Consider the following 72,089-nt stretch of genomic DNA (forward strand, 5'->3'; position numbering starts at 1 on the left):
TTTTCAAGAGATTTCATCTCCCAATGTTTCATGCTTGAGTCCATTGGCCTCTTCTTTAGGACTTCTCATCTATAAACAGGGACCATTTGTTTTATTCTGTTTTGGATTTTGAGATAATATTGACTTTCACACAGGCTTTACTCACGTGCTTAAATAAGATATGATGATTTTCACTTTTTGTTATGAATAATATATTCAAATGGCTAAACATAAGCTAATTAGATTGTTGATTCAAACATAGAGTAAGTGAAATATTTTGTGGTCTTTCTGTTACATTGAGAGGAATGTTTATCATGTAAGAAATCTGCTACATGATATGTTTTAGTAAAACAATGGTTTCCAACAAGGTAGTTTCTAAGTAAACTTTATGTTTAGGATTGTGTTTTTCTTAAATTGAACGTGAGAATGTTTGATGAATAGATTTTAATGCATGGTTGATTCCAATGACGACATTGTCTCTTGATGGTATATAGTGAGTATCGAACCTGCCTTACTAACTAGGATCATTGGAAGTAAAAAAAAATATTGTAATGAGTGACATTAGCTTAAAAAAGAGGCCTTTGTAAGAAACTAGAAAAACTTCAATGGTCTTATTTCATTTCATTTACCCATCCATTTCATTTGATTTTTTTCTATATGTATATAGAGATTCCATTTGGTAGTGTGGTCTGGTATGTATGTCGTTTTTAGTAGTTAATATATTTTTATTTGGAGTTATATTTGTTGAATACAAAAATTTACGAATCTCCACTGTTGATTGATGATAACAAATTTGGGATATTCATTGATGACAAAGGCAAGGGATAGGACTGAGGACTTCAAAAATGTCGTGCGCCAAAGTGCTCGCTCTTTGGGGGTATGATGAGGTATATATGATGCTTCACTACCCTCAATTCATTTCTCTTCCTAACTTCCCATTCACTATTATAATTCTTATTCCTAATAATTCAAATCATGATCTTTTTCCTTTACATATACTTTGATTTTTATATGATCTATATCAACCACTTTCTAATGATACTTTCATTTTTTGTTTTTATATAACATATATTAACACTTGCTAATAATGTTTACACACACGCAAAAATTTTGAATACATTCATGCACTTTTGATTTTAACTAACCAAATCACAAATTTCATCTTCGTAATTTTCCCAAAAAAGTTATGGCTACAAATTGTGAAGATTCAATATTATCAACATTAAAATATGGAGAATTCCAAATTTCAATTGGATCAAGACCAAATTGATTTATTCGATATGATTTTTATGATCGAAAGAGTATGCATCAAATTTTATTTCTATATTAACTTTTACAAACTAAGAAGATTTTACATTGTTTAAAATTATTTTGCTACGATAATTTATCTTTGTGAATTTATTTGTTGTATTTATTATTGTTTTCAGAACATTTGTATGCATAGTTATTAAAAAAAATTGTTGTATTTGATATATTTGATACATTTGTATGCATAGTTATCTGTTGTATTTATTATTGTTTTTACGAGATATCAAATACATCAATCAATGTTTGTTGAGGGAATGTGTTATGAGTTATTAAATACATCAATGTTTGTTTTTTTTTGAAGTAATACATCATGTTTGTTGTATTCAATCAATATTTGTTGTATTTAATAAATTGTTGTATTTATCAAATGCATCAATTTTTAAGAATATGACCACCGTGAAGTCAATTGATGATTCAATTGTTCCTTTATATACATTCAAGTTCACATCGTATGATGAAATTTTTAAAGTTGAGAATGAAGATTCGTACTTAACTGATAAATTTTTTAAAGAGCTAATTCGTGTATCTATTGTATATCTATTTGTTATAGTTTTTTTTTCCTTCTTTACATTGGAGATTAACCTAACCTTTCATATTAATTTAAGATATTATTGGAGTATTAACTACAATGTGGGAACTCACAAAAACAAAGTGAGTCTCCAATCAACAAATTATATGCCTCTGAAGTTAAACGAGCTTGGATAAATATTATTCTCATATTTTTATTCTACATTTATAAACTTTGGTGATTTATTCTTTAATTTATTTGTTGGGGAGGAAAGAAACTCATGCACACATTGTAGGAAAAATATGTAGCAACATACCTCTAAATATAGTATTGTGAAAGACACATACTCTAAATCATGATGGTCCGATTGTGGTTGTCCATTTAAGATACTTATTAAAAATAGTGATGATCTTTTTTCGAATACTACATTTTATGTCTTTGATACCTTGGTTCGGTTTTTTATTTTTTAAATATCCAAACTAGCCTATCAGAATTGGTGTCGGGATGAATCGAATCTGAGACATTGAGAGGAGCACACTTCAAAGTCTTAACCAACACCACAAGATCAACCAGAGTGAGTTTAGTTGTGATTTATTATTTTATTGACAAAAGTATAATTTCTTTCAATATATTACATTATATTATTTTATTTATGCTTATTATACATATTAATTTCTACTATTGTAATCCATGATTTAATAGTAGGTGGAAAACTAAAATCAACATTTCTTGGACAAAACATTCAAACATTAATATGGTATGTTTGTTAATGATTTTTTATTTTTAAATTTAAATCATTTTAAATCCAATATACTTCTATATGTATATGCACACAACCTTATTTAACATGTCTAACTTGGGCAACGTCGGATCACTAACCTAGTAATAAAAAAAGGTAGGATACTGTGATGTCAATTTTGTGTCTAAAAAAATGTGTCTAATTATCATAACTCTTCCTAATGATGGGTTATTGCACATAAAATCTACATAAACAAAAATATAATAAATACCTAATCACTTGATGAGGACATATAGCTCTTAATATTATCAACTCTGAATTTAAGGATCTTCAATTTCAATTCCTTTCCTCTAAATTTGATCCACCTCAAATCACGGGTCATTGCTTGTATCATAGCTATTATATCACTCAGGTAATAGGTGGCTAACAACGGACAAGCTTTCCTCAGTTTTGAAGCGGCCAAATAACTATATACAATATAAAATTAAACTAAAGGTGACATAGTGTTAAAAAGAATTTACTAAAATAAAAATCATAAACTTACATGGTCTGAGATTCTATTAGTCGGTCACACAATATTTTCCCTTCTTCATCTAGTAAGAAAGTAGCAACTTTCTTCAAAATTTTTGTAGTGAAGTCTGAAGGTTATTTTTATCATGGTCCATCCAAAATGAATTGGAAGAAAATCGATGAAGGGATGCTTCACAAGGATTTTTTTCGATAAAAAAGAAACAATTTTCTAAACTTAACTCCCGAATCCAATACCTCATTTATTAGTTTCTTGGTATTTAATTTGTGTTATTGATTGTTTAACTAAGACGGGAACAAAGTATAAATCAAACCAAGAAGGAAGCAATCAAAGAACATTAAGACCTATGAACCCAACCAGAGTTCAGAAGGTTGGACATAGTTTATAAGGTTAAGGATAATTTAGAAGGGTTGTTCTTGTGGTTATCAAGAACAAGCCTACAAGTACATGAACATTACCAAGAACGTTTAAGGGTCACGTGACATTTATAAAAGTCGAGAAAGGTATTATGACTAGATCAATCAAGAATTAAAGACATTTATTTGGATACAAGTCAAAAGGCATATTCATTGTTCATTAAAGACTTATGAACAATTGAAGTACAAAACATTATTAGGAATATTCCTCTAAGAATATCATCCTAGATGTTATACACAATGCACTTCATTAATGTTTTACTATTAGGATTTGGTTACATCAAATAGAAGTCATACAAATCATCCTAAGTGAAATAGGAAGCTATTAGAGTCTTTACCACCTTGAAGACTTTTAAGGTTACTATAAATCATCCCAGAGCTCCTTCCATTATGGAGGTTGTGTTGAACCCTCCTTTGTATTATTGGACCAGATGTAGCACATGTCTTCTTGTGGAGGTATTTTCAGAAATCATGAAGCTATTTACATTGTTTGTTTTGATGAGCCTTTGGGAAATTCAACCTCTTATTTAACAGAAAATGTGAAGCTATGAAAGCTATTGAGATTGCCTTTGAGAATACCTGAGTAAATCTTTGGTTGGAGACAAGTTTCTCAATGGTGGTGCATGCTTTCAAATCTTCAAACCATATTCCTTGATAAGTAAGAAATAGATGGAACAATGTGGTGGTTCTGCTTAGAAATATAAATTGTATAGTTACTCATATAGATATGGAGGGAAAACATGTGGCAGATTCCCTTGCAAACTTTGACTTATCTTTGGACTCCTTTGTTTTTTGGAATTATATACCTTGGTTTGTAAGAGAAACTTATGTCAAGAACAAAATTGGTTTACCTAGTTTCATATTCTCTACTTTTTGAGGGAGTTTTGGTTTGGTCCCCTTCCTCCTTTTTGTACTTCAGCATCTTTTATATATATATTTTTAGGGTTATTAGCTCTTTGTTACACCATAACTTAAAAAAGAAAGGGTTAAATATGTTTTTGGTCCCTATAAATATACCAACTTTTCGTTTTAGTCCCTCTAAAATTTTCCTTCAACTTTTAGTCCCTATAAAATTTTCAATCTTTACTTTTAGCCCCTATTTTTAAGTAAATTTTTGTATTTTTTAATGAAATTGTGCAGAAATTTATGGAATATTGTAAAAATCACTCCAAAAAAAACTTAGAATTTTTTAACAAAACATGAATTAAATATGAATTTTTTATCGCAAAAAATATAAAAATTCATATTTAATTCATGTTTTGGTAAAAAATTCTAAATTTTTTTGGGAGAGATCCTTATAATATTATACATTTTTCTGAAAATTTTTACTTAAAAATATGAATTTTACATATGAGTTTACTTTAAACGAGGGACCAAAAGTAAAGATTGAAAATTTTATAGAGACTAAAAGTTGAAGGAAATTTATAGAGGGACTAAAATGAAAAGTTGGTATATTTATAGGGACCAAAAACTTATTTAACCCAAAAAAAAATGCACAAGTAAAAAGATAAAACAAAAAGATAAATGATAAATTTTTGAAAATAGATTGATTTGATTGACGTGTTTGTTCAATAAAATGCACATGTTTATATACAGAGTTAGGTATGCCGATCAAAATATTGCGCCATATATAATTCCACTTCCTTCGACTATTTTAGTGGTATAAACATGAGATATAATCAAATCGTTGAATTGTCAAGTTCCACAGGCCTTTGATTGTTTCTAACATCCCACAATCTTCATGATCCTTAGTGAGCTTAAAAAAAATATTTGTCTATCTCATATTCAATTATCTTAATTGTGACTATCCTTCATTGAACTCAATGAAATTCGACTAACACTAAATTCGATTGTTCTTCATTCTTAACTATTAATTAATTATTTTTAGGTGTAAATAATATGTCAACACAACATTATCAATCTATGTAAGTTATCTCATCTCATCTCATTTGATCAATGATTAAAACTATTAAGTCAAAGATGGACCTCGAAAGAAAATAGGGTTTATGTGAATCATGATCCGGATAGGTGTGGAGTAAAGACAAAGATTAAAGAAGGGATGAGGGACACGTAAGTCTGTCTTCCTGCATTATTACAATACAACCCCCCGTCTCTCTCCGTTTTCCATGTTTCTAGTTCTTTTGCCCCTAATCACCAACCACAGATCTGTTCCCTCCATTTTCAGTAAGCCACTTTCTCTCTTTCTCTTTTTCCTTCAATTCTCGTCATTCGCGTTCGTTTAATTTCTACTATCATCATCATCATATTCCAAACCCTAACTTCCCTTGCTTCTAATTATTGTGTAAATCTATTATTGTATCTGATAGTGTAAATCTGATGTTAAAACTTGTATGCACTGACAGTGTTTGATAATTGAGCTAGAATTTGTAGTTGATGTCTATGTTTTTGTTTGATTACGCCATGTTCCCCATCCAATTATTTAGTCGGTTGGAAATAGTTGGGTTGAGTTGGTTAGATGGTTTCAGATGGAGGATAGTCTGATCGCAAGAGGTAGGTAGAGGAAGACGTAGAAAAACTATAAGAGGAACTATTAGGTAAGATTTAGAGATTAATGAGTTGGATCCAAATATGGTTTATGATAAAACATTGTGGCGTAATTTTATCCATGTAACCAACCCCACTTAGTGGGATAAGGCTTGGTTGTTGTTGTTGTTAGTTTCATTTTTCTTCATAATACAAAATCCTCCTAATTTGAGGGAACTCAAAAAATGTATGGAGGAGACTTTTGGAGGGTTTAGATTAATTTTCAAACTCAATTTATATTGTTATAACACTCTTAGAAAATGATAAATGAAATGTTATAATTAATATATTTTTTAGTGTTATTAACAACATAGATTGGATTTGAAGAATTTATCTAAACCCTCCAAAATCCCCCTCCAATACATTGTTTTAGTTCCTACTATTTAGGGGAATTTTATATTATGAAGGAAAATGAAATATCTGAATCCTCTCCTCCCAAAGTCCTCTATTCCTTCCACTTCATCCTTCCTTTTTTCCCAAGGCCTCCCTTCCTAAACTCCCAAACAGACCCTTAGGGTAGGGAGGTTGCATTGCAGACCCTTGAAGTTCTGTAGATATGTAATCAACAGGATTTCCCGTATTCTTGCTAATATATTTTCTGGTTTGGATCAACTGGTGTCAGAGCTCTGGTCTTGGAGTCATGGGGTATATTGGTTTTGAAAATGTTTCCAACATTTGATGGAAAAAAGGTAATATGAGTCTCATCAATGCAGATAACTATTTTGGGGTCGTTTAAGTAATTAGGAACGGGAAGCTATCATGAATTGCGATGGCATTGAGAGGCAGTACTCTTAAACGGCTGTTTTTCTAGAAATGAAGCAACCTTGTGGATATTTAACAAGTCAGTGTTCAAACATTTCCAGCCAGAGTTTGATCCAGACATTCCAATTTGGGTCCAGAATATAAAAAACTACATATAAGAAAGCCAGAAACAGCTACATATAAGAAACAAGGATCAAGGGAACTATAAATTCTTGGAAGGTGGAGCCTATTGGTAGGGGAAAAGCCAACAAAAGCATTAGGCAAAGAAGCAAGATCAGGGGGAAAGATGGAACCGCGAACATAGAGGAGGAACAAAGGGGCGAAGTAAGAAAAGTGAAGGAACCAAACCTGACTGTAGAAGTGGTGCAGGAAGAGCTTCATCATACATGGACAAAAAGAAGTCATAAAAATGTCAGTGGCTTAAGAGGAATGTCAAGGAGTGTAGCAAGAGAAGCGGGTTTCTGCAGCACAGTGCCTTGGAGCAACGGGACGTTGTAGTCCAAACGGCCCATTGACGTCACTCAAATCACCAGACTCTTCCTCGTCTGTAGATGGGAAAGCAGCAAGCAAGCAAAATGTGCGTGGGTGTGGTTTTTGCAACTCAAGTAACTGATGCCAGACTGGAGAGGTGTGCCATCCCGCAATTCCAAAACTTTGGGGTGACATCAAGGATCAAGCATGGGGTGGCCAAGCTTCCATGGCTGAAATGTCGGACTGAGCGCTTTGTAAGGTGGACAGTGAAAGACTCGAGGAACTAAGCAAAGACTGTTTTTGCAAAAAGCATGTTTGTGAAGGATTACAAATGATTGACATAATTTAAATCACAATAGCTGAATCAGTTTTTGACCTAATGGGTATTTCAGACCAGTCCCAAAGTATTGGAAAGAAGAAGTGGGACTTTATAAAATGTGGAGTGATGCAAACAATAGTACAGTTAGGTGCTTCTTTGACCCGTTGAACCAACCAAGCCCAACTCATCGGAGTAAATTTGAATGATATAACCTAAAAATAAAGAGTTGTCTTTGAGGAGGGAAGGATAAGCCAACCCAAAATCAACAGAGAGGATAAGGATGTTGGCAGGGAAAATAGTCATCCGATTTCATTGCTAATAGAGTCCACCCAATTTAGTTGTTACTCAATTATTTAGTTAGTTGGTAATAATTAGGTTGAGTTAGATGGTTATAGGCTGTGATGTATCTTACCAAGAGGGAATCTTGCTAGTCATTTGCGAGTGAATTGGAGCCTTTGGGAAGACTGTATGGAACCGTGGATACTTTGAGAGATGCAGAAGAGGGGTTTTTATTTTTGATTTATAATGTGGCGATGACCATGAATTTAGACCAGACTAATATACATTTCCAAATAAAATGATAGTATTTACAACTGAACTATTCATCTTTTTTATGGAACACATTTCTTATATCTGCAACATTTCTTCCATAATCTTATACATACCTTTTTCGTTGGGAATTCATAACAACTTAACGAAGATATGAATTTGTCTACCTGTGTCTTTTAAAGTATTTCATGTATTTATTAGAATTAGAATATGATAGGTATAGAAAACTGCAGTGCCAGCAGTTTGAAAGGTTGGTCTTAAAAGTTCATTTTATTAACACCATGGACCTTTGCAGGTGTATCACATCTTAGCTTACAGCCTTACAGACAGTAGGTACGCTTAATACTCATCATGGAGCTGAGTTCTGTTAAAGATGCTTTTGACCGAGTTACAAAGAAGCAAAAGTTATCCAGTTCTAAGGCTCAGGAGATGATTGATCAGATCAGTCATGAAATTGAGACTGTTTTAGAATCACTGCAGTCAGTCAATAACACTGACCAAGTGCTTGATTCTAAAACTGTCCTGAATGAGCTGAAGGCCAGTTTACTTAAAATTTCCCCAATTGGTCAAATGGAAATTATACAGAAGGAGCTAAATGTAGCACTCAGCAAGTATGGGAAGCATCTTGAGAAAAATTTCCCTGATATATCAAAAGCTTACAGAAACACTAACTTTGATATACACACTTTAAATCAAATAATTGCCAACCATTTTTACCGCCAGGGCCTTTTTGATGTAGGAGACCATTTTCTTAGTGCAGTCGGTGAGCCTGAATCTGCTGCAAGTATGAAATCTCCATTCTCGGAGATGTATCAAATACTCCAAGCCATGCAGAACCAGAACCTGGAGCCAGCCCTCAACTGGGCTGCGACTAATTCTGAAAAACTAGCTCAAAGTGGATCTGACATTGTGTTGAAGCTTCACTCAATGCAATTTGTGAAATTACTTCAAAATGGTGGAAGTAGAGATGAAGCCCTTCATTATGCAAGAACCTACCTTTCTCCTTTCGCTACCAGTCATATTACTGAAGTCCAGAAGCTTATGGCTTGTCTTCTGTGGCCTGGAAAGATTGAAAAGTCTCCATACCATGCATTGCTTTCTCCGTCTAACTGGGATAGGTTGGCCGAGGAACTTAAAAGGCAGTTCTGCAATCTTTTGGGACAGTCATACAACAGTCCGTTGAGTGTGACGGTAGCAGCAGGGATTCAGGTTTTGCCTGCTCTCCTCAAATTTATGATTGTCATGAAGCAGGAATGGCAGTCTATGAGCCATTTACCGGTGCCAATTGAGATGGACAGCGAATTCCAGTTCCATTCTGTTTTTGTTTGTCCTGTCTCAAAGGAACAAGCAACTGAGGAGAACCCTCCAATGTTGATGTCCTGTGGCCATGTCCTCTGTAAGCAGTCTATCTTGAAAATGTCCAAGAATAGCACAAAAGTATTTAAGTGCCCGTATTGTCCCTTTGATATTGATGCAGCACAGTGCAAGCAACTATATTTGTGATTTTCTTGTATTTGTATCAAACTTTCTTGTATCATCTGAATTACGTGTTAGTGTAGGTGTACCTTTGTATGGTTGGTTGCAAAAGCCAATGACTAGTTGTGATGTCTGTATGTTTCACATACTTGTAAATATATTCTTTTTAGTTTTGTTATGACTTATGTTTGTGATTAATTACCAGCATTCACTTTTTATGCATTTTTCTAGCTAGATTAGTAGGAGTATAACCAATATTTTATGTTTATACATGTTCATATTTATTCTGAAAGAAACAGATCTACAATTGCTAATGTCACGTTGTGATCCTCTTAAAAGGATAAGTGATTGTTTATACAGCAACAAAAGTTGAGTTGAGAATTAAAATAAAATGAGCCAACTGAATTGAACAATAATTTTTAAATAAAATCAAGTTAATTTAGAAGTTAAAAGAGCAATGTTCATGTTTGAGAACATTGATGCATGTCAAAATCAATTTACATTTCTAACATTTTTTAAAAAGCAATGCTATTTAAAGCAAATATTGGTATAACGAACTAATCACGAATCACTTTTGATCGTTGAATCTCCCATTAGTCTGCGTTGCAGTTACAGATCAATAATTGTGAAATTTATGTGATAGGTTTTTTCGTCAAATAGTATTTTCTTTTTCAAAAACATCCACACTTCTCATTCCTCAACATTTTCACGAAAAACATGTCATTTGCCCAATCCACGATTTTTCTTAAAAACATGGGTTTGACATTTGCATTTGTATATTACAATGTCTAAATCACAACAACCAATAATAAGTCCCAAAATTGTTTAGGATGAATGCAGACATCATATAGGAAATTATGATAAATATTAGCTTTTTAAATTGCAGACCACATGTCTTGTAAGCACAACTCATATTGTAAAAAATCGCATAGATATTTGATATGTTGGGTTGTAAATGGGTTCAAACCCGTAATTTTCCACACTCTGCATTTAGTACATGTGAATTTTACCTCAAGCTCACCGGAACAAGAAAAAATTTCATAACAAATTTTATAACTGTATGAAGTAAAGGAAGACAGATGCACAAGGACTATATAGTAGCTTATAACTGTATGAAGCACTGCAAAAGTAAAATGATAAAGGAGATTTTGAGTGCGTGACAAGAAAGTAAAGGAAGATTATCCATAATTTCATTAATTATACAGATTTGATTTTGGATTGGGATAAAAAAGTTGGTATTGGGATGAAATTTTTCTACCTTTACATGCTTAACAGCAGATTTAAATAGAAACACCTGCTGGAAATGATTGTATAGAATAATATTGTTTGTTCATTTGTGGAACTATAAATATAGATTAAGAGTTGATATATTTGGTAAGAACTGAAATTCAAAGTGCTTAATTATCATGGTAATAATGACTAATAAGATAAATTTCCATCTTTTCAACATTAACCAAAACATTATTCAACCCTAGGGGTGGAAATAGGCTAGGCCGGGCCGGACTTTCTAAGGCCTAAGCCTGGCCTACTTCAAAAATTATAGGCCTGAACCTGGCCTATTACCTGTCGTAGGCTCATTTTTGAGGCCTGGCCTGGCCTATTTAAAGGCCCGATGAAGCCTGAAAGCCTATTTAAAAGCCTATTTTACACTAAAGTCTAGCAAGACATGTAAGCCTACTACTAAATAGGCCAAAATTTACGAAGGCCTAAAGCACATGAATACATCTGCAACTAAATAATGAAATCTTATGAAAGTCTAATCACACCAATATATGTGCTACTAAATAACCAATCATATGAAGGCTTGAGTTTATGTGAAAAAAAACTTCAATGATATCAATAATGTAATATATATTATACATAAAAAGCTTAATAGGCCGGCCTGACAGACTTAATAGGCTTTTTTGTAAGCCTTTAGCCTGATCTATTTAATTAAATAGGCTTTATAAAAAGCTTGAGTCTGACCTTGTTAATAAACGAGCTGGGCCGAGCTAGGCTTTAAATAGGCTAGGCCATAGGCCCCTGTCGGACGGCCCGGCCTGTTCCCACCCCTATTCAACCCACTTCACCAACATGTGGATGGTCTGAGTAGTAACCGACTCAGACTCTTTAAGCAATTGGTTATAGTTCGATCTTTTAACTTTTTCTTATGAAGAAATCCTGATTGATAGATGAGAATTCATCTTGTGTGCTCAGTAGATTCTCTAGCAGAGATTAGTGATGAGAATCCACTTTATCTATCCAATGAATTCTCTACTAAAAATTAGTCACTATTAAAAAACGATGAATATTTTGGTCCTTATGATACAGCGATAAAAAACATTCATCTTTTTAAACTTGATTCTATTATTGACTATTTGGTTCATATATGCTTTATAAGTCATCAGGGATCCAAAAAATGCACATAAATTCAACAACATTATTTAGTTGCTGACTGAAAAAGCAAAGTGGATGCCCTATTGTCATTGATGATTTGAAACACCGTCTTAAGATTTGTTTGTATTACATTACCTTTTCTTCACAAACACTTGACATGTGACACCATGAAACTCAAATACAAATAGAGCATTTTCCAACAAAAGATAAGGTACATGAATCTCACCATACAAGTACACACACTATGAAAATATAACTTTATCACAAAAAAATGTGCATAATGAAAAGATGGTAGAGCACATTCACGCGTTTTATCCCTAAATTGTCTACCATTTTTTAATTTGCAAGAAAAATATGAACACTTTGTCATTAGTGGGGCACACTAATTCACTTTCTCATTCATCATAATTTTAGTTGCTTGTCACAACTTTTGATTAATTCTTTGAAGCTATTGTTAGGCATCATAGTAGCAAAACCCCACCATCTAGTGCGTTACACATAGATAGCACCAAGCAAACTCTAGAGGATAAGATTTTCAACCAGCTATAGTGTACATGCTGGCTTGGTGCTCTTTTGGTTATGTGACTTCATAAGTAATTTTTTAATGAAATATTTGTATAAAATATTGCAAAGTGGTTAATGTTTGTATAAGTCAGTGTTTAGATAGGCCGCGTTTGTCAAGGCAATACCGCGTTTCAATGCATTCTTACCATTGAAAACTTGAAGTTATTATATATAGCTTCTATATACCGTAATTTTAAACGTGATTTTGGGTAAACCAGACACCAATCCAAACAAACCATAAATTGAAAAAGAAAAAAAATTTAATTAATTAATTTTTGAGGGTGTAGAAAATCTCGGAACTTCTCACATTACCTTATAGCCTATTTGTTTTATAGGTGAAAATTGTCCAAACCTACGTTTTATGTGAAGCTACCTGTTGTAGCTTTTAAAAACCACGACAGAAACTGCCTCGTGATGTGATATTTGGAGTCTGAACGCTAATCCAAACATATGCTTAGTTACATTGGACACTCAAAGTTTATGTCAACAAAAAAATGTAAACATGTAAGCTTTTAGTGCTATGTAGAATTGAACATTTGAACTTAGGTAGAATTGAAGATGAAATTTGTACCAAAAAAATAATAATTGAAGATGAAATTACCAAATATGACTAATTTGTGTTCAAACCAAATTTGACCAAGCTAAAGTATAGAGTGTGTGTGATTGTGAAAACAACACATATGCCTAACTTAAACGTCACTAAAATCTCAAATACATAGGATTTAGATAGGATTAGAATTTAAAGCAAAACCCCACCTTCTTAAAATTATAAATCAGTTCCAAATTTAAACACCAATGCAATGTATGTAAAGCCAAAAAGTTCTTAATTACTTGGTACCATCCATTGTCTAAATTATCAAAAATGTGACCCACCAATTTTGCTCTCAACCCTCCGGACACAAGTACACTACCAGAGAATTAACAGCACATTCAAACATACTAAACTGTTGATGACTTAAACAGGAATATAATTTTTAACATTTTCCTTGATGAGACCCAACAACAGCTTCAATTATACATACATATTTGAAAGAGAAACAAAAGGACAAAAATTACAACTCCAATAATTGTATTTCTAAAATTCTCCTTATACCTAAAATCTCACTTGGCAATCACAATCTATTTCTTTTCTATTCACAAAAGGGCCAAGCTGGTTGGTACTTCTTGTCACTATTATGAGTCATGGGCCAATTCCATTTATGCTTTTGCCATATTTTTTTAAATTTAATTATTACAAAAATTTTATTAACATATTTTCACCGACAATAACCTAAAGAAAACATTATGACAATAAGAAAAAAAATACATTTAGAATCTGGCATCTTCAAAGCCATGTAAATCACTGACTTTATTCATAGACTTTCTCATGATAGCCACTTTAGCCAGTTTCTCAGCTGCTTTCCAAGCCGATATCGGCGTAAGCGGCTCCATCTTTTCCTCCAAACTATTTCTTCTGAGCCTATGGCTCCTCAACTTAGGTTGTCCGTGAAGCCGTGACTCGGTTTCTTCGGCTTCAAGCCTTCGCAACCATTCATGAGCCGCTTCGGGACTTGAATGTTTAGTTGAAGCTTGAGCGCTGACGTGTAAACGTATCAATTGTTTGATCTTAGGGTCTAACGATTTAATGGAGACAGGACGTGGAATAATAATCGAACGCTCCTTCAAATGAACAACCTCTTTAGTAAACGGGTCACAGTAAGAGGACCGTACGGAAAGAGCGTGCGTATGGGATCCATGTGATGAAGGTACTTTTAACTCAACAAGCAATTCTCTCTCCTCTGTCACGTGAAGATCTCCCATTGTGGCAGATCCCGGCAAGAGTTTAGCGGTGAAACTTGACTCCGAGCCGTTTTGGAATTCAAATTTGATGTCTTGAGCAACCACGCGCAACAAATTACCGACGCGTTCTGAAAACGCACCGTCATGAAGCGCGTGTGAGTAGTTGAGCGCGTGGACTGGAGTTTCCAAATTAGGGAAGCGCGTGGCAGATAATCTCCTATCTTCATGACCATTTGTAAGAAGTATAATTTTGGCAACAGGATTCTTCTGTCTCCGATCTTCTAGAATCTTCGCGGCTTTCTTCACCGCCTCCTTCCTTGCCGGAACTTCGTCACCATTCATCTCATCAACACTTAGCGCTTCAATGATCCGGCGCACCGATCTGCGACCGCGGCCGGTCATTCTCCGCAAAGGAAATAACCGTTTTGATCCACTGGAGAATACAACGACGGAGAGACGATCGGCGGAATTAAGCGAAGAGATTACAACTTGCATTGAACGTTTGAGTTTCAAAATATCTTCACCGGAAATTGAACAACCTATATCCACCACCGTGACAAGATCCACCGGCGGCCGATTCACCACCGCATTACACGGCTTTGCCTTCACCTTTAACACTGCAATTAACGTCTCAAAGCTCTTGTTAGATGCTACTAGAGCAGTTTCAGGTAGAAAAAACGCTTCAAATGTTTTTGTTGAAGAAACATCTAAGCCTTGAAATTCAACGGGTTCTTTGTTTTCTTCATTTCCTTCTCCATCTTCTTCTTGTTCTTGTTCTTCTTCTTCGTTTTCCGGTATGGTGTTGAAGCGAGAAACGGAGGCAGACGACAAGAGTGGCTCATCGTCGTTGTAGTTTGGAAGCTTCAACGACGTCGTCGTCGTTTTAACATTCTCTGCGGTTTTCTCCGGTTGAAGATCGTTCCAGTTAGTTCCGCATACAGGACACGTGATGATTTGTTGGTTTTTCACGTGAGCTGCTATGCATGGAAAGTGAAAGATATGAGAACATTCTGCTGTGAAAATTGCTTTTCCTTCACCAGTTTTCACACCATGCGTGCAAATTCCACATAAATTCTACACAAAAAAAAAAAAAAAATAAAGTTAGGAAAAAATGTTATTAAATCGAGAATTAAAGCATAATTCTATATTGTGTTCTGCAACCGCAATTGCAGTTTAATATCTATAGTGATATTGCAACTACAATTGCGATAGCAGACACAATATAGAACTACGAGTAGAAAAGAGTGTGATTGCGATAGCAGACACAATATAGAACTACGAGTAGAAAAGAGTGTGAATAGGTTAACTTACTTTCGAAAGGCGTAAGGTGGCTTTGAGAAGAGAGTAATAAGATGATGGTGAGTTATGGGAAGACCACTTAGGACTGTTGTTGCTTTTGTTGTTGTCGAGAAGTGAAGAATCTGAGGTTCGACAATGGAGGTTCGGACTAGTTGGTGGGGTAGTGGAAAATGTGAATTTAGAAGGATTGATTTGAGGACTTCCATTGATGTTGTCAAAGTCCAAATGTTGTTGTTGGTGGCTCTCTCCTAATATTTTGGTGTCTTTGTCTTTGGATGTGTAAAACGCTCTTCTCCATCCAGCAACCATAATGGAATTGTTTTATGTGTCCTAATACACTTCACTTCTTGTGTATATATGAGGAATTTGATTGTTTGGTTGATAAAAGGTTCTGGAGGAGAGTTGAGAGCTTTTTTGCTCTTTAGAAATGGTAGAAAAGGCAGTGGAATATTTGATTCAAAAGAGCTACTCTTTTCCTCCTTTATATTTAGATTTCCTCACTCAATGCATATTTGTTTATTCTTCATGCATGTCTATTTATACTATTATATTGGGAATAATGGAAAGCCTTTATTGCTAGCTTTCAAGCTGAAAATATCACACTGAAAATGAATTTCGTCTATTTTTTGGTTGATATTTTTAGGGGTAGTTGATATTTTTATAATGGCTTAATACATCCCCAGGTCCCTTAACTTATTTTTTCTTCTCACTTCAGTCCCTTAACTATTAAACGTTTCAATTTGGTCCTTATCTTTTGTTTTCTTCATCGATTTGGTCCAATTTTATTAATTTTAAATCCCTAAAAAAGAAGACCGTTGGATCAAGGAAGTCCATCAGATCTTACCGTGTACCACCAACACCTAAGTATCTGAAATTTAATTTTTAAAAATAATATAAATCCATTTATATTAATTTAGAAATAAAAAATTAGAAAATTAATTTTCAAAAATAAAAAAAATTCTAAAAAATTTGAAAAAAAATTCAGGAATTTTTTTTTAAAAACTGGAAAATTAATTTAAATTTTTTTTACAAAAAAAAAATTGGAAAATATTTTTCTTTTAAATCTGGAAAATATTTTTAGAATTTTTTAAATTTTCGAAATTAATTTTTTTTTACAAAATTCAGGAATTTAATATTCAAAATACAAAAAAAGCAAAAATTCAAAATTTTACAAAAAAGGTCAGTTTTTTTTCGGAAAAATGTTTTTAAAAAATTCAGTCTTTTACGGATTTTTTTAAAAAAATCTGGAAAATTAATTTGGAAAGAAAAATCTGTACTTTTTCGAAATATATTTTCAAATTTTAGCCAAAATCGTAAAATCTTCATAATTTCGTAAAAAAATGATTTTAAAAATAATCTGGAAAAAAAATCAGAATATTTTTTTCCCTAAAAAAAAATCTGAATTTTCTCGAAAATAATAAAATTTTGAAAAAAAATAATCTGGATTTTTAAAATAATCGTAATTCTGAAATAAAATTTTTGAAAAAAATAATCTGAATTTTTTTCTAAATTGGTATTGAGATTTTTAAAAGTTAAAATATTTTCCATTTTTTTTTTTGTAGAAAAAAGTTTTAAAATTAATTTTCCAGATTTTAAAAAAAAATTCTGGAAAATTGGAAAAATATTTTTCTTTTAAATCTGGAAAATATTTTTAGAATTTTTTTATTTTCGAAATTAATTTTTTTTTACAAAATTCAGGAATTTAATATTCAAAATACAAAAAAAGAAAAAATTCAAAATTTTACAAAAAATGGTCAGTTTTTTTTCGAAAAAAGTTTTTAAAAAATTCAGAGTCTTTTACGGATTTTTTTAAAAAAAATCTGGAAAATTAATTTGGAAAGAAAAATCTGTACTTTTTCGAAATATATTTTCAAATTTTAGCCAAAATCGTAAAATCTTCATAATTTCGTAAAAAAACGATTTTAAAAATTATCTGGAAAAAAAATCAGATTATTTTTTTCCCTCAAAAAAAATTAATCTGATTTTTTTCGAAAATATTAAAATTTTGAAAAAAATAATCTGGATTTTTAAAATAATCGTGATTCTGAAATAAAATTTTTGAAAAAAATAATCTGAATTTTTATAAATTGGTATCGAGATTTTTAAAAGTTAAAATATTTTCCAAATTTTTTTTGTAGAAAATAATTTAAAATTAATTTTCCAGATTTTAAAAAACATTTCCAGATTTAAAAAAAAAATTCCTGAATTTTTTTTCAAATTTTTTGATTTTTTTTATTTTTGAAAATTAATTTTCCAATTTTTTAATTTTTTTATTTCTAAATTAATATAAATGGATTTATATTATTTTTAAAAATTAAATTTCAGATACTTAGGTGTTGGTGGTACACAGTAAGATCTGATGGACGTCCTTGATCCAACGGTCTTCTTTTTTAGGGATTTAAAATTAATAAAATTGGACCAAATCGATGAAGAAAACAAAAGATAAGGACCAAATTGAAACGTTTAATAGTTAAGGGACTGAAGTGAGAAGAAAAAATAAGTTAAGGGACCTGGGGATGTATTAAGCCTTTTATAATTAGTTAAATAATGCAAAATGAGGGGTAACTTTGGCGTAATTGGTAAAGTTGTTGTCATGTGATTGGAAGGTCACGGATTCAAGTACTGGAAACAGTCTCTTGTGTAAAAACAAGGTAAAACTGCGTACAATACACCAAATGGTGGGACCCCTTCTTGGACCCTGTGTATGCGGGAGCTTTAGTGCACCAGACTGCCTTTTTTAGTTAAATAATGCAAAATATATTAAAAGTTTTCAACATAATTTGTTAATAAGATTGACAAGTTGTGGGCGTGATTGCATTTTAAGAAAATGTTTATACTATTTTCATATGGCTAAATTATAAAAGTCAAAACATGTTAATCCTCTATGCTTAGTTTTGAACCTAAAGTCACAGCATAAGAATTTCAAAGGAAATAATTATAGCAAATCATATTACCAATAAAATTTATCTCCAAAATATAGACATGTCCAAAATATATATTATATATAAAATGAAAATTACATTGTACCTTCACTTAAATTTTTTGTTTGTATTTCTTAATTTTTTTGCATGTAACAATAGATATGACAATTGTTCTTTCTTACATACTAGGTTCAAGAAAAATAATCACGTAAAATAATCTAGTTCTTTATAGTGTGTTTCGATGAGGTAATTCGAAGATTTTAAAGAACTTAGAATTCTAGGCAATTTAAATGATTCAATTAAATTACTCTTATTTCTCAATATTTTTGTTTGGATGAAGCATTGAAAAATTTCATTGTCATCATATTTAGGCAACTTTTATAAATTTAATTTTTTTGGGCCAAATTTGAAAATTGAAATTAGAGGTCAATTTGTAGATTTCAAAAATTTTGAGGGTCAAATTATAATTTTTGAAAAATTTGAGGGGTCAATTTACAATTTTTGGAAATTTATTGGGGTCAAATTGAAAATTTTGGAAAATTTGAGGACCAAAATGCAAATTTGAAAAATTATAACAATGAAGAATTTTGAAATTCTTAACTTTTAGTGTCATTTAAAATTCTCTAAATTTAACTTGAACAAAATATTTCATAAATTTCCATCATTTTGAAAATTCTTCAAGTCATTATCCAAACAATTGAATTCACCTCAAAGTATTTGAATTCATTCCAAATACTACATTCCCTCGAAACATTCTCACATTCAAACACACTCTTATGACCTAGCTAATTATATCACATGTTTTTCTTATCATTTCTTCGCATGAAATAATATTTCTATATATGAATTACACATGTAGAAATTAAAATCCATCAAAATATATTTGAGTCTATATATCATTATTTACAAAATTTACTACACCATTACCATGAATAGTAAAGGTTATAAAACCAGAAATAATACTCATGAAACACATCAATACTACATATCAATGGTATTCTCCACTACATCTACCGCCGTTCACATTTTTTTTTTTTTGAAGAAAAATTCACATTTTTAATCAAAAGGATAGACCAAGTTCATATTATATAGTTTGTTACATGAGCTCCCAAAATGGTATCGTACTTGGTCTCCAATGTGGCACAAAGGCATGTTGTTTTACTATTGAACATCAGTCAAATTTTGTCAAAGTTGTCTTCTCTTAACACTTTTTTTAGAACTTGATATTCAACCCAAAGATTGATTAATATGGAGGACCAATTTCACATTCTACTGGTGGAGGCCCCAATTAAAATCAAAGCAAAACTGGATGGATTAGTTCACATAAATTTGCACACTTGAGAGAAGTACACTCCAAAATCTTAAGCCTACACTACCTGACCAACCATGGTTCTAGAAAAAATGGAAGATATTCCAAAAGATGTATTTCCTTCATTAATCAAAAAGAAAACTTGTTGGTTATCAATGGATAGTGGATACCACTGTAGGATCTAAGTGAATAGAACAAAGACAACAAATATTTGGCTGCAGGTTATCCCTATCATCGACAAATTAAGGTCTTTTTGAGCAATGTTGTCCTTCAACCTTAATGCTAGTTGGAACCTCAACTGGCTTCTATTTGTTGGAGGTTGAACCATCAAAATTAATTATTTCTTTCTCCTTGGCCTTCCTATTTTATTTTATTGTCACGTTTCTTTTGTTCTTGCATGGTTTTCCTTCTATCAGCTATATCTGGCTCACCTTGAACTTGGGCAATTTTCACTCTCTTGCAACAACTTGTATCATGACCAATACACTTATAATGAGTGCAAAAGTCGGAAAAAATTTCATAATTAAGTTCAACAAAATGACCAATACACTTATAATGAGTGCAAAAGTCGGAAAAATTTTCATAATTAAGTTCAACAAATATAGAAAATCGTCAACAAAGACTTTGTATTTTAGTTGTTTAGAGAAATCCAAATCAACCAATACACGCACAAAGTGACCAAATAATCTATCAAACATTGGCCTTTATGTCACAACATAAGTACAAATAGGGGTTCAAGCACTAATTACAATATTTTAGGTCTCTGATACTCTTGTGAAGTACCATAAATACGAATCCAAACCTGGACTGGGGATTTTCGATACTTGCTAGGGTTGAAGTCCATGCTTCAAACCAAGACTTTGAAAAATCTAGGGTTGAGGTTTCATGATCCAGTCAATCAAACATTTTGAACATCTTCCAGATAGAAAAATGAGAACTAATATAGAAACCTTTTCCAAGGGATGTATCCCCACTTGCCTAGAGTTTGCCGTGTATGATATTCCCATTATTCCGTTAATGGAACATCCAAACATCCTCTCATATTGAGTTCATATCAATTAATTAAATATTTAACTAATTATACCATTAGAAATCTAATAGCCTTATTTACTTAATTTGATCACTAATCAATTAAGGTTCACAATTGATAAATAACTAATATAATAATTATTACAATATTTGTCCAAATAATGATATCGGAATATATATATATATATATATAACCTCGGAAGAAAAAGTATAGATGTATATTATCTCCAATAAAATATATTTTTTTGAAGAAGAAGATCTCCAATAATATTTATAGTTCGTATCGATCATTGAAGTGGAAAATTACTGATGTTTTTTATTTCCACCCAGGTTTTTAATTTTTTGAAGAGCACTGTTCATGTCACTTTCGTAATTGCTCATCTCACCAACCCGACAGTTAACTGCAGCTAGGTTGGTGAGAAGAACAATTTCAAAAGTAAGATGAGCAATTTTCTTTTTTGATTAATGCTTTTTGTCATTGTTTGGGCTTCATGATTGAGTCCATCCCTTCCTATATGACAGGCATAAAAGATGATCAAATTGCTAAAACTAGCATGTCAAAACTCAAAACAGGGTGATCATATAAATTATAAATAACTAATCAAACAAACAAAGTTGTATTATAACCAGTAACAAGAGAATCCTTTAGAGCTTGTATGATTAACAATTAGAAATTGGAAGAAACTTAAAAACTACCAATAATTAAATACAATTTAAATTTAATTCATATGAACAAGCAAGATAAAGACATACACAGTTAGTTACACAAATCTAGTCTAATGAGGGACAAAAATGGTTCTATATCAATATTTTAAAAATTGAATCGGACATCAAACTTATGAGACATCTGAATAAAATAATAATTTAATTGCTTTAAATCGTTATAACCCAAATAAAATTACGATTAAATCACTCAGATAACTGAAATGTACACAATATCGGTTTAAGGTTCGACCCGTTTAACATTCTAATTCGATTCGATTTTTAAAATATTGTTCTATATTGTGAAGAATGAATGAAGGGCTTATTCTCAAGGTTGGTGAAATGGTTATTGTGTATGGCTGCAATAATTAGAGGGCACATGCATTCCATGCTCCATAAATGCAAGAATAGCTACCAACCAGTTTTAATTAATCTCACATATACTAGTAGTATAGTATCATAAAATAGTTCACTTTACACATGCACACATCATGTGTCTAGTATTTGCCAAGATAATATTGTTGTAAACAAGATGACATTGGCATCATAACTCAAACCATGATCTATGTTCTTTCTTGTACCCTTTTCCTGCTAAGAAAGTTCGAAAATTTAGTTTGAAGCAAAGGTAATTTTAAGCAACGGTCACGTTAAGATTTCATTGCGAATTTTGATATTTTGAAAAAAAATTTGCACTCAGATATATACAATTGTTGCATGCGACCATAGTAACATTCATGTATAGGCATAAAAGATTTTGGTACCTCTGTCACAACTATGTTGCAACCACAATTGTTGTCACACATAAGCATAAAAACTTTAAATGTCACTTGCGGTCCGTCAGGACTTAAGGAAGTGAGGCGAGCCAAACTTAAAGTACTAATCCGTTAAGTCCCACATTAAACATTTTTATCAATTCAATGTAAAATTAACTCTAAACACAGATATAAACGGTTTATTAAACCTTGATTTGCAACCACGAATATCATATTTGAGATCTTTATTTTGTAAGATCCTATTTGAGGTCTTTCCAATTACATATGGCACAATTGTATTTTGTAACCATCAACCACATTTGTTCACATTTTATCCCACTATCTATCTAGAAGAAGAGCCAAATCAAGTCCTATTGAGCATATACCTTTCAATATTCATCAATATTACAACATATCAATGTCAAATCCTTTTCAATGAAAATACTATGAACGGTGTAAGCAAGGAACGGTTTTCACCATCAAACAATCCAACAATTGGTTCAATCCTAATAAATTCTGCCACAACAAAACGATGAAAACAGAGAGAATGTTCTAACCATACACATTGCATGAAACAATAGAGAGAGTAGTAAAAGAGTTTCATAAATTCTGACACTGACTCACAAAGTCACAGCATACGACATTCCTTAATGGAGTGTGGTCTAAGAAGAAACGCGTGGAATCATTGTTTAACAATAGTAAAGATAGTTGAGAATTTGTGATAGAGTTTAATTTCTAGCCTTAGCTTAATGCATGGTTCATGAACGGTATTGTCAAGGTTTCAAAAAACGGAACGTTACCGGGATTGCGGCCGTTACAAATCGGTATCGGCAGTCACCGTGACCGTTTTCGGACCCTTTCACGTTGAGAACAAAAATCACAACAAAATCGTCGTTACGGCCGTTACGGAACGCCGTTACGGGCGCGAAACGCCGTTACGGCCGCGAAACACCGTTACACACTCCGTTACAGACTTGAAAATTCAGTAATTTGAACAGGAGAAAAGGAATCGAATCTCATATTAAAAGAAAGTACAAGAATACAAGAACAGGAGAAGAGGGAATCTGAATATCGAGGGAGTGGGAAGAAGGAACGAGATCGTGAAAGGGAAAGAGAAAGAGATCGATTGGGAAGAAATAAAAGGAGGAGAAATGATAGGTTGATGCACGGTGTAAGAGAAGATGGTGGAGAGGATACTTCAGAAGAGAGTATTAATGATGAAGAAGATGATGATGATGAAGACGGTGGTGGTGTTGGAGGAGGAAACGGTGGTGGTGGCGGTAGTGGTTGCCATTTCTTTGTTCATTCTCTGTGATGAGAAGTGAAAGGGAAAAAAGTACAAACGGAAAGAGTGGTTGCTGAGTCTTTGTTCATTCATATTATTTACTCTTCTCTTGTATTTTTTTTTTAGTGGATAAGGTTTGTCATCACTTGGTTACCATAGACACACGTATGCAGCTTCACTCTTCATTCAATAATAATAAATTAATAATAATAATTAATAATTACTTTTAGATGATTTATTTGTTTATTCATATATTTATTTATTAAACTAAAAAAAAATGTGCATTCATCTCTTATTTAAGTTCAAGGTAATTTTAAATTGACACTCTTAATTTGAGTATTTAGGTAACAAATATTAGATGAAATTTTAGAGAAAAAATTGGGACTTTGATGTTAGATTAGAACCTTGAACTTTGATTGTATATGTTGTTAGTGATTAAAAGAAAAATAAAATGATAGAGGAGTTAGATTAGAGTATTTTTAGTATGGTTCCTGTAACTTTTTTAAATTTTTTTATTTTTTAGAAAGCTATTTTGATGAAGCAGCCCATTAATATAATTTTTTTTAACCCATTAACATGTAGTTTTATTTTTATTTATTTTAGAAACCTTTATTTTATTTTTAAAAATATATTATATGATAATATAAATAGTTTTAATACGTTTTGTGAAACGTTTTGATAAATTCACACCGCGAAGACCATTATTTGTATCGCAGCGTCCGTTACAGCCGAAACCGCGACAACCTTAACGCGACCGCGATCGCGACCGCGACCGTTATTTAGAACCTTGGGTATTGTAATAGGCAATGTGGCAGCTTAGGACACATAAATGAAGCACCACATTATGTTCTCATGTATTTCTTTGTCTTTAAGTTAACCTTTCAGTTTTCACGAGGAATGAACTCTCATAATTCAGAGTTTGACTGAAAGGTAAATAAAGTATGATCGATGATTGTTATAGTTAGGATTTGAACTCGGGTTCTCTCGAAATATTTTGTCTTTAACTGAAGTTCATTAACCATTTGAGTCCAACCACTTGATTATGTTGATAAAAAATTGAAGGGTGTTTTTGTCTTTTTAACTATCATTGTTAATTGTGGTTGGAAAGGGGGAAAGGAATCATATTTTGACAGCATTGGTTCAGAACAAATCCTAATTAACAAACAAGAGAATAATATCAAGATTTTAGCTTATTTTGGTAACTTATAGATTTTCTTATTCCTTCATTTTGTAGTTTAATGAGAAGAAAACTCTAGAAAATTGGTTGAAAGAGATTGATGATGCTATAAAACAAGCTTAATTCTTGGTTGTCTTTTCCACTGTTTTTCTTTAGTTAAGTTGATGGACTTGTGAGACTAAACATGCAAGTATTAAATGATCATGACTTGGTACAAAGCATATAATATAGTTTGTTGCCAGCAAATATATGAATGTGACTTCTAAGGAAGCCACACACGTTTCAAGCACATGGGTCGTTTTAATTTTCTTGAAAATGAAAGGTAATTTGATAATTAAAAGTTACAGTAAGAAAAATTGTTAGATTTTTATGTATGTTGCTCCTTATGTGGTTCTAAGGTCAGCTTGAATAGTAAGAGGAGAGTGAAAAAAGATGTGATGTAGTTTGCTACAGACAAAATTGTTGATATTTAAGTGAGAGTGGTTAGTGCACGTTGATTAGGAATGAGTTAAATGACAAACCTATAAAAGAAGTGATTCATATCAGATTTTGGTGGAATTGTGACGTCCATATCTGTTGGTGGTCTAGGTCATTAGATTATGTTAAGATAAACGACTTATATATCTAATGTCTTAAAATTTTGGATGAGATATGGTCTCTTCGATCCGATCCTGCTCCTCCATCAAGTAGTCGAACCATGACTCATATACCACTGCTTCGAGTAATCGAGAACATTGTGTATAAGTCACACATTTTATTTCCAACAAAACATGGAAATGGAAAAATGAAACTGAATTGTGTGCCTGGAATTCATGTGATTAGTGTCCAACCACTACTTCTCTAGGTAATTTTGGGTTTTCCAATTTTTACCTTCTCATTTTCACTCAATCAAGCCCCACCAAGAACACCTACCCGTGATGAAAGGGATGTTTATGGGGAATGTTAAAAGTTTGCATTATAATTCAATAATGTAATATATTTTATGCTGAATTTTGTATATTAATATAGTTTTCTCCGAGATTCACACTGCAATATATTTTTACAATAGGTGGTGGTGGTATTTTTAAATTATGGTGCTTTTGAATAAAATGAAAGGCCAACCAAATCTTCTGTTAGTAAGTCCACCCTATTAACTATTTCAATTGATAAACATGGATATTGCTTCCCACTAAATTAGCCACTTTGTATGGTTCTTGTTTGCCTCTAAATGCAATTTGGGGTTCTAGATTTGGTAAATATATTGTGTGTACTATTTTGTACTGGTTGTACTTTGGATAATGAATGGAATAAAAATCATTAATGTATCTTCACTAATATCCACTTGAAATTTTAGAATAGTTCAATCATTATATATAAGAATTTGGTGTATATGATCAAGTAATCATTTGTCTAACTAAGAAGTTGAAACTTGTAGATTAAGTGAGTTTGTTTATCATTAATACTTTAAAGTTCAAAAACATTTTGCATGAGGAGTTATGTTCATGTTGTAAAAATAATGTACCTAAATTAAGTTTTAGAGACAGTTTACATGATACATGGCTAATGCATTCACCATCAATTCTAAGGTCTCTTCTACCAATTCTAATTCAACTAATAAAAATACTGAAATTATCAAACCAGACGTCGAGACCAGAGTTTGTCAAACATCGATTCACTATTTATATATGTGAATTTTCAAATGACTATTGTTATTTCACATATTAAAAAAAAAAAAATATACATAGCATTCAAATACATTTGTAGTGGAGTTGTGAAAAAATATGAGAAAGACCTCGCACCCACAATTATGATCATGGGCCATTTTTCAAAACCTTAACTTTTTATCTTCTAGTTAAAAATAGCTTTTTGCAAAAATAACATTGACACAAACTTCTTTCTTTCTTTCTGTGTTCCATCATTTCACTACAATTCTACTTTAATTCCTTAAATAAATATATAAGCACCATATAATTATCATTAAACTATTTTTACGTAAAGGTTATGTTTCCTTCACCTGCAACACCATCATATGTCATTATTCAACATAGCATAATTAAATATTAGATTAAACATTAGATCCATAAATCTAGAAGAAACAGCAAACCGTGATCAGTGTACCTTTATTCTTATTCTATGTTTTTGGTATTTAATCAATCCAACATTCCAGCTGCACTAACAATACTTTATTCAAATATTAACCTTCCAAAGATCTAATTGGCTCGTAGAATTGGACCATTGACAACCGTACAGTACAATATTTATATTGAGAAGTCAAAAGTAGCACATAGATCAAGCTAGTAGTGGAAAATGTAGAATGTGATGCACCTAAATTTGCTCCAGAAAATCCTAAGATAATGTCGTAGTGGATCGAAACATTAACCAAACCCATTAACATGGAAAAATTACATTAGGGGAACTTTTTAGTCCTAAATCCAAGGTGGTGGTTAAGAAAATTTATCACTCGTGTGCGTATCAGCACCACCGACACTTCAAATTAAAGGTGTGTCTGATACTTGATTAAAACATTATCTTTTGTTGTTAATGTGTTAAGCGGAATAGTAATGAGATTGGACATCACACCTTCACTAAATCGTAAGTTTCACTCAACACAAGTGACGATACCTCGTATACTCAATGTCTTACGATGTTGAGTGAAGACATTGTCTAAACTCACTTGTATGGTTGCTCTAGTCCAATTTGTTGAACCACCTCAATTTTGTAGGCTTCTTCAAAAGTCTCAACAGTAGTATCAAAGTCCGGTTCAACTTGGTGAGTGAACAGACAGTGGTTCCTCAAGTGAGTTAAAAATATCCCACGTTAGACTGGAAGAGTAGTTGTTAAGCAATATATAATGACCTGAGCTTTTGGATGAAAATATAGTATCAAAACTCACTTGTGTAGCTGCTCTAATCGAAAGTATCAAAACTCACTTAGTTGGTCCACTCCAATATTGTATGCTCCATCGAAAGTCCCAACAATAATTACATTCAAACAAATTTGTTTTTAGTTATTACAAGTGTATGTTTATTAGGACTTCATAGTTGCATCCATCAGCTTAGTTGGGGTGAAGTATAGGTAGAAACTTACTCTTAAATCATTCATGATTTCAAGACTTTAAGATTGAATGGAGGACACATTCGGTCCGACTCCTCTAAAGTGAACAACTCATTTTAGAGTGTAACGTGAATAATATCAACCGTTAAATAACAAATCAAATGTAGATATTATAGGTACATGTACATCAAACTCTAATAGTTTTTTTTTAATTACAAACTCTAATAGTTAAAATTAAATAACTCACTAATTTATTAACATCCTAACATATTTCTGTAAGAAAAAAAATCGCAGTCGTGTAATGTTGGTATTCGGTGATTTAGTACTCCATGAGTGGGTTATTAGAAATGGAGATCACTCATAAACATACAAAATGTGGGGCCCATTGGACCATGGCCAAATAGTACTGCCGAAGCTGTGACCTAGAATGGAAATAGAGCTTGTAAGAAGGCAAACATTGTTCAAGTTATTCGAACCAAAATGCGTCATATCTTCCATTCTTCCAAATAAAATGCTCTTGGAGCACCCAATGGATACCTCATAGGTTTCAAATCTTAAATGGAGAGATCTACGTTGAGGATGGTCTTACATTCTTCAATGTCTTCCAAAAGTAACAAATCAGATTTAAAGGCTTTAATACTTGCAACAATTTAGTTTATGTAAAGCTGGTATAATGGTCGACATAGACATTCATATCAATTGCTATTCTTCATTGGTCGACATAGACATTCATATCAATTGCTCTCCTTCAGTGTTACTCCGTTAGTTCACTTGATCGGTTTAGAGTGTGTTTTTTAAGCATAATCCCTTTGGGCGATGGTATTGTATTTGGAATAAATAAATTGATTTTTTCCTATTTCAACCTTTTTTTTGAGTGTACCTAAATTATTTAAATTTGTAGCAACTTCATATCTTTGATTCCAACAAATCTTTTGTTCCGACATATTTATCTTAAACACATGGTAGCTCTTAAAAATCGTGGTTGGACTTAACAAAACCACACAAAACCGACTTATGAGGTAAAGATTGACCCAATTATAAACAAATTGTCAGACAATCTCTCATCCGATGTAGAACTCTTTACCAGTAGCTTTAGCGTAATTTTAGTTTAAGCATAGCTTGAAATTTAGATTCATCAACATGCTAGAGTTATTGAACTCAAACTTAAAGATACTTGTTATGCAAGTATGACTCAAATTTAAGTTCATATGGTCACAACTCACAACTGAGCTATCGAACTACTTGCTATATATATATATATATATATAAACCACTTTTGTGAGGGTGCTTATTTAAAGGGACTGTGGGGGTATAATATAGATGCTTAGTAACATCAAGTTTGATTGGATTTGAAAACCTATTGCTCGTTATTGAGTCAAGCTTGAGTTTAGAGAATCTATGAATTGATGTACACTAATGTACACTAAATTAGAACTTGGTTTTATAGGCTTGCATTTATTGATAATCCCTATTAAGGAAACAATACTACTTTGATACATACATAAATAATAGTCTATCTCTATCTGAGTGAGCAAAGAGATTTGTTGCACTACATACATTCTCAATATGAACATGATAGGTATTGAAATTTGGGATCAGAAAAATCAACTTATAAGCTGAATACTGATCACACTTATAAACTCATTTTAACTTTATCCCATCCATCGTCGAACTATTAAAGGTAGGCATGAAAAACTAAGGAATAACAAATCACATAGAACAAACAATATACTAATTGCAACAGACATTCAACCAAACATAAGGTTCCTATAAATATTACAGAACTCCCATCATACAAATACTGAAGCTAGCTTCATAAGTACTAAAGTAACAGTAATAGTAATTGTAATAACAAATGTAACATAAAGAACAAGACACTACTTGGGACTTCAAAACATAATAACATTTGAACCATATTTAACCATCAAAACTCATGGATTTAGTTCTTTGTACCATGGTTTTCTTTCCACACCCTTCTCAAGTACAACTTTACATTACTAGACAAAAAGCATAGTCAGCAGTCCCAATAATAGCATCTATCTAGCTCCTGCTCTTGGATTTTTCCATGGCCCTTGGAGCTGCAAAGAGGAAAAAAAAACTACCTAAGCAAACTTGCACTACCAATAATAGTTTCTTGCGGTACAAGGAAACAAGAAACTTAACAATACATAACACTATCATTGCAGATGTAAACCAGAGGCACTTTCAATCATAATTTCCTTAAGTTACATACAAGTTTCAAGCAATCACAATCCAACTGAATCATTATATTCAAATCTCTTTTTCTCTTCTTTTGTGGATAAAGAAGTCCAAGACTAGGTACTTCCTCTATCTCAATATAAGTGTCAAACTCATATTTGCAATATTTTTGCCTCAAATTATTTTCACTTTAGTTTACACCAAGAGATGATTCATTGGTGTTTTTTTCCAACAATACCCTTATTTAATTAAATAGTCCACCAGCTATTCCTTTACTACTACTTTCAACCACTCTAATTAATATGGGCATTTTAGGCTATACAGTATACACATTATTTGACTATAGAATTAAACATAACTAATAATTTTGTCAAAGAAGTATGCATGACCTAAAATAACACTTATAATGAGATGGATGGAATGTTATGCTTCAAAATAATATTGCTCAAAGCTAAGAAGCTACACATCATAAATTCAGTATAAGTAGACTATTCAGTACCTATAGTCTCTTAAACACTCGTTTAGTGATTACTCACAAAACACAACAATTTGGTAATAAAGAATACAATTTCATCCTTCAAAACATGTATGAAATTTTTATTCTCAGCCATATATTATGCCTGTGTAAACAACATAAATTTAAATGATATAAAATCAATTGACATATCAACCCAGACTCAATGGTCTAACTTAAACATTAAACATATCAGGATAATTTTACATACCTAAGCCAATTGCATCAGAACCCTTCATGATTTTCAGTCTTTTGCATGTGTCAATGAACATGCTGCAGACAAAAGAAATATAACAGTTAAGAATAGTATGCAAAATAGAGTGCGATGAACAATTAGTTGATTTCGTTCCATCAGTCTTCAAGTTGACAGTTTGTTCATACAAATAGTAGTAATTTGCAACACTTAACGCCTAGGTGTACAAACATGGATATATTAACACATTTCAATAGGAAGCAAGCTGAAATGACTCAAAAGATACAATTCAGCAACAAAGTATAAGCCAAAATCAAGTTCCTATGTCTGCACTCTTCATCTATAAAACAAAATCCATAAGACCATAAGACCATAACATACCTAAACTTTTATGTTCCTATTTAAGTAACAAATTTTAAAGGAAACAAAAGCACTTTTTACTCATGTCTTTTCAATTAGGAAGGTTATTTGGGGGACCAAAAAAAAACGATACTACATGGAAGTTAAAATTTGCAATTCATTCTTGTAAGGAATTTATGGTCATACCTCAATTACCATTTAATATACAATATATAAACTGTCCCCAAAGGGTTGCACAAGCATGTTTTTGACAAAGTGTTCAAGGAAACGATACTTATTTACATGTGCGATAACATCATGGCAAGTATTTAATAATTTTGTATCTACACTACTGCACATGAAAAGAAAGCGTCAAAGAAGATTTAAAAACTTACTCCCATGGTACATCTCCAACAAGCATCCAGTCACCATCTTTATCTTCATAAGTGACCACATATTCAGAACCATGCAGGAAGTCCTTCAATTTGCTCTCACTCAACATTTCTCTCCCTGGAGCTCCATGCGAACCACATTGACCTGATGAGGTACATCGAGTGTAGCAATCCACGACAAAGATACATTTCAGTAAGAAAAAAGATATTATAAAAATAGTGATCACAAAACTCATTTTAAGATTCATTAAAAGTAAATTAAAGTTGTAACAGATCACCTAAGGTAAAACAGCTGAACATCTTCTCAAGGTCAGACGACAGTTCCTGGTATGTTGTATAGTTTCTTAGATCAACCTTCCTAAGATAAGGAGCGCCATCCATGCTAACCTTCACAAATAGTGCAGCTGCACCAGGTTTTCCATCCACTTCGTCATTGTTCTTTGAAGTGGTGGCCAGTGAGTTTTTCCTAAATGATCTAATAGGAGGCCAACCAACAACTTGTGCTCTGTCGTACATAGAAAGTAATTAGCATTATTACAAAGACATCAAAAAATCCCTTTTAAGGTATTGAGTAAACCATCACTTTAGTCATTGAAGAATCACTCTCTCTCCTATTTAGTCCCTAAACTATATCAAAATAATAAATTGTCCTGAAACTATCTGACATCTGTCAACTTAGTCCCTAAACTATATGAAATCCGTCTCTTTACTCCCTAGTAGCTCTTGTCAATATATAATAGCAAGAATTACCGATTATTTCTATATATTTTACAGACCAAGTAGAAGAGAGATCCTTAATGTAGAATGTTCTACTTACTTGGCAGCTGGTGCACTGCCACTGATGGGAGCTCCAGTTCCATTTGCTGTACAAGGGCTCTCTTGTACCACCTTCTTTGGCATTTCTTTAACTGTAGTAGGTGGAGCTCCAGAAGGTCTTGGCGAAAGCAGTATGTTCACGCGAGTATTACCAGTATATTTTGCCTGCATCGCATATTGTTAAGAATCAGACACAAAAGCAGTATGAACATCCATTTGATCTTTTTTTTATTCAAAATTGATAGGCAAAAGCATCCCTATAGTTCCAACAATCCCTAGGTTAACATCCTAGGCACTAAAATCATTTGCAGCACACCAAAAATATATTAACTCTAGTAAAAGGAAAAAGTTTAACTTTTTACCTCAGGAAACACTTCCAGTGTGTCGGCAAAACCTCTTTTGTTGCCTGAAACAACAGTCTTCTGGGACAACGAGCAGATTCCATCTTTACTAGGAAGCAAAGGGAAGAGCGGTTTCTCGTCAAGTTTTGTTGAGTTCAATGGAAAAAGATCAAGATCCCTTTCAGGCGACTGAGATCCAGGAAGTCCGAGCCTTAACTCTGTCGCCTTCAAATTTAGGTTCTCTTTTTTCTCATCAGACAAGCTTGGGACAGTAGAACTGTCAACCGATGAGCAATCAGACAAACCGAGATAATTGCGTTCTTTCAACCCAGCTGCAGTTTGAGAAAAACGGTCCAAGGATTGTGGAGATGCAGATGCTACCGTTGAGGTGTTGCTCTGCCCTTCCTCTTCAGGAAGCAGCAGTGGCGGAGACATCAGATTCCAAGTATGCAAACTGTCATACAAGAAAATGTTATAAAAGCACAATTCCCTCAATTCATTGGCAGAAAGAAATGTTGTGCTACTACTAACGCAATCAACCAAAGATTAAACAGACCAAATTTTTACACTTCATATAGGACGAACATGGTAACCATTTAATCAAATTAGAAATGAAATAATAAAAGCAGGCTAGCACAAACTATGTAGCACTAACACTTCAGATTAAAAGTGTGTTTGGCATCTGAAAACGACACACCGCGTTACCTTCAATTATTCCATTTTGTCAAATTAGTAAAATGATGTCGCATGTCAGTGTTAGTATCGTGTCCGGTGTTTGTCTCATCACTTCATAGTGCAACAAAGACTTAATCAGGATTAATAAGAGGGCATCCACTTGCAATGTTTTAAAAAAGGGTTGCAACTGCAATCTCAGCTGTGACATCAAGATATCTGATATATGTACAACTGCGATGGATGCTACATCAGCCGGATTTAGTCGCGATTCTCCACCATAACAAGGATTGTAAAGACAATCACGTTTTAAATCTTTGCTCTTCGATATAATAGATTATTAGGTGTGTATCAAGCTCGGTGGCACCAACACTTTTGATTGAAGGTGCGTTCGTGTCTGACACCGACACATGTAATTACATTCATTTATAATAATCTTAGAAGGGAGGAGAAATTTTTTACCATGTTCATTTATTAATTGATGGTCAAATTTGGTTTTTACTCAGACCTATTATTGATCACCTATGAATGATTTTATCGCCAGGATTAAGTTCTTCTCACCCTCTCACACTAATCAATATTCAATATAATAGTAGGCAATTTAAACAGCAATGAAACAGAATAAATTACTACAGAATTGATAAATATTTCTCAATAAATCATAAAAAAAATATAATAATAGTCTTGGTACTTTGGTTATATTTCTCAATTAATATTCCAGAATAAAAACAAAAAATTACAATAAGGATTAAGGAAAATACCCGCAACGCATTCTACCAAAAAAAAAAAAAAACCCCAACGCATGAAAAATTAACATGTAAAAATGCGCTGTACCAAAAAAATGAAAAATGTAAAAATGCAAAAAATGAAAAATTTGGGGTTTTTTTTCTTCTTGCAATATGGAAAATCCAACACAAGAAGCCAAATAAACATTCATAATCTTAAGTAACATTTAATAGCCCCATATTAAGCAATAAATAAAACAAAAAATCAACTTACAAGAAGAAAAAAGGTAAATTTGTTAAAATAGATCCACACCAACCCTTTTTCCAAATTATTTCCTTCAAATAAAAAGAAAAACAAAAAACAAAACTTTTACTAAGGAATGTGAATGAAAAAACTTAGAAAATAAAAACATAAAAGACACAAACATAAACAAACTCGAAAGCAAAATAGCTAAAAACAAAAACACAAGAACAAATTATTGTCGAAAAAAACACATAACAATAAAATAAAAATAAAAATAAAAAAAATGGAGCATGCATAGAAATAACGCACCTGTGAAAATGGAAGGTTAGTGTAGCAGGCAGAAGAGAGAGTGAAGAAGAAGAGAGATTATTCCTTGTTGTTTGAAGAGTTGGCAGAGTGAAGAAGAGTGAAACCTAAAGAGCAGAGCAGAGAGAGAGAGAGAGAGAGTGAAGTCTATTCTACTCAAGGGCCTTCCATTCCATTAAGCACAAAGCAACAAAAAGTGAAGTGTGTGCATAATATACAATCCTATACTCACAAAATAAACATACCTTTTTCATCATAATACTAATATTATATTTATTGTAAGGGGACAAGGGCAAAACAGACCAAACATCTTCTGTTACTGTAACAACTCCCACCCTTTCCTTTCTTTACTTTAAATTGGAAAATTCTTTTTAGTCTACTTATGGTTCGTTGCATACACTCATTTTCATATTAAAAAATTAGCTTTGCTTTGTTAAATTATTATTGGTCTTGATAACCGATACTCCTAACTCCCAAGACACTAGTTAATGAATCATAAAATAGAAATTTTGTCTTGTAAATATCCTTATTTATTAATTTTGTTACGTTTGCAGCAACTTAACCTAATTTTTTTCCGCTCATTTGCTTTATTAGGTTTGCAATTATTTAACTTAACAAATTCCATCTAAAAAAATAAATTGCACACCAATTTCATTCCTATCCTCTTGCCTTTTTTTTTTTAAGAAAATATTTTCTACCATATCACGTATGATCCTTCTATTTTATACTCTTTTTTTTGTCAAGAATTTTACACTTTTTTTTGGATTTTTTTTTTAATTTCATGCCTTTTTATTTATTAATTTTGTTACGTCTGCATCAACTTAACCTAATTTTTCCTTATTTATTAATTTTGTTACGTCTGCAGCAACTTAACCTAATTTTTTTCCGCTTATTTGCTTTATTAGGTTTGCAATTATTTAACCTGACATATTCCATCTAAAAAAAATGCATTGCACACCAATTTCATTCCTATCCTCTTGCCTCTTTTTTTTGAAGAAAATATTTTATACCATATCAATGATATTACAGGTTAAAGATTATTTATTGGTCTCTATTATAGTCGAGAAAACCCGTGCGACGCACGGGTCAAAAGTCTAGTAAATTGTTATTTTAATTAAGTAATTATTACACTATTTTTTTAATAAAATATTTTTTACGACTTAACCAATGTTTGAGGCACTGTTTAACATTCTTCAATTATTATTAGACTAAATTTCATTTTTTGCCCCCTAACTTTCACAGATGAATTATTTTAGCCCCCAACTATCAAAATAACATTTTTGACCCTCCAATTTTAGTCTCTTTTTGCAAAAGTGATGCCCTCCTTTGATTTTTACCGGTCAATGTCAGTGCTAGGGACTGATAGTGTCAGCTTATTTAAGTTGAGGGGTCAAAATTACCGGTTTGTGTAAGTTTAGGATCAAAAGCGTAATTTAGCAAAATATTAAAATACATATGTGGCATATGAGTCATTAAATTTGGTATCCACATGTGCATTGATCAGCTCAAAATCAAGGGAGATGCAACTTTTGCAAAAGGGGTTAAAGTTTGAAGGCATGTGAGTCATTAAATTTGGTATCCACGTGTGCACGCTGACTTAACACCTGCATGAGTTAACTCACGATAGCCCCAGAGTGAGTTAACTCACGTTCAACTTTCTTCCCAAAACTGACGAACCAAGCCCAAAACCAGCAAAATCGAATGTGTTTAGATGATACATTACCTGATATTTGATGCTTGATGAGTGTAGAAACATGCTTCTTGACGATTTGTAATGATTTGGAATGAAGATTTTGACCTAAAAAATAGCAATTTTTGGGTTTTTGGAGGTGGAGAGGGAAAGAAAATGGTGCTTGGAGTATGGACTGATGAGTTTTGTAGAAAAACAGTAAACTCAGCGTCAGTTAACTCACACAAGAAGTACCTAGCGTGACTTAAGTCACGCATAAGTACTTTCGTCAATTCAGTTGGGAGAAGAACAATTTCCTTTTTATTATGAGGTCTTTTACAATAAAAAAAATTACATAAGTTTGATGAAAATAAATATAGGAAAATGCTAACAAATGTCCTAAGGGTATTGTTTAAGCATCTAAAAGTAGCAACTTTTGTATTGAAAATTGTACGGTTATGACTTTAACATATGTTGGACTTGTATTTTCAAGACATAGTTTCTTTTTGTGGGTTCCTTAAACAATGCCCTTAGGGCACTTGTTAGCAAGACCCATAGATAAAATAAAATCTTGATTTGTTGGAGTCAAGAGTTGACCCTTGAACAAAGAAATATGAGGCCTTCACTTTTACCAACTCAACTTGAAAAACATTCATACATAAATTTTCATATTATATATTTATAACTAACTTAAAATATTTTGAGGTCTTTTCTCAACCTAAAATTTTGAGGTCTAAAGCCTTTGTATGAGGCACACCTTTGGGCCGGCCCTGAGTGAAGCAGGATAATTGTCTAAAAAATCAACTTTTTTCGTAGCAAAATATGAGATTTTCATGGTTTTGAGTTTTAAAATTTTCCCAAATCTATCTAAACGAATTGGATTGGTATATTACTTACTTAACTCAACCTAACATAATTTGAAGCTACTATTTAAACATAATTAGAGTCATTTTGTGTAACTTTCTTAAATAAAAAAAATCGTGTACCTTATTTTGGTTATCAAAATTGTTGAGATTTGATAGCAGCACTAAATTGCTCATAATTTTCTCATCCAAAATTTGTATTCGATTCTGTTTGTTTGTTTGTTTGTTTTTTTTTTGAAAGTATTCGATTTTGTTTGTTGCTGAGCTATAATTGTGTGTCTTCTCAACCATAGTTTTAAAACTCGGCTCGGTCATCGACTCGGCAGAGGCACTGAGTCACTGAGTCGATGGTTGAACCATCGGGTCGATGGTTGAACCGCCCGACAGAATCGGATGACTCGGTTAGAAAACCCGGTGTTAAGATTAAATTTGTATAGGTATTTAATTAGATTAAATCGGATTGAACCGGTGACTCGATTACTCCAACAACTAAAATATTAATATATATAAAATAAAAATAAATATCCAACAAACATAATTTAATAGACTAATTATTCATGCGATAAAAAAAAGCAAATAGTAATTATTCATGAGCTTTAAATAAAATATTTGAGCTTTATAATTATATTTTTGTTAGGGAAGCTTTATAATTATATATGTCTATGATTTTGTCCGTTAATATTGTGAGTTATTTTTATAAAAAAAATCGATAGGTATTTGCCTTGTAAAGTATTAAACGTTAATTTTGTGAGGCATTTTAATCAACTAAAAAATAATAATTGATGGGTATTTGCATTGTACAGTATTCAATATTTTGACAATTATAATCTTATCCAAAAATCTGCTTAATATATTCTTATTAAAAGAAAATTTAAAACAAAATGAACAAGCACTTTAGTGGTTAGGAAGTTGTTTCTTATTGGGTGGGTCACAAGTTCAACTCTCATCTGTGGCATTTTTTGTAACATGATTTAAGTTAAAAGCAAAAAAAAAAAAGAGAGAAGAACCGGTTCAACCCATAACTCGGCCGAGTCACCGGTTTTTACCGGTTCTCGTCGAGCCAACTGCATGGCCGATCTGAAGGTATGCTCGAACCGGTCTACCCACCGATTCCCGGTTCAACCGACCGGTTCGAGCCGAGTTTCAAAACTATGTTCTCAACTGTTCAGAACGTATTTGATAATGAACGAAAAACTTGATTTCTCCCTTATTTGTAATTCATCCTTAGAAACCTTGTGCTAACCATTGTTACTGTTCATTATCTATCGTTTGAGGTTCAAATCAATATATAAATATTATTCACACCAAAATCGTTATTGGCAATTTTAAACATCACTTATTTTAAAATTTATTATTTATTTAGAAAATAACTATTCTTTTATGTGATTCCAACATCAAATAAAGTACTCCCTCCGTTTCAAAATATAAACAAAATTCACTTTTTAAATTCATTCATTTAATGATGTATGTGGTCCATATTATGAACCACATACATCATTAAATGAATGAATCTAAAAAGTAAATTTTGCTTATATTTTGAAACGGATAAAGTATCATAGATACTAAATTGAAAAGGGTACCAACACAAGTCATTGTATGTATTAAAGTGAAGTGTGTTTGGGTTGAGTTACTAATTTAGATGACAATATAAAAACTCTGCAAATTGAATTGAATTGCGTAGTTTAATGAAAAATTGACTCAAATACCACCAAACCAAACATAATTTACTAATTTAGATGACAATATAAAAACTTTGCAAATTGAACTGAATTGCGTAGTTTAATGAAAAATTGACTCAAATACAACCAAACCAAACATAATTTTTGCGGTTTTCTGTTTGTATCGCTGTTTTCAATCGAGTTGGTTTGATTTTGGGCATCCCTAAATATGATGAATCCCGAAACATTGATAAAGAAAATTTGGTTTGTCTTCCTTTTTTTTGGTATGTTGTCTTTAAAAAAAATGGTATCACATGATTATCTTTTTCCTCTAAGAAAAATAATTACTAATTAGAACTCCATCCATTCTCTCCTATCCTTTTAAGTGTGATTTTGTAACTTTTTACACGTACCAAAGATCGGTAATAAGTATGGTTAATTTTGATATTATTATTTATATTTTACCTAAATTACCATTAATCATTTATATTTCATTCCATCTATTTTTCTCCTTGTAATAAATAGTAAGGGTGTTTCCCTCGCAAGTGGGCGATTAGTAGCAAGGGGTATTGTTGACAAATCAACGATTAATGTTGCATTGAACTTTAAAAACGATAGTTAACACACTAAATTTTCTTTTAAATATGATACTTAAAAAAGAAACGGAGGGAGTAAAATATTTTATATGGATCAACGACATTAAGACTAGCAGAGGGGGTTAGACCGTCACATCATAACAAATTATGACTTAGAGAGAAGCTCACATTTAATAAAATTATCTACAATATGGAACATGAGGAAAAAAATGTCCTTTCTATATCATTTTATGCAACATTCATCAAAGAGAATTATTTCATGGAGGGTAAAAAAACAGTGCAAAAACGTTGAGAAAGACCAATTCTGAAATTATTATAAAAATCTCACATCGAGTACATAAAAATGTTCAATGTGGACTCTTCCATTTAATGTTCGCTTTTTGGTTTGTGTTCTCCTCGCACACCTAGGTCATAACAATTGATGATTTCATTGAGAGGTAGACCAATGACAGAGCAACAACACAAACACAATTTTCTTTCAAATATGGCACTTAAAAAAGAAACGGAATGAGTAAAATATTGTATATAGATCAACGAGGAGTAAGACTCTTAGAAGAAGGGGTTAGACCGTCACATCAAAACAAATTATGACTTAGAGACAAGCTCACATTGAATAAAATTATCTACAATATGGAACATGAGGAAAAAAATTGTCATTTCTATCATTTTATGCAGCATTCATCAAAGAGAATTAGTTCATGGAGGGGTAAAAAAACAGTGCAAAAAGTTGAGAAAAATCAACTCTGAAGTTATTAGAAATCTCACATCTAGTATATAAAAATGTTCGATGTGATATTTAAGTCATGCGACTCTTTCATTTAATGTGCGATTTTTGGTTTGTGTTCTCCTCGCACGCCTAGGTCATAACAATTGATGATTTTATTGATAGGTAGACCAATGACAGAGCAACAACACATACAAAATTTTCTTTCAAATATGGCACTTAAAAAAGAAACGGAATGAGTAAAATATTTTATATAGATCGACGAGGATTAAGACTAGAAGAAGGGGTTAGACCGTCACATCAAAACAAATTATGACTTAGAGACAAGCTCACATTTAATAAAATTATCTACAATATGGAACATGAGTAAAAAATTGTCATTTCTATCATTTTATGCAACATTCATCAAAGAGAATTAGTTCATGGAGGGGTAAAAAAACAGTGCAAAAAGTTGAGAAAAATCAACTCTGAAGTTATTAGAAATCTCACATCTAGTACATAAAAATGTTCGATGTGATATTTAAGTCATACGACTCTTTCATTTAATATTCGCTTTTTGATTTGTGTTCTCCTCGCACACCTAGGTCATAACAATTGATGATTTCATTGAGAGGTAAACCAATGACAGAGCAACGTTTATACTTTGATTTAAGTGTTCGACCAAATATTGATATCTATGTGAAGTCTCCTTAAATAAAAGAGTTATCATCCTATTAGAGTTGGTTGAGTGAAAGTCATCATAAACATCGACTCTTAATGTTAAATGTCCGACATCAATTATATACCTCAAAATATTTAATGTGAAACTTTAGCATAAGTTCTTCCACATAAGGAACTATTCTTTTGCTTCTAGACTCTCCTCATTTTCTTAATAGAAGTCACATGTAGAACTAAAACATCGATCATTTTCAAAATGAGCATTATTATTTTCGGACGTCCTTTTTCATGCTCAAAATATCATAATGAGTGATACCACAGTCGATGTTTGTAGGATGTTGACATTTGACATGCATATGGTAAAAGGGCATATATTATAACAAAAATGTACTATTGACCTATAGAGTGAAATTCAAGCTCTGCCAATATATCATGTCCAACCAACAAGATGCAAATAGTGTCACTCCAACGCACACGCAATTAATAAGAAAACTATGATCTGAAATATTGATTCTTGTTTGTTGGAGGGTGGTGGGGGTGACCCTCCCTGGCCGTATAGGGAAAGAGATATTATGCAATATTGCAATGCATGCAGAGAGAGAGAAAGAGAGAGAGAGTAACCATGCCAAGACATATTTGCTGACATGAAATGATTATACTTTGCAAACCAAAATCTTGGCCCTGCCAGCTACTACATATAACAACAATGTAGTCAACTGTATGGACAAATTCTAACTCCCTATCAAAATATATACGTCGACCTAACTAAATTATGGACCGTGTCTCCTATTTTTATGATTTATGGATCACAGTTTTAGTCTCCATTTGATCAATATTTGGAAACTATAGTCTCTCAGTAAAATGGTCACTTCCATTAGAAATTACTTCCTTCAATTTCAACTATAAACAACGACAAAACTCAAGTTTTGTGATACAAAATATAAATTAATGCTGCAACCTACACCTCTTTTATTCATGGTAAATGCAGTAACATTTTTTTGAAAGAAATTATAGAGAATACAATATTTTTACGTACTAACGCTAAAAATATTAAATAAATTTACATGCTACTCCTAATAATAACAAATTATTATGCTTGCTTGAATTTGAAAACAATGGGAATATTCTTCTAACCGAAACATACTTGACAAATATAGACAGAAATCATTCAAGGGATTGATTGTATTGAATGTGAAAACCAATCTCAAGAGGGCAATAAAACAGGCAATGAATGGCACTGCAAGGTAAGATATGATGGCCGCAGGCAACGTTTATATCATGACTCGTCTAATCAAATTATGAAGACCATTGAAAAAGGACTAAATTAGAGTTTTTTTGACAGAAGGACTAAATTAGAGTTAATAATATGTCTGGTGAAGTGGTGATGATTTTCACATAAATCATATATTGGGGGAGGTTAGGTTAATCAATGCCTTAGGATATTGATTTACATTATATATATATATAAAAAAAGATATTGATTTACAATACAAAATAATCATTTTATCATAAGCAACATCAAAGTCCTTTTTAAATGAATAACATTTGTATAAAAATTCACTTTTTAATTAATTATACTAGTATTTTTTTTATAAAAAATAATAATTATAGTATTCACAATAATATATAAGAAGATAATCTGGCTTGCTTGCGCCTGAGTTATTTAAAAGGAAATGAACAATACAATTTTCAATCAGAAGGCTTCAGATTCGGTTCACATAGCAGACAAGGTCAAATTATTGTCTTTCTTATGGTTAAAGGCTAAGATGCACACTTTCGCCTTCAATTATCATGATTGGTGGCGGCACCCTTTACATTGTATTAGTATTATGGTGTGATCTTCTTTTGTTATTAATTCATTATTATTTCGTGATGTTTTTATGGCAACAGTGACATAACTTTGTATTGCTTTTGGGTGGTTCTCTTTTGCACGCCTTGTGCGAGATGAACCACCTATAATAATGAATTCTATTTTGACTTGTGTTAAAAAAAATAATGGGTTAAATATGTTTTTGGTCCCTATAAATATGTCAACTTTTCGTTTTAGTCCCTCTAAAATTTTCCTTCAACTTTTAGTCCCTATAAAATTTTCAATCTTCACTTTTGGTCCCTCTTTTAAAGTAAACTCATATGTAAAATTCATATTATTTAATAAAATTTTCCAGAAAAATTCAAAATATTATAAGAATCACTCCAAAAAAAATTCAGAATTTTTTAACAAAACATGAATTTAATATGAATTTTTATATTTTTTAAGGTTAAAAATTCATATTTAATTTGTGTTTTGTTAAAAAATTCTAATTTTTTTTAGAATTTTTTTTTAGAATATTTTACACATTTCTGCACAATTTCATTAAAAAATACAAAAATTAAATTAAAAATAGGGACCAAAAGTAGTGATTGAAAATTTTATAGGGATTAAAAGTTGAAGGAAAATTTTAGAGGGACTAAAACGAAAAGTTGACATATTTATAGGGACCAAAAACATATTTAACCCAAAAATAATATATAAACAAATTATGAATAATATAGATCAGTAGTATCTTTATCCATTTTTAAAAAAATTATTTATCTTCTAAAATAAACATCAACAACTTAGGTATAGTTTCGAGAGGTGCTCTTTGTTGAGAAATACTATTGTTATTTTATATTCAAGTTATGTAGTTCATTGCCTCAATTCCCGACCAAAAAATAATCAACAACTTAGGTATATGATAAATTTGTTTCATAAAATAATATTGTCAGAAAAAGAATAATAAAAGTATGATTATATATTTAGTGTCACTTTAATTTCTTTTGACGATAAATATTTAGTGTTACTCGCTTCACAAAAAGAATAGTACTATTTACTTGGTCTCTTTTCGAAAGAAGCACTTACTAAGTTGACAGTACAATTGAGCCTATGACTGAAGGGAAAATGTTGTTTAGACATTTATACATTAATTAAACATCTTACGAAAGATTTTTATGAGCTTAAATCAGTTGATAAAAAACATTGCATAATATATGTAAGAATTAGGATTTGAACCCCACACGTCACACTTATTCACTTTAAAATGTGAATTTTTAGCCACTAATCTGTTTGAAGAAAAAAAAAATCTTCAGTTATAATAAATAGAGAGAAAGTATGATATGTTGATTATGTGATAGAAAGGAAAAAAAAAAGAGAAAATGATATGAATGAGTATTAGAGAGTTTTTTTTTTTTTTGAGGAAGAGTATTAGAGAGTTAAAATGCCCAAATATAATTTTTATTGTTTTAACCGAAAAGACCAAAATTTAATTTCTACAAAACACATAATCTATGTATTTCGCAATATAAAACTTGTTTGACTGTTTAGCACATATTAAAAAATGAATAAATGAAAAAAGAGAATTATCCTTTACTCCCTCCGTTTTTAAATATAATCAAAATTGATTTTTTTGGTTCATTCATTTAATGATGTATGTGGTCCATATTATGAATCACATACATCAAATGAATGAACCTAAAAAGTAAATTTTGCATATATTTAGAAACGGAGGGATTACTATATTATTCTTATCAAGTCTTGATGTATTTATCAATGTCATATGATTTCAATAGTACAGCTGAAAAATATAATTAATGTAACCATGAATATTAAAAGCGTTAATTAGTTTGGGAAAAACTCTTTTTGCGAATAGGTCAATTATTATGACATCAGAAGTACTATATGTTAGGATCGTATTAGACAAAGAACAATTTTGTACGCAAAATTCAAGCTACATGACAAGAACGATGTTGTGGTTTGAGGATATCACCAGACTTGATTCTCTCCTTCGCTGACAGAATAAGGTTCCATTACCAATCTTTCTGAGTCGTAATTAGGTAACTTTCAATGTTCTCAATCTATAGTTTTTAATACCAATGTCATCAATTTGTTCGGTTTTGTCAATTTTCCATATATGCCTCTAAACTGTTCGATGAATTGTCTCTTTGAAGTTTCCTCATTTTTCATATATGCCTCTAAACTGTTCGATGAATTGTCTTCTTTGAAGTTTCCTCATTTTCAATTTTGTTTGTCAGTTTATCTATAATATTGAGTTCTCTCCTAAGGTCCCTTCCTAATTCTGTCCTTTAGTGGGAGTCAGGTTGTTTCGATTGATTGTCCTCAATCTAATCGATTTTGTTTCAGTGACTGTAAATTGGTTTTTCAATTAGCTTTGTTGTGCTTTGTGCAATTGAACCTTATTCCGTTGATACTAGTACAAGATTTGCTTGAGTATTTTTATTGTCATGTCTGTTAAGAATAATCTTGTGTTTGAGGAAAATGATGCAACACCGGGACCTAAACTTCAGCCCATCCATAAGTCATGAAAATTATCAGTTGGAATTGTAGGGGTGTAGGCAGCCCGCATACAGTTCCTAGGTTGAAGTACATAGTACGAGTTTATAAACCAGATATCCTCTACTTATGTGAGACTATCACAACTTCTAATAAAACAGAGGAATTAAGATATGCTCTCGGGTTTGACTTTTGTTTGACTGTTAACCGACAAGGTCGTAGCGGAGGTCTTGTGTTATTTTGGAAATCTACAGTTAATTGTTCCATTACAAGTTACTCAAATAATCATATAGATGCTGAAGTGGTGGATATCATTAAAGGAAAATGGCGTTTAACTGGTTATTATGGTTTTCCAGAAAATAGTAGAAGGAAAGATGCTTGGCAATTTTTACGACAACTGTCAAATACCTCTAGCTTGCCTTGGTGCATTTTGGGTGATTTTAATGACATTCTTTCGCCAAATGAAAAGAAAGGAAGGAATGAGAGGGCTAACTGGTTAATAAGTGGTTTTCGTAGAGCTGTGCAAGATGCGGGCCTTGTAGATGTTCATATGGAAGGGTATGCTTATACTTGGTTCAAAAGCCTTGGTACGGTTAGAGCAGTTGAAGAAAGACTTGATCATGCTTTGGCTACTGATGCTTGGAGCAATCTCTTCCCAAATGCAATTTTAGAAAACCTGCCTGCGCCATCTTCAGATCACTATCCCATTATGTTGCTTTGCGAACCAGGTATAAGAGGCAGAAGAATGCAATCACGATTCAAATTCGAGAATGCTTGGCTCCTTGATCCTGATTTCAGCAATTATGTTAAAGAAAAATGGAGTGGTTATGGTGCTCAACCAATTGGTGATAAGTTGGATATGTGTGCAATGGATCTCTTGAGTTGGAATAGAAATCATTTTCAACAATTCCGACGAGACATTGATGATTGTCGTAAGAAACTTGATGTCATGCGGGGTCAAGTGGATTGTGACAATATCAATTCTTTTAATTCTCTCAGGAATCGAATGAATCAACTTCTTGTGCAAGAAGATGCTTTTTGGCGTCAACGCGCTAAAACACATTGGCTACGAGACGGAGACCTCAATACTAAATTCTTTCATGCTGCAGCCTCCTCAAGGAGGAAAGTGAACCGTATTACTTCTCTCATTGATGTCAACAATAATCGCGTCTCTGATGAAGACAAACTTTGTGAGGTTGCACGTGATTACTTTGTTGATCTATTTCAAGCTCAAAACAGCGACATTCAACCGGTTATTGATGTCATTCATGAATCTATATCTTTGGAAGACAACACTTTGTTGACATCACCTTTTGTGATAGATGAATTCAAAGAGGCCATTTTTTCTATGAAGCCGGATAAATGTCCAGGACCAGATGGATTCAATCCTGGTTTTTTTTCAGAAATTTTGGGGAAGTTGTGGAGAAGAAATTTTTTCTCAATGTTGTGAGTGGCTTTCGACAGGTACCTTTCCCTCTAACCTGAATATGACTAATATTGTTCTTATCCCAAAAGGAGACTCCCAAGTCTCAATGAAGGATTGGAGGCCTATTGCTTTGTGTAATGTGATTTATAAGATTGTTGCTAAAGTTTTAGCAAACAGGTTGAAATTAGTATTGGATAAATGCATCTCAGATAGTCAATCAGCCTTTGTGCCTGGGAGGTCTATCTTAGATAATGCCATGGCTGCTATTGAAATAATTCACTACATGAAATCAAAGGTTAAAGGTAATAAAGGGGATGTTGCTTTAAAACTTGATATTAGCAAAGCTTATGACAGGATTGATTGGAGTTACCTTCGAGGGGTTATGACAAAAATGGGGTTTTCTGATCAATGGGTTAAATGGATTATGATGTGTGTTGAAACAGTGGATTACTCTGTGCTTGTTAATGGTAATGCCACAAGTCAAATCATCCCAGGAAGAGGTTTGAGACAAGGAGACCCATTATCCCCGTATTTGTTTATTATTTGTGCTGAAGGTCTTTCTGCTCTTATTCGAAAAGCTGAAGTGAGGGGTGAAATCAATGGTGTCAAAATTTGTAATAATGCTCCAATTATATCTCACCTCTTATTTGCTGATGATCGTTTCCTCTTTTTTAGAGCCAATGTGGACCAAGCAAGTAAAATGCGAGCCATTTTATCTACCTATGAGAGAGCTTCTGGTCAGGCAGTGAACCTCCAAAAATCAGAGATTTTTTGTAGTAGAAATGTTCTAACTACAGATCATAATAATATTGCAAACATTTTGGGTGTACAGGCTGTTTTAGGTACTGGCAAATATTTGGGGCTCCCTTCAATGATAGGCAGGAGCAAAAAATCCACTTTTAGCTTTATTAAAGATAGAATCTGGAAGAAGATAAATTCATGGAGTAGTAAAAGTCTTTCAAAAGCCGGTCGTGAAGTTCTCATCAAATCCGTGCTTCAATCTATCCCTACCTACTTTATGAGTTTGTTCACTCTCCCTATCTCTCTTTGTGATGAAATTGAAAGAATGATGAATTCCTTTTGGTGGGGCCATTCGGGAGGTCAAAGTAGAGGTATTAACTGGCTTTCTTGGGATAAATTGTCTATGCACAAGAATGATGGAGGTATGAGTTTCAAAAATCTACCTACCTTTAATCTAGCTATGTTAGGAAAACAGGGCTGGAGACTTATGACAAATCCTGATTCTTTGGTAGCTAGACTTTACAAGGCAAAATATTATCCCAGGTGCAATTTCTTTGAGTCGACTTTAGGACATAAGCCTAGCTTTGTATGGCGAAGCATATGTAACTCTAAATTTATTCTCAAAGCTGGAAGCAGATGGAGGATAGGCGATGGTGATGATATCTCAGTTTGGTATAACAAGTGGATTGCAAATGATATTACACTTATCCCACATGCTGATGGAGATTTCCCTATAGCTGATCTAAGAGTCTCAGATTGCATGCTACATGACCGCAAGGAATGGAATTTACCTTTCCTGCAGTCAATTTTCGATCACCAGGTGGTTGAACATATAGTGAAGACACCACTCTACCCATCAGTGATAGAAGATCGACTCATCTGGAAAAAAGAAAATCATGGCGAATACTCTGTTCGTAGTGCATACCGTTTTTGTGTGCAAGAATTACTTGATACATCCCATTTCAAGGTACAAGGCTCTTGGAATCTAATTTGGAAGCTCAAGATTCCTCCAAAGGTAAAAAATTTTATTTGGAGAATTTGTAGGAATTGCTTACCAACTCGTGTACGTCTAAAAGATAAAGGAGTCACATGCCCTATAAATTGTACACTGTGTACGGTGAGCAATGAGGATACACTTCATTTATTTTTCCAATGTCCAAGCAGCTTAAATGTTTGGAGTATGCTTCCTTTCTTTTCATCTATTTCTATTTTGCTACAACAAGATCTGGATAGCAAGAATATTATCTTCAAAGCATTACATGATTTATCTAAGGATGATGCAGATTTATTTTGTTGTGTGTTGTGGAGTATATGGAAACAAAGAAACAATAGAGTGTGGAATGAGGTAATTGATGCTCCAGTTTATGTTGTCGAGAGAGCAAAAGTTATGCTTCATGATTGGCAAGATGCACGTAGGATTTGTAATACATCTTGTTCACATCTACGACAAGAAGGAACTGTGAAATGGATCAAACCAGCTGAAGGAAGATTTAAGTGCAATATTGATGCTTCTTTCTCCCAACTTTCTAATAGAGTGGGAATAGGAGTTTGTATAAGGGATGATACAGGCACTTTTGTTTTGGCAAAAACTGAATGGTTTACTCCAGTCTGTGAGGTACACGTCGGCGAAGCTCTTGGACTATTATCAGCTTTAGAATGGGTTCATCACTTACAATTAGGACCTATCGATTTTGAGCTTGATGCTAAAAAAGTGGTAGATAGTTTTTCATCTGCACATCAGGATGTTACAGAATTTGGGATGATTATTCACAATTGTAAAACTATCTTTGAACAGTACTATGTCAACTCTAGTGTTGAGTTTGTGAGGAGACAAGCAAATGAGGCAGCCCATAGATTAGCTAAGGCGGCCACATCCTCAGCTAGTTTCCAAATTTTGGTAGAAATACCAGATTGTATTGAACACATTTTAAGTAATGAAATGATATAAGTTTCTTTCCTTCAAAAAAAAAAGAAGTACTATATGTTACGAGACGAACGCCAACGACCGTAAATAGTGGAAATCATGCGCAACACAACAAAACATGGGGAGAGAGAAATGAATTAGTTAAAGGAAAGATGAAAATCCAAGGGCCACAATTCATTCGCATGTTGTCGTGCATGATTTCCTCTCGTACTATAAAGCATTTTTCTTATGATATATAGAGTATTTAGATAGGGTTGTTGAACTTTTAAGTGTGGTTAAACTCTAAAAAATTATTGATGCTAAGAAAAAGCATTCTAAAGTGATTTTAAATATTTTTTGTATTAAATATATAACTTCGTAATAAATAATCGTTGTTTTTCAATAAAAACTTACTACTTTTAATTGCGTTAACATATACAATATTGCACATGTTAAACAAACTTTTTTTTATATTATAAAATACATTCACTTTAAATATTTTTTTATATTATAAAATACATTCACTATAAAATTGCAATACAATATAAAGTTTAATCCCTAAAAAATTTGAAATTGATTTTTAAAATCAATTGATATATACAGGGAAACTAATTTTTATGACATCAAAATTTATTTATAAAAGAATGCAAACTTTATGTTAGGTAGCTGGCACAGTATGATCATGCTTCGTACTGTACTGTTATGTATGATTATGTTAGTCAAACATTATTAAATGAAGTTAATGAAAGGGGTGAGGCAAGGTGAGAAGGGAAAGTGATGAAAAAGGGAGGGGATTTGGGTCAAATGTAGAAATGAAACAAGGGAAAAATAAAATAAGTGAGTGGGTGAGGAAGGCAGAAAGGAATAAAGATAGAGACAGAGGAAAAGAGGGGTTGGGGGACAAGAAAGTGCCAATAAAACTGATTTTGCCGGATGGTGGCCTAGACAAGGGACCTCCCCACTCTTTTTCATTTCATTCATTATTCCGTGTCCATCATTACTACTTACTACTACTCTTTTCTTTTTGAAAAATGTTTGAGTCCTCAAGGGCATATGTTAAGAAATTTATTATAGAAATATACGTATTAAAGTCGTGCAGTCAACTTCTTAAAAGTTAAATTATCATGTTTTTCAATGCAAAGTTGCTCATTTTGGGTTCCTTAACATGTGCCCTTATGGCACAAGTTAACATGACCCTTTCTTTTTTAGTTTATCAAGTAACGATCCTTCCTAATCTCTCTAAAATAAATATTTTAAAAATGGTGATTGAGTTTAACACAATTTCACAAAATCGGTTATTGAGGTGTGGATTACCCCAACTTATAAACACATTGTGAGACTTTCTCTTATTCGAAAATGTTGGGTGATCTAATAATGAAAACTTGATAGGAGATGACCCAACAAATCTTGAAGGAGGTTCTGATATCATCTCAAAAATCGTGGTTGGGCCTAACACAACCTCAAAAAATTGGCTTGTAAGGTGAGGATTGCCCCCTCTTATAAACACATTGTCAGGTTATCTCTTATCCGATATGAGACTCTTTAACAAACTATTTATAAAAAGTTATTATTTAAAGATCTAAAAGAGTGCTTCGGAGATAGACATTACGGAGTATCATTTTCCTTAAAGATTTTGTTAAAAAAATTTCATCGATACTTGACAAGTACATTTAATTTTTTTTTCATTTCTTTCACCTATATATTTTTCTTAAATTTAGACTCATGAAAATAAGGGTTAATAGTGTTTTTGGCCCCTGTAATATAGTGCATTTTTAGTTTTAACCCCTGTAAATTTTTTTTTCTTTAGATTCCACTCTGGAAAAATGAAGATTCTTCAGGACTGACCCCTGACCCCAATGTGTCGGCAGAATCTCCTACGTTGCAGTGACGTGTCAATTTCTTTTTCTTTTTTAATTTTTTTTCATGCCACGCGTGTAAATTAATGTCCACGTCATTTAAAATTAAAAAAAATTAAAAAATTCTAGAAAAATTAATAAAAATGAAAAAAAAAATCTGAAAAAATAAGGAAATTTTTTTAAAAATTCTAGAAAAATTAATAAAAATAAAATAATCTAATAAAATGAAAAATTAACAAAAATAAAAAAATGATTAAAAAATAAAAAAAATCTGGTAAAATGAAAAATAATGAAAAATTATTTAAAAATAAAAAAAATCTGGTAAAATGAAAAATTTTAGAAAAATTAATAAAAATAAAAATAAAATACAGAAAAGATTAATGTATATCAAAATTTTCTAAAAATTAATATATTTAGAAAAAAAAATCATATATCCAGAATTTTTTCAATAACGGAAAAATGGAAAAAATTCATATTTTTTTTTCAAAAGTAAGAAGTTTTATTTTAATCTTTTCCATAATTTTTTTCGAAAATTTAGTTTTTGTAAATATGAATAATCTTTTTTCAAAAATTTCATTTTTTTAAAAATGATTAATCTTTTTAATTTTTTTTAAAATTTTGAATTTTTTTTAAATATTTTCCAGAATATATTTTATTTTCCAGAATTTTTTCAAAATTTTTCATTTTATCAGTTTTTTTTATTTTTATTAATTTTTCAGCATTTTTTCATTTTATTAGATTATTTTATTTTTTATTAATTTTTCAGAATTTTTTCATTATTTTTCATTTTATTAGATTATTTATTTTTTTTAGTCATTTTTTATTTTTATTAATTTTTCTAGAATTTTTCATTTTATTTGATTATTTTATTTTTTTAATCATTTTTTATTTTTATTAATTTTTCCAGAATTTTTAAATTTTTTTCAGATTTTTTTTTCATTTTTATTAATTTTTCTAGAATTTTTTAATTTTTTTATTTTTCATTAAAAAATAAAAAATGCCACGTGTACCCCAATAAAAAATAAAATTAACTATACAGTCTGCGTGGCACGTCATCAGAAAAGGTGACGCAGCATGCCACATCACTGCCACGTAGGAGATTCTGCTGACTCATTGAGGTCAGAGGCCAATCCTGAAGAATCTTCATTTTTCAAGGGTGAAATCTAAAAAAAAAAATTACAGGGGATAAAATCAAAAGTGCACCATATTACAGGCGCTAAAAACACTATTTACCCTGAAAATAAAAAGAGTACTCCCTCAGTCTCAAAATAAGTGTCATCTTTACTATTTTTCTTTGTGTCAAATTATTTGTTTATTTTATAATATCAATATAACATTTATTAATTTTTTTAGTGACATAGGAAAATTGACCCTTACACTAATATAATGTTGTAGGTCAATTTCTTGTGCTTTAGAAGTTTTGATACTATTTATTTTATGGTATTGTTTCTTATGCTTTAAGCATGAACCAATTTAGATAAAGAAATTTACTCTTACATTGATATAATGTTGTAGGTACCAAATAATTAATATAATATTGTAGGTACCAAAGAATGATATGTGAAGTTGATGTGTGATAGAAGCACACGCGATAATAAAAACGAGTTTTATTAAATTGTGGTTTAAAATATTTTTGAATGAAGTTATTATTTTTCTTATTAACTCTTTAGAAAACATGGTTGTGGATTTCTTCACTTTGAAAATAATCAAATATGAAGAATAATTTTTTATTAGTTTATTTTAATAGTTTTCTTTGAGATGTTTTTTTCCTATTAATTTTCATTTAATAGTTTATTTTGAAAAAAAAACTTCATTTTTCTACTTGATGAATATTTTGAAATAATGTCTCGGATTAAAATTTGGGATGTTACAACTTTTAAAATATCCATGGTTTCAATTTTGCAATGTTAGGGAAACAATGTTGGAACTTCTTAACTACTTTGTCTTTTGTTGAAGTTACATTACATATACCATGTCTTGCTTCTACTCAAACAAAAGTCTTACGCTTCTAAGACTTGACTCCATGTCTCCAACATCCCATTCAATTCCTGCCCCGACTTTCCAAAGACTACATCATCTACAAAACTCATACATCTTAGTGCTAGCTATTGGATGTGTTTTGGAAGTACATCCAAAACTAATGTAAAAAGATAAGGGATTAAGGTTGACCCTCGGTCCAATCCTTATAATGAAAAATACATTGATAGGGATTAGGGTCGACCCTTGGTCCAATCCTTGTTATGAAAAAAAATCATTGATAATGCTTCCAAAAGACAAATAATAAAACCCCCAAAATAATTTAGACTTCAATAACATTTTTGGCTCCAAAGAGTTGTCTAACAAACTTAAGAACTTTTATAAATAAGATAAGATATGTGAAATATTAAGAAACAACAAAAAATTAGAAAGGAAATGTCGATCAACTTTTTCGGCTCCAAAAAGTTGTCTAAGAGACTTAAGACCTTTTATAAATAAGATATGCCATCATTTTCTAAAAAAATAGAAAAACAACAAAAAAATTAGGAAGGAAATGTGGAGCAACTTTGTTGGCTCCAAAAAAGTTGTCTAAAAGACTTAAGAACTTTTATAAATTAGGGATCATTTTCTAAAAAAAAAATAGAAAAACAACAAAAAAATTGGAAGGAAATGTGGAGCAACTTTTTTGGCTCCAAAAAAGTTGTTTAAGAGAGTTAAGAAGTTTTATAAATATGATAAGATAGGCGATCATTTTCTAAAAAAATAGAAAAACAGCAAACAATTAGGAAGGTAATGTGGAACAACTTTTTTGGCTCCAAAAAGTTGTCAAGAGACTTAAGACCTTTTATAAATAAGATTTTGTAGGTAAATAGAGTAAAAAATATCACCTCCAAGCGTCCTCACAAAAAACGCCATGAAAATTTTGTGTTTTGGTCTTCTCATCACATCCTGGTTTGAGATCTAATAATTGTGTTGGTATTTTTATCATTTTTGTTTTTTGTTTTTCTACTTTAATTGTGTTCTATTGTTGTTTTTAATATGATTCAAGTTTGTACTTCATGTATATAATAAAATGTCTTAAGAGTGACTCATTTTGTTGTCCCCAAACTTTCAGTAAGGAACTTATTGTGGTTATCACCATATAGTGTATCTGGATTGTCTGATTTCGGTTCAGTTGTCAATATATAGTTGTATATGGATTGTCTTATCTCGGTTCGGTTGTATCTCCTCTCATTCTAAGTGATTAGAGCTAAAAAGTGTTGCTCGATCGACGATACTTGCAGAAAAGAAATTTTTTAGAAGCGTGAAGAGTAATGTTCTGACTTGTTTGTTGGGACCATCATCTTACACTCACATAGTATGTTCAATATTGTCGTTCTTATTAACAATAACTTGTTTGGTCTTAATTCCTTAACAATTTATCATTTGGTAGAACCTATTAACCACTTGAGTCAAATTGCTTGGTTTATTAACAATACTTGATTCCAAATGTTTAAGAATAGTGTCCGTTATCTAGTGTAACCTCATGATCAAGTTATGCATTGATATACTTGTTCAAAAAAAAAAAGTTATGCATTGATATACTACAGTGTTGAATTCAGTTAAAAAAAAAAAAGTTATGCATTGATATACTACAGTGTTGAATTCAATATTTTATAGGCTATTTTTTGTCAAAATTTTCTATGGACTTTATCATGTTCATCACACAAAGTAATACAAAAAATAAATATTTTTTTTCTTCCCGAAATAAATGTCTCATATTATGCTTAAAAGTAAAATAAAAATGCAGTTTTAGATATAAATTATAGAACTATTACTTTTTTGACCATATCTACTTCTCACGCGTCCTATAATTTTTACAAAAATGCCGATGAGTTTTCGAATTATAAAATCGAAACACAGTTTGGAAGTGTTCGGATTATATAAATCCGAAATATGCTTACATATAATCAGCAATCAAAATCTCTCTCATTTCAGCAGTTTTGAATTTTGCTTTTAAAAACAACCAAAAAGTAAAGTAAAAAAAAATGATAAAACCTGTCAAATAAAATTATAAAAATATCATCAAAAAATTCTAAAAACCAAATAAAACCTGTGAAGCCCGGATACGAGATACGATACGGATACGATACTGCACCGATACGCCGATACGGAAAAATTTCAAAAATCAAGATACGATACGGCTGGGATACGTTAATAAAAAAATTATATAAAAATGTATAGTATAATTATAACCATTTTTTTTAATATGCAAATATATTAAACAAAAGAACGAGACATAGGCTTATAGTTCATCAACATAAATATAAACAATATTGACGATTAAGAGAGTGATGATTAGTCAATTACATACACAATATATCCCAAAAAGAGCACCATCAGTGTTATACTATATCTGTTAGTGCTATACTTTATCGATCCAAAAAAGAAGCACTGTATCCAGGAAAGAACACATCAATACTTAAGAGTTAAGTTATTTTAGTTAACTTTAATTGGGAAATATTGGGGTAGGTATCGGTGCATGATAATTATTGGATACTCTCCTGATACGTCTCGGGAAGTATCGAATAATTATTTTTTAAAAAATTAAAATTTAATCTTCAGATACTCTCCTGATACGTATCGGGAAGTATCAGACAAGTATAGGTGCAGGATACGCAGGAGATACGATACGTCATCCATTTTGAAGTATCGGGGCTTCATAGAATAAAACTAATGCTAATTTTTCTTTAAAAAAAAGCTGAAGCTAATTTTTTAGGATTTTTATGAGAATATGAAAACTTAAAAAAAAAAAAAAATGAAACATGGGTTTAACCGATGGAATTTTGGATTTTAAGGGGCATAGTCCTGTAAGAAGTCCATTCTATGGGAGTCTTGATCCTTGACTTTTTTTTCTTCTGATTTTTTGGTGAAGTTTTAGAGCAATTTGATTAAGTAACCCAAAAACCGAATTTTTGACTGAGAACAACTAACAATGACTTAAAATAGAAGGATGAGTTAAGAGGATTAATATGGTCCTTTAACTGGTTATTCATGTTACAAACATACTTAAAATTTGTGATGATACAGTTCGGATTATATAATTCGAATTGTTTTTCCCCTGAAAAAGGGTGTTTAGGGGGTGTTTGGATTCTATAATCCAAAAAAAAAAAAAAAGGAACACACACTATTTTTTTTGAGATTTTCGAATTATAAAATCCGAAAATCACATGAACATTTTTGGAAAGAAAATAGGGTGCGCAAGAAATACGCAGGGTGGTAAAAGTAATAGTCAAATTATAGGGCTTTCCTCAATCTAGAAAGTGCCCAGCCTAATTCGGTCTGTTTTGCTAAACTATGGGCTGTACAGGTAGTTAGTCTATTAACTTCCATAAATATAGTATGAAAAATTCTATTCCCACCCCATGCATCTATCAAAATCAGCAAAAAGCCTTACCAAAAGTTGGATTTTGGTAGGCATTGTGAAGGAAATAAAACATGCATATGCATGGAAGAAAGCTTCTGCTTGGTGGGGGGATTTCGAGCATCAACGGACGTGGAATGAGCCGCGCCCGTATAGTATTACCAGATGAAACGATGGATCCTGCAAAACCCAAATCCTGGAATAAGCACAAAAAGCCTTCTATTGAAATACAAACTAGAACGCCGACCCGTGCAACGCACGGGTCTCACGGGCAGGAATAATTTGATACATAATAAAACGAATAATTAATAAAGTTTTTTGTCCCTATAAATATATCAAATTTAGTTTTTAGTCCTCGTAAATTTTTTTGATAGATTTTGGTTTCTATAAAAAATTTCAGCACGTAGTTTAGTCCCTATTAAATTAAAATTTATTTAATTATGCTTAAAATTTTAAATTTTTTAATGATCTGTTACATACTTGTTTAAAACATTATAAAATGTTCCTTCGCTTAAACACATACTAAGCAAAGGCAAGCATACTAACTTGGTTTTATCAATCTGTACTTTTAATTTAACATGTGAATGCGTGGGATCTAGTTACTCAAGCCAAATCAGTATTGGGTTTTCTTCATCAAGCATACCAACTTGGTGAATGACTATCTAACATTCAGAAAAATATTAACACCTTCCGGAGGTAAATCTAAAAATAAATTTCGTACATTTAGAGGTCGAAGCGCTAATAAAAGACAATGATAATAAATTGTTGAATTAATACTTATGGCAATGAATAAATTTATTTAGGTGGACTGGAAAAAGTTTCCTTAGCTAAGTAAATATAGCCGACACAGCAACTTGAAGAAAATTAAAAACCAAACTGTAAAAAACAAAAGGAAAAAACACAGATTATTTAATGTCTGATTTATGCAGATTGAAGGAATTCGATAACAAAGCAAACGGCTCTAGCATTCGAGCAAGCTAAACATCTTTGTCGTCCTTGTGCTCAATTTTGACACGAACAACTCTGGTAGGTTTTGTGGCCGACGTCTGGCCAGCTTCATCATCATCAACAGCCACATAGTCAATGCTTTTAGAGGACCTCTTAGCACCTGTTTTGGTGGTTGGTGTGTCAATCACACATGTATTGCTGCATGAGTCCTCAGCCTCTGGTACATCCTGCAGACATTGGCGGCAAACAATTTGATCAATTGTGTTACGGATTAAACCTTTACGGACTCATGAAAGATTAATGTAATAATTACCATCTGAACATTTGAATTGTTTGGCGCAGCACAATCCACACTAAGCTCAACAACAGATCCATCGTCGGAGTTATTAATTGTATTTGTTTCTCTACTGACTTTAGCCTCGTAGAGCTAACGTGCCTGCATGCACCTTCCATTCCACCGTAAAGACTCATCGCCACTGTATCAGAACACTTTTCACCACTGTTGCCTCCATCGATTCCTCACCGAACAGATCAGTTACCATACATTGATTGATTAGTAACTAATTTAGTAAGGGAACCATAGTTTCAATTATAAAATTAAAAAAGTATACCAAAAATTATATTAGGAGAATACCAGCACACAGATTTGTTAGCAAACAAATGAATAGTCACGTAACCGTTTAAAATTCCAGAGTAAACTTAAAAATGTCGTGATTTTATAGGAACTAAACATATTTATTTATAAACATAAAATTTCATTAGATATAGATAAAGAAACTATAAATTGTAATAAGTTAAATATAAAGTATGTAAATAAATTAAAAATTAAAAATATAATTATGTCTATATATACTATATTTTATTACCGTGTTTTTTAAATTCGTTTAAATATTATTTTAATTAATGGTTAAGAAAAGGGAAAATTTCTTATACGATATTTAGTGTGACAATAACAATAGTTAAATATCATAGTAATATGAAATCATGAATATAAATATGATAAAGGGCGACAACGGATTATACCCATGTTGGAGAATCGACTTAAACTAAACAATTTTAGAAGCTACTATGCATGTGTTTGATTATGCGGTGACCAAAATTGAGTTTGATTGAATTGATTTTATATATTTTTTTTGAAAAATAAAAGAAGGATTATATTAATTGGAAATGGATCCCAAATTTCTTTTGGATTTTCTTCTACCCAAATCTTATTTAAAAGACTTAAACGCACTTTTGGCCCCTAACTTTATCATAGTTGCAATTTTGGTCCCCTATTAAAAAAACCACTTTTTAACCCCCTAAGTTTACCCTTTTTTTTCAACTTTAAGGTCCCCTTAATCTTGACTCTATCAACGCCCACGTGGCTCATCACTTAAGTGAGTTGGACGCCACATGCATTATTTTTCAATTAAATTTAAAAGAAAAAGCCACATGTGTATATTATAATTAAAGAAACAAAAAAGAAAAAGGTAATGGGAAGGGGCGCACGTGACAATCTTCATCTAAAACACAAACAACGATGTGAGCAGTTCAACATCTTACAACATGAACAACAACAAACCACTTATTATCAAAAGAAAAAAAAAACTATGGTCCTCTTTAGAAAGAATTTATCAGGCCACACTCATGCTTTCTCACCTACCATTTCTTCTTCTTTTTCATGGATAAGAAAATTCAAGGATGAAGGTGACATTCACAGCCATGGTCATGTGTATTTATAGTTATACCGTATGAAAGAAAGAAGTAACAAACAACACCTTTGTGTTCTTAGTAAAGTGGATGAAAAAATGGGGGGAAAAAATTAGGTTTAGGGTTAGCTTTACGGATTAAGCATTTACCACGGTTTAGGGTTTATTTTTATCGAGAGAAACAGGTTTAGGGCTTCGTATATATAACCAAAATATTTGCTTCATAAAAAAAAGGCGAGGATAAGAATAAAATTTGTGTGATGCATTTTTTTAGATGGAATTTGTTACGTTAAATTGCAATCGTAAAACTGTAGAAAATATTTGTTTCAAAAAAAAAAAGGAGGATACGAATGAAATTTGTTAGGTTAATTTTTTTTTTTTGAAAGGGAAATTTGTTAGGTTAATTAATAAATAAGGATTCGGATGGCCAAAACTATAGGAAAACAAATTTCGGATTTAAGTGAATTGATAACAAATTTCGGATATGACCAAAATTATAATTAGAGATAAATATGAAATAGTTGTTTCGGAAAATAGAAGAGATAAATACGAAATAGTTGTTTTGGAAAATAGAAGAGATAAATATAATATGATCAATGGCTAAAATTGAATGACGCCTAAATGCGCAAGATCCAATGGCTTAGAAAAGTGGATGAAAAAATGGGGGGAAAAATTAGGTTTAGGGTTAGCTTTACGGATTAAGCATTTACCACGGTTTAGGGTTTATTTTTATCGAGAGAAACAGGTTTAGGGCTTCGTATATATAACCAAAATATTTGCTTCATAAAAAAAAGGCGAGGATAAGAATAAAATTTGTGCGATGCATTTTTTTAGATGGAATTTGTTACGTTAAATTGCAATCGTAAAACTGTAGAAAATATTTGTTTCAAAAAAAAAAAGGAGGATACGAATGAAATTTGTTAGGTTAATTTTTTTTTTTTTGAAAGGGAAATTTGTTAGGTTAATTAATAAATAAGGATTCGGATGGCCAAAACTATAGGAAAACAAATTTCGGATTTAAGTGAATTGATAACAAATTTCGGATATGACCAAAATTATAATTAGAGATAAATATGAAATAGTTGTTTCGGAAAATAGAAGAGATAAATACGAAATAGTTGTTTTGGAAAATAGAAGAGATAAATATAATATGATCAATGGCTAAAATTGAATGACGCCTAAATGCGCAAGATCCAATGGCTTAGAAAAGTGGATGAAAAAATGGGGGGAAAAATTAGGTTTAGGGTTAGCTTTACGGATTAAGCATTTACCACGGTTTAGGGTTTATTTTTATCGAGAGAAACAGGTTTAGGGCTTCGTATATATAACCAAAATATTTGCTTCATAAAAAAAAAGGCGAGGATAAGAATAAAAGTTGTGCGATGCATTTTTTTAGATGGAATTTGTTATGTTAAATTGCAATCGTAAAAGTGTAGAAAATATTTGTTTCAAAAAAAAAAAAGGAGGATACGAATGAAATTTGTTAGGTTAATTTTTTTTTTTGAAAGGGAAATTTGTTAGGTTAATTAATAAATAAGGATTCGGATGGCCAAAACTATAGGAAAACAAATTTCGGATTTAAGTGAATTGATAACAAATTTCGGATATGACCAAAATTATAATTAGAGATAAATATGAAATAGTTGTTTCGGAAAATAGAAGAGATAAATACGAAATAGTTGTTTCGGAAAATAGAAGAGATAAATATAATATGATCAATGGCTAAAATTGAATGGCGCCTAAATGCGCAAGATCTAATGATTTAGAAAAGTGGATGAAAAAATGGGGGGAAAAAATTAGGTTTAGGGTTAGCTTTACGGGTTAAGCTTTAGTAAATAAGATATAGGAATTTTGCCTTTTCCCCCCTCTAAACAAGTCTGGAACTCCGGAACAAATATTTTGTGTGTATATAAACTTTTGAGGAGATATATCTCGATCGTTGTTTTATAGAATTGAAGAGTAAATAAAGTGGCCAAAAGAGCATTCATCCAAATATAATTCTAGATATAACATATAGGTGTTTCTATTAAAAATATAAAGATAGGGCTTAAGCTGACAATTAATAGTTACCGATCCTTTTTTAGAAGGGAATTGTTTTTCATAGTCACTCTAACCGAACTCAATTGATTGCACGACCACAAAGAAACATAATCCCCAAACTTTACAAAATCTTAATCGATGCTTTCAATTGTTTGCATGTTTCTATTATTGTTCTGTTTAGGATTGCTTTGTTTTGCACGGAGCATTCTTTCATTCATCGTACGATCAAGAACTCTTTCCATGACTCCAACGTCTGAGAAGAAGAAGGTTAGTTGTAGCTATATCCACGATGACATTGCTTTATCTATTCTCTCTAAACTCCCTATTAAATCTCTCAAGCGATTTACTTGTGTTTCCAAATCATGGTCTCTTTTATTTCAAAACCCTAATTTCATCAACTTGTTCCGCAACAATCTTGTTTCCAAATCTCATTATGATGATGATGACGACGTGTGTTTCCTCTTTGTCTCGTACGCGTTTGGGAGTTTGTTTTATTTGGTTTCTGGCGAGAGGTTTCAGAATGTGGTAAACCTGGATCTGCTGCCACCATTTGAGAATCAATTTTGTAGGCCTTTTCGTCCTCGTATTTTTTGTTCCGCTATTAATGGCATTGTTTGTGTTTATAGCAGTAGCAATCATAGCGAGGTAGCACTTTGGAACCCTGTTACTCGGGAAGTTAAGGTAATCCCTCCTGGTCTTGTAGAGTGTCTATCTAATATTCATGTTTATGGTACCCTTTGTCTTCATGGATTTGGATATGACCATGTCAAAGATGACTACAAGCTTATTCGGCATGTTGGTTATCGGTATATACCTGATAGTTATCCTCGGAAAGAAGATTTTCCTATGTTACCTAACTCATTATGGGAGATATATAGCCTAAGAAGCAACTCCTAGAGGAAAATTATTGTTGATATACCAATTCCTCACTTTCGTTGTTTAGGCTCTGAAGTGTACTTGAATGGGGTGTGCCATTGGTTGGGGGTTTCAGATAATGGAACAACTTTTGTTGTGTCATTTAACTTGACCAATGATGTGTTTTTCACTACACCAATAGATTGGCATCATCGTTCTTCTTCTAGATTGGTGGTGTTAAATGGGTTCATAGCGATGATCACACGTTATTATGCTACCGGGTCTTACACCGTATCAATTTTGGGTGAAATTGGTGTCAAGAAATCATGGACTAGACTCTTCGATATTGGACCTTTATCTTATGTTAATGGTGTTATCGCAGCAGGGAAGAAAGGAAATATATTCTTAAGTAAAGAGAATAGTAAAATAGCTTGTTTTGATTTAACAACCGAGGTGATTAAGGAGATCGGTTTTAAAAGAGAAATTCATATTTGTCAAATCGTACGTTACAAGAAAAACCTTGGTCAGATTGGAGGAATAAACAGTTAATTGCTTTTGGAGTCAAAGCTTAAAGTTTTCAACCGGGAGGTTTATGAGTCTAGTTACTAAGATTTAATGCTTTATTAAACAAAAGGATACTGTACTTGTTTGGATTCACCAGTTTTATTTTAATGCTTACTATCTTTGTATGACATTTTAGATTGATTTTTAGTTCTGCTGTATGGACGAAGTCTTCCTTGTGTTAAATGTTTGTAGAAATATGTCTCATATCTCAGAAACTTCTGTTTTTTTTTTTTTGGGTAAGGAGGCTAACAAAAATAAAAGAAAAGAAGAAAAAAAAAAAAGAAAAAAAATAGCTAAAAACTAATCTCTGCGATATATCTCTCGACAGGCATCAGCCTGTAGTTGAGGAAGCAAGCCCTCTGGTGGCTCCAGAAACTCACGCCAAATCTCAGTACTTGTAGCTCCTAGTTTAGCCATGAAATCAGCAGACGAATTCGCCTCCCTCACAGAATGCTTTAACTGGACGCGCCAGCTCCTTTGTAATAAATCCTGCACATTACTGATTATTGCCGCATAATGATGCCAATGATTCACCATGGTTGAAACTAACTGAACAACCAAAGTTGAGTCAGAGTAGCTATATCCTCTTTCCCAAGCTGCTTTCAAGCCATGATACAAAGCTAACAACTCTACATGTAAGATTGTCGAAATACTAACATTTCCAGCAAACCCATATAACCAACTGCCATCATTCCTACGAAGAATGCCACCAAAACCAGATATTCCAGGATTTCCAAAACTACTGCCATCAACATTCAGGACAACGGCCATACTCTCATCAGGATGCAAAGTCACATAACAACCTCCTATATCCGTGGATAAAGCTGAAGATAAAACAGAATGAAGAAGGGCTGCCAAATTGTAGATTTTTACCTTCAAGGAGACAATAGAAATTATCTCATTCTATAGACAAAGAGAGTTTCGAGCGCACCAAATCCACCAAAGAGCCGCAGAGAATAAATGATTATTTGTGCTAAACGCGCCTTGCCTGAGCCAGGTGACCATAGAATTCCCCGAATGGAAGTTAATATTGTCAAATCCCAGAGAAAACCAAAGATGTTTAACAAACGGACAATCCCAAAAACAGTGCATGATACTTTCACCACTATTTAGGCACCTCAGACAATTATTAGTGTCTAGAATACCTCTGTTGTGTAGCAACGACCTCGTAGGAACAACATCATGGCAAACCGTCCAATAAAGAAATTTAATCTTTTTAAGAGCAGCTAAATGCCAAATCCACTTCCACGATCCGACCTCGTTCTCGCTAGCATTCCACTTCAAGAGCCACTTATACCCAGCTTTTACCGAATAAATACCATCTAAATTACCCTTCCATGTAAAGCCATCAAGAATCTGATCATTCAAACACACCGGTGTACCACAAATAGCCTCGGCTACAGGAGAAGGAAGTTGGGTATATAAACGACCCAACACCCAAGTATCATCTTGAATCACATCTGCTATTGTCAAGTGGACATCATGAATATCGACATATAAAACTTGTTCACACAGCTTCCCAAATTTAGTCCATGGTGTATACCAAAAGGAAGAAGACCCATCTCCTAGTCTATATTCAAACCCATTTCGAAGCGCTGCCTTTGCTTTCATAATAGATTGCCACAAAGTGGAACCTTGGGTAATGGGCATATCAAGAAAGAACTTTTCACCAACATACTTGTGTCGAAGCAGAGAGACCCACAACTTATTTGAGTTACAATGAATGTCCCAAACCAGCTTTCCCAGCATAGCCGTATTTGATTCGGGAGCTCTTCGAAGACCCAAACCACCAAATTTCCGCGGCCTAGTGATCTTATCCCATCCCACAAGATGGACACCCTTATCCTTGTTCCCTTTCCACAAAAAACTACGCACATACTTATCTATGTTCTCACAAATAGAAGATGGTAACCAAGCAACCTGCATGTAATAGCTGGGAATTGAGGTCAACACTGACTGAGCTAGAGCCAATCTACCCGCCTTGTTAAGTAGCTTGGTTTTCCAGGAAACTAATCTCCTTTGAATTTTATCAATCAAAAACTCATAGTCACTCTTAGTTAACCTCCCATGAATCATAGTTAACTTCTGTTGTGCTCTATTTTATTTTTATTTTTATTTTTTAGCTTTACTTACCTGTTTACTTGTTTATACTAATGCTAATCTAATTAAAAAGGGTTAAATAAGTAAATGGTCCCTCTAAATATACCAACATTTGATTTTACAACCTCTTAAATATTCCTTAGGCTTTTGGTCCCTCTAAATTTTTTCATTTATGAAATTAGTCCCTCCTCTACATTGAGTATTACACTAGAGCAGGGACTAATTTTATAGATAAATTTTTTTAGAGGGACCATAACCTTAAGAATATTTTAGGAGGACTAAAATCAAATGTTAGTATATTTAGGGGGACTATTTACTTATTTAATCCATTAAAAAATAATTATGTTTTGAACTGAAATACACTCTGCTTGTGATATGTAAGCATTATGTTTATACTAATGCCGATCTATTGAAAAAATAATAATATTTTGAACTTATATATACACACTCTGCTTGTGATGTGTATGCACTATGTTGTCTGTGTATTACTAATGAAAGTTTTTTCCTCTCTATCTTTGTATGCTTTGAAAACAATTTGTTAAATGAAGTATTAAATGAAATATATAAAACACGTAAATTTATTTTATATTCTCTAATGTTCAATAGATTAAGACTGATTCATGGAATTATTTGGTGATGTTGTGTTGATTACTTCCATTATCATTCTACTATTATTTGGAAGATACACTGCATCTTACTACATATACTTCTCTTTTTAGGATTAGTATTTAGTTATCTATCTTTGATTGGAGATATACAAGAAGATGAATATGAATGTGAATGTTGAATGTGATGAGATATTCAGTCTGTTAATTAGAACAAACATGTTATAACTTATAAGATACTTCATTAGAAAAACCAAATTGAGAACTCTGAAGTTTCTCTAATCAAATAAGATGCAAAGGGTATTCATGAATCCCCTCTTCGGGACAACTTTGAAGTTTCATGATATGAATTACACTTCCACAAAGCAATGGCTCTCTATTTCTAATTTGTGCATAACAGAAGAGAACAGAAAAAAAAACTAAAGTTTTGATTGACTTAATTGCAGTTTTGGATCCCTATGTTTTAAGAAGTTGCGATTTTGGCCCTCTAACTAAATAAACTACAAAATCGCCCCCTAAGTATTGACTTTTTTGCAGTTTTGGTCCTCCAGACAAATTTTGACCAAGTCAATGCACACATGGACGCCACGTGTGTATATATTTATTTTTAAATATTTTTAATTAAAAAATAAAAAAAAAATTTTTAAATAAAAAATTTTAATTTTTTTTTATTTTTTAATAATTAATAAATAAATAAATACACACGTGACGTCCACATCAGCTTTGACTTGGTCAAAAATGGCATGGGGGCCAAAACTACAAAAAAAGCCAATACTTAGGGGGCGGTTTTGTAGTCTATTTAGTTAGGGGGTCAAAATCGCAACTTTTTGAAATGTAGGGGGACAAAACTGCAATTAAGCCGTTTTGATTTTAACAAAACTTTGACACACAAAGATATGAATTTTGTTATCCTTCTGCATGTATAGTTGTTCTATTCGTAGAGCATTTCATACCACTTCATGGAGGGAATATTTTTAAAAAAGAGTTGCATTCTTTCATAAATTACTTCAAATGAAAATATGTATTAATGTTGCAGCCATTGCATCTGTACACTCCATATCCGGACATAAGAATTTGGTCAAGTTTTGCGATGCATTTGAAGATGTGAATAAAGTCTACATGGAGTATGTATAGAGACAATTATATCTAGGATTTTATGTGTGTTTTTACCTACTAGCTAATGTGTGTTCTAATAAGTTATGTGTAAATAGTGTAAAAAAAAAATATCTGTTTTTATATGGCCTTCAACATCGGCTAGAAATGGTTTTTTTTTTTTAACTAGTTACAAACTCGTGCTTCGCACGGGTTGAATTAAGTATTTTTTTTAAAAAAATCCTCTAAAGAAAAGATGCTCAAATTACAGAACATTGTCATTTTTCGTAAATTTAAGAAGTGAGCAGTGGCGGAACTGGGGGGGGGGGGGGGGGGGGGGGGGGGGGGGCAAGGGGTTGCCACCGCCACCCCATTGTTTCTATGAAATTACTATATTACCCTTCATTATAATTATTATTTTCCTCCATAATTTCACACTTAGGCATCAATTTTTTCAGTGAATCAGAAGTGGAAGGGAACGCGCTTTCTCTTCTCTCCCAACCAAGCTCACAAATCTGATCCACCACCACCAGGCAGCCACCACACCACACGTACACGTCCACACCACACCAGATCTGTATGCTTTCTCTTCTCTTCTCTTTCATCTAGTATGCTTACAAGTTACAAATCTGTTGTGTTGTGTGTACTGTTCGGATTGTGTTTGTAGGCTTTATTCGTAGGAAAGTTTAAGGCAAATCTGTTGTTGCCTTATTGTAATTCGTAGGATTAGGTTTGGAATTCTCAGTACAAACTTTCCACCGCTCAAATAAATCTAGTTTGGAAAAAAACTTTCCACCGCTCAATTTTGATTAGGTGAAAATAACTAAAACTAGTTTGAAAAAAGTTTGTTATGTTGTTTATTCTCAGTACAACATAAATCTGGAAAGTTTGGAAATCTTAACACAAGAATTTTTTGATTAGGTGGAAAGTTTGTAATTCGTAGGATTCTCAGTACAACATAAATCTGACCATTTGTTTTGTAGTGAAGTTTCTCAATCTGTTACTAAAGAATTGACATGCTGTTGTACCAATTGTATGTATAAATAACACATATAATTAATAATATTGTTGTATCCTATATGTAATATTTAGTTATACCATTTGAAAACAGAACTGTTAGCCAAGAAATTATAGAACTAAAATTAATGTGATTGAAATTTTGATATGAAATTCTAAATTGATAAATGAATTTGGTATAAATAACACATATAATTAATAGGATTGTTCTCTTCCTGATCTTATTGTTGGTTTGATTCTTGCAATTAACAGGTTGGAAAAGTTAAGATGAAGTATCAAAGAATCGATACAATTTTCAAGAGGAAGGCCGTTGATATTCAAAGAGAAGAAGTTATAATTTCTTCATCCGAACCTGAACAAGTTCATGAGAATCCAATAATTGAAGAAAATGAGTCTCGTCCTTTAAAGGTTAATAGAGTTGATCCAGATGACATTGAGAATTCTTTAGAAAGGGATCCAGGGAAACGCATTCCAATTTGGAAATATCCACCAAATCAAAAGGATGCAATCCGAAGAGCGTATCTAAAATGGGGTCCTTATCAATCAAAATTAGAAAACTATCCCATGTCCGGTATCGGGAAAACACAAAGGCGGTTTCAACACACTTGGTTTAGCTTGTTTTCTTCGTGGCTAGAATATTCGCCATCAGAAGATGCTGCATATTGCCTACAGTGTTATCTCTTTAGCAACAAACCAAGTGGACGTCCCGGATCAGAAGTATTCATTTCTACTGGCTTTAGAAGTTGGAAGAAAGTTAGAAATGGAGAGAAATGTTCCTTTCTTAAACATATAGGGAAGGATCCTTGCTCACCACACTACAATGCAATGAAAGCTTGTCAAGACTTCTTGAATCAAGATGGGCACCTTAAGAATGTTATTGAAGTGCAAAGTTCAAGTCAAATTCTGAATAATCGACTATGTCTCAAGGCTTCAATTGACACTGTTCGTTGGTTAACACTTCAAGCTTGTGCTTTTAGGGGTCACCGTGAAGGAAGCAAATCGAGAAATCAAGGTAATTTTCTTGAACTGTTAAAACTTTTAGCATCCTACAATGATGAAGTTGCAAAAGTTGTGTTGAAAAATGCTCCAGAAAATTGCAAATATACTTCACATCAAATTCAAAAAGAGATATTGCAAATTCTTTCTAGTAGGGTGAGAAAACATATTCGTGAAGAAATTGGTGATTCTAAATTTTGCATCGTTGTTGATGAAGCTCGTGATGAGTCAAAAAAAGGAACAAATGGCTCTTGTGTTAAGATTTGTTGATAAAGCTGGTTTGATACAAGAAAGATTTTTTGATGTGGCACGTGTTAATGACACTGCTTCCTTAACTCTTAAAGAAGCGGTATGTGGTATACTTTCTCGACATAACCTTGATGTTTCTAACATTCGTGGTCAAGGGTATGACGGTGCTAGCAATATGAGAGGAGAATGGAATGGTTTGCAAGCACTTTTCTTGAAAGATTGTCCTTATGCTTACTATGTCCACTGTTTTGCTCATCGGTTGCAACTTGCCTTAGTTACTGCATCAAGAGAAGTTGCCTCAATTCATCAATTCTTTGAGAAGCTGGCTTTTGTTGTCAATGTTGTTGGTTCTTCTACTAAACGCCATGATGAGTTACAAGCTGCCCAATCAAAAGAAATCGCAAATTTGTTAGAGACTGGGGAGATTGTATCTGGTAAAGGTAAAAACCAAGTTGGTACTGTGAAAAGAGCTGGAGATACTCGTTGGAGTTCACATTTCAACTCTATTTGTAGCTTGATAAGTATGTATGAAGCAACTTGTACAGTTTTGAAAATCATTGCAAAAGATGCAAAGAAATTTGCCCAACGTGCGGATGCCGATAGTTCTTACAATTACTTAAAGTCTTTTAATTTTATATTTATCTTGCATTTGATGAAAGAAATTATGGGGACAACAGATTTGCTTTGTCAAGCCTTGCAAAAACAATCTCAGAATGTTGTTAATGCTATGCTTTTGGTTCGTTCAACAAAAGCTCTTATTCAAGATTTGAGAGAAAATGGTTGGGATAAGTTGTTTGCCAATGTGGTGTCTTTTTGTGAAAAGCATGATATTGAGATTCCCGACCTCAATGATTGTCATTCAACAACAAGATTTGGGCGTTCTCGCCTTGAAGAGAATCAGGTAACAATAGAACATTATTTTAGAGTTGAAATTTTTTTTACTACCATTGACAAACAATTACAAGAGTTGAATAGTAGATTTAGTGAGCAAGCAATGGATTTGTTGACTCTAAGTTGTGCTTTGTCTCCTGAGGATGGATATAAAGCTTTTGACATTGACACTATATGCACTCTTGTTGAAAAGTATTATCCCATGGATTTTAGTTATCAAGAGAAGATTAATTTGCCATTTCATCTTCGTCATTTCCTTTTTGAGGCTCGCCAATCATCAACTTTCAAAAATTTATCAACTATTCAAGAATTATGCTCTTATTCAAGATTTGAGAGAAAATGGTTGGGATAAGTTGTTTGCCAATGTGGTGTCTTTTTGTGAAAAGCATGATATTGAGATTCCCGACCTCAATGATTGTCATTCAACAACAAGATTTGGGCGTTCTCGCCTTGAAGAGAATCAGGTAACAATAGAACATTATTTTAGAGTTGAAATTTTTTTTACTACCATTGACAAACAATTACAAGAGTTGAATAGTAGATTTAGTGAGCAAGCAATGGATTTGTTGACTCTAAGTTGTGCTTTGTCTCCTGAGGATGGATATAAAGCTTTTGACATTGACACTATATGCACTCTTGTTGAAAAGTATTATCCCATGGATTTTAGTTATCAAGAGAAGATTAATTTGCCATTTCATCTTTGTCATTTCCTTTTTGAGGCTCGCCAATCATCAACTTTCAAAAATTTATCAACTATTCAAGAATTATGCTCATGTTTGATAAATTTTTGAAAGTTGATGATTGGCGAGCCTCAAAAAGGAAATGACGAAGATGAAATGGCAAATTAATCTTCTCTTGATAACTAAAATCCATGGGATAATACTTTTCAACAAGAGTGCATATAGTGTCAATGTCAAAAGCTTTATATCCATCCTCAGGAGACAAAGCACAACTTAGAGTCAACAAATCCATTGCTTGCTCACTAAATCTACTATTCAACTCTTGTAATTGTTTGTCAATGGTAGTAAAAAAAATTTCAACTCTAAAATAATGTTCTATTGTTACCTGATTCTCTTCAAGGCGAGAACGCCCAAATCTTGTTGTTGAATGACAATCATTGAGGTCGGGAATCTCAATATCATGCTTTTCACAAAAAGACACCACATTGGCAAACAACTTATCCCAACCATTTTCTCTCAAATCTTGAATAAGAGCTTTTGTTGAACGAACCAAAAGCATAGCATTAACAACATTCTGAGATTGTTTTTGCAAGGCTTGACAAAGCAAATCTGTTGTCCCCATAATTTCTTTCATCAAATGCAAGATAAATATAAAATCAAAAGACTTTAAGTAATTGTAAGAACTATCGGCATCCGCACGTTGGGCAAATTTCTTTGCATCTTTTGCAATGATTTTCAAAACTGTACAAGTTGCTTCATACATACTTATCAAGCTACAAATAGAGTTGAAATGTGAACTCCAACGAGTATCTCCAGCTCTTTTCACAGTACCAACTTGGTTTTTACCTTTACCAGATACAATCTCCCCAGTCTCTAACAAATTTGCGATTTCTTTTGATTGGGCAGCTTGTAACTCATCATGGCGTTTAGTAGAAGAACCAACAACATTGACAACAAAAGCCAGCTTCTCAAAGAATTGATGAATTGAGGCAACTTCTCTTGATGCAGTAACTAAGGCAAGTTGCAACCGATGAGCAAAACAGTGGACATAGTAAGCATAAGGACAATCTTTCAAGAAAAGTGCTTGCAAACCATTCCATTCTCCTCTCATATTGCTAGCACCGTCATACCCTTGACCACGAATGTTAGAAACATCAAGGTTATGTCGAGAAAGTATACCACATACCGCTTCTTTAAGAGTTAAGGAAGCAGTGTCATTAACACGTGCCACATCAAAAAATCTTTCTTGTATCAAACCAGCTTTATCAACAAATCTTAACACAAGAGCCATTTGTTCCTTTTTTTGACTCATCACGAGCTTCATCAACAACGATGCAAAATTTAGAATCACCAATTTCTTCACGAATATGTTTTCTCACCCTACTAGAAAGAATTTGCAATATCTCTTTTTGAATTTGATGTGAAGTATATTTGCAATTTTCTGGAGCATTTTTCAACACAACTTTTGCAACTTCATCATTGTAGGATGCTAAAAGTTTTAACAGTTCAAGAAAATTACCTTGATTTCTCGATTTGCTTCCTTCACGGTGACCCCTAAAAGCACAAGCTTGAAGTGTTAACCAACGAACAGTGTCAATTGAAGCCTTGAGACATAGTCGATTATTCAGAATTTGACTTGAACTTTGCACTTCAATAACATTCTTAAGGTGCCCATCTTGATTCAAGAAGTCTTGACAAGCTTTCATTGCATTGTAGTGTGGTGAGCAAGGATCCTTCCCTATATGTTTAAGAAAGGAACATTTCTCTCCATTTCTAACTTTCTTCCAACTTCTAAAGCCAGTAGAAATGAATACTTCTGATCCGGGACGTCCACTTGGTTTGTTGCTAAAGAGATAACACTGTAGGCAATATGCAGCATCTTCTGATGGCGAATATTCTAGCCACGAAGAAAACAAGCTAAACCAAGTGTGTTGAAACCGCCTTTGTGTTTTCCCGATACCGGACATGGGATAGTTTTCTAATTTTGATTGATAAGGACCCCATTTTAGATACGCTCT

At 32.3% G+C, this 72,089-nt stretch overlaps 4 protein-coding genes, 1 long non-coding RNA gene and 2 pseudogenes across 8 annotated transcripts in view; 3 read left to right on the forward strand and 4 right to left on the reverse strand.

Moving 5' to 3' along the window:
- Positions 1–5,605: 5,605 nt before the first annotated feature.
- On the forward strand, positions 5,606–9,778 carry LOC146900136 (LisH/CRA/RING-U-box domains-containing protein). Of its 2 annotated transcripts, none has more exons than XM_085737462.1 (2): positions 5,606–5,663; positions 8,420–9,778. In XM_085737462.1, the coding sequence occupies exon 2, from the start codon at positions 8,476–8,478 to the stop codon at positions 9,625–9,627; it is 1,152 nt and encodes a 383-aa protein (XP_085593588.1). In that variant the 5' UTR covers positions 5,606–5,663; positions 8,420–8,475; the 3' UTR covers positions 9,628–9,778. The 2 variants fall into 2 exon arrangements, with proteins under 2 accessions (XP_085593588.1, XP_085593589.1); XM_085737463.1 differs by lacking the exon at positions 5,606–5,663 and adding an exon at positions 5,965–6,034.
- A 3,752-nt stretch (positions 9,779–13,530) lies between these two features.
- Positions 13,531–16,128, reverse strand: LOC146900137 (E3 ubiquitin-protein ligase WAVH1-like). Its single transcript, XM_085737464.1, has 2 exons — positions 15,631–16,128; positions 13,531–15,393 (listed from the first exon to the last, which is right to left on the reverse strand). Exons 1-2 carry the CDS (start codon positions 15,925–15,927, stop codon positions 13,849–13,851), a joined length of 1,842 nt encoding a protein of 613 aa, XP_085593590.1. The 5' UTR covers positions 15,928–16,128; the 3' UTR covers positions 13,531–13,848.
- A 13,401-nt stretch (positions 16,129–29,529) lies between these two features.
- Positions 29,530–34,750, reverse strand: LOC146900138 (auxin-responsive protein IAA9-like). Its single transcript, XM_085737466.1, has 7 exons — positions 34,571–34,750; positions 32,642–33,074; positions 32,281–32,444; positions 31,742–31,968; positions 31,467–31,608; positions 30,751–30,812; positions 29,530–29,904 (listed from the first exon to the last, which is right to left on the reverse strand). The coding sequence occupies exons 2-7, from the start codon at positions 33,053–33,055 to the stop codon at positions 29,867–29,869; spliced, it is 1,047 nt and encodes a 348-aa protein (XP_085593592.1). The 5' UTR covers positions 33,056–33,074; positions 34,571–34,750; the 3' UTR covers positions 29,530–29,866.
- A 22,293-nt stretch (positions 34,751–57,043) lies between these two features.
- On the reverse strand, positions 57,044–59,229 carry LOC146900139 (uncharacterized). The gene is made up of 2 exons (XR_015023357.1): positions 57,608–59,229; positions 57,044–57,521 (listed from the first exon to the last, which is right to left on the reverse strand). It is a non-coding gene; the product is annotated as an uncharacterized LOC146900139 (long non-coding RNA).
- Positions 59,230–61,262: 2,033 nt separating this feature from the next.
- Positions 61,263–62,426, forward strand: LOC146900140 (putative F-box protein At3g16210). The gene is made up of 2 exons (XM_085736910.1): positions 61,263–61,821; positions 61,966–62,426. The coding sequence occupies exons 1-2, from the start codon at positions 61,263–61,265 to the stop codon at positions 62,424–62,426; spliced, it is 1,020 nt and encodes a 339-aa protein (XP_085593036.1).
- Positions 62,427–66,583: 4,157 nt separating this feature from the next.
- On the forward strand, positions 66,584–69,553 carry LOC146900141 (uncharacterized; annotated as a pseudogene). Its single transcript, XR_015023363.1, has 2 exons — positions 66,584–66,815; positions 67,508–69,553. The product of XR_015023363.1 is annotated as an uncharacterized LOC146900141 (transcript).
- A 766-nt stretch (positions 69,554–70,319) lies between these two features.
- The window catches only part of LOC146900142 (uncharacterized), a 2,879-nt pseudogene continuing 1,109 nt past the window's right edge, over positions 70,320–72,089 (reverse strand). The window contains exon 2 of the transcript XR_015023364.1: positions 70,320–72,089. This exon is cut by the window's right edge and continues 260 nt beyond it. The product of XR_015023364.1 is annotated as an uncharacterized LOC146900142 (transcript).

Source organism: Medicago sativa, chromosome 8 (assembly GCF_051527215.1).
Source record: "Medicago sativa cultivar Bolivia chromosome 8, Bolivia_mono, whole genome shotgun sequence".
Lineage (NCBI taxonomy): Eukaryota > Viridiplantae > Streptophyta > Magnoliopsida > Fabales > Fabaceae > Medicago > Medicago sativa.

Coding starts and splice junctions, on each gene's coding strand:
- LOC146900136 (XM_085737462.1), top strand. CDS start 8,476: ATGGAGCTGAGTTCTGTTAAAGATGCTTTTGACCGAGTTACAAAGAAG.
- LOC146900137 (XM_085737464.1), bottom strand. CDS start 15,927: ATGGTTGCTGGATGGAGAAGAGCGTTTTACACATCCAAAGACAAAGAC. Junction 15,394..15,630: donor CCACCTTACGCCTTTCGAAA/GTAAGTTAACCT, acceptor TTTTTTGTGTAG/AATTTATGTGGAATTTGCAC.
- LOC146900138 (XM_085737466.1), bottom strand. CDS start 33,055: ATGTCTCCGCCACTGCTGCTTCCTGAAGAGGAAGGGCAGAGCAACACC. Junction 31,609..31,741: donor GTTCAGCTGTTTTACCTTAG/GTGATCTGTTAC, acceptor GTACCTCATCAG/GTCAATGTGGTTCGCATGGA. Junction 30,813..31,466: donor GTTGGAGATGTACCATGGGA/GTAAGTTTTTAA, acceptor TTTTGTCTGCAG/CATGTTCATTGACACATGCA.
- LOC146900140 (XM_085736910.1), top strand. CDS start 61,263: ATGACTCCAACGTCTGAGAAGAAGAAGGTTAGTTGTAGCTATATCCAC. Junction 61,822..61,965: donor CAAGCTTATTCGGCATGTTG/GTTATCGGTATA, acceptor TTCGTTGTTTAG/GCTCTGAAGTGTACTTGAAT.